Below are 65,540 nucleotides of genomic sequence, written 5' to 3' on the forward strand. Positions count from 1 at the left end.
CTGTTTTCCTTTGAATTGTTTTTCTCACACAGTCCTTCTCATGTTCTCTCCCCCTCCCCACCCCAGCCCCAGGCCACCACAAGAGCTCACTGAGCTGCATTCCCCATGGCCTCAGAAACGGCCTTGGTGAAGATGTGGGAGGAGGTCACATGTCCTATCTGCCTGGACCCCATGGAGAAACCTGTGAGCATCGAATGTGGCCACAGCTTCTGCCAGGAATGCATCTCCGAGGTGGGGAAAGACATGGGTGGCGTCTGCCCTGTGTGCCGGCACAAATTCTTGGTCAGAAACCTCCGGCCCAACCTGCAGCTCGCCAACTTGATGGACAACCTTAGACAGATGGGCCAGAATACCAAGGAGGGCACGCAGGGGGAGAAGTGCAGCGTGCATGGAGAGACGCTTCACCTGTTCTGTAAGGAAGACGGAAAGGCCCTTTGCTGGGTGTGTTCCAAGTCCCGGAAACACCGTAACCACCTCCTGGTCCCGATAGAGGAGGCTGTTCTTGAGTACCAGGTGAGGTCTTCCAAAGGCACTGGGGCCTCGGTGAACACCCTGTTCCCTAGAGCTGAGGGTGGACGCCACCTGTGGGAACGAGGGGTTGTGGGTAGGTCTCCCACCTTCCATGTCTAAGAGGAGGGACTGCGGGCTCAGCACTACCTGCTCATGCCCCTGGGGCAGGGGATATGCTGTGGGAGACGCTGCAAGGATCATATTTCCTTGTGGCCTCCTGGTTAATCAGGAACATGTAGTGCTCCCATCCCTGGGTGGTTGTTTCATAAGAAACACCCGGCTTTTTCCAGAGTCCTCCTATCTACAAATCCAGACTCGAGCCCTCCCTCCTCTGCACTGACTTTTCTAAGAACCAGTATGATCTCACGCAATCCCAGCCCACTGAGGTGTGGGGCACTAAACTGCTATCTTTCTCTGCAGGAGAAGCTGCAGACAGCATTAGTGAAACTGAGAAAAGAGCAGGAGTTGACTGAGAAGTTGGAAGTGGACATCACAACCGAGAAAGCAGCTTGGAAGGCAAGAGTCATTTCCTGAGGGGAATCTTAGATCAAAGCCTGGGCCAGGCACAGGGTCCCAGACTGAAAATTCCCTCCATACCGAAAGCCTGTGTAAGTGACAGTCTGTACCCCTCACCCTCCAAGACTCCAGTGTTTCGTACAACTCCGGATCAGGGGGAGCAAAAAGGGTGTAATTCTAATAAGGTGGAGATGGAGTCTTCGGAGAAGGTGCTGAGACAACCCCCACCCTAAAGCTTCTGCACCTCAAGCCCAGTCTTAGAGGCTGACAGCACCAGTGCCTCTGTATCTGGCATGAGGTATCCCAGGAGAGGTCCCCAACTACAGGCCTGGCAGGAAATGGTAAGGTCTGTGAGGGACACACTTAAGGAACCACCAAAGCCTGAGGTAGAAGAACCAGTCTGACCAGTTGCTGGGCCACTTTCAGATCACTGGTCCAGAGTGTAATGAAGGGTTACAGCTGTTCTGACCAGTGGTCTGGAGGGGACCAGGCAGGGATTAGAGACGGAGCTCATGACACGTAGATCCCAGGTGAGGAAGGTTCGGGACTAGGGAAGGGTGAGCGGCTGTGGTGGCACAGGGGTCTTCCTGCGTCATCAGGTGACCCTCCCATCAGTAGCAGGAGAGGACAAGCAAAGAATATCTCAAAGATGCTTTCCTCAGGATTAGGGAAGCTTTGAGGCCCTGTTTTTATGAAGTTGTTGGGTCTGGGGTCAGGTGTTAACTCACTCAGATATGCAGACAAAGGGGTAGATGTGGGTAGTCACTGGGTTTTGAGAGAGGTTGAGGAAAAGTCTGATACTATAGGTTGATGCAGCTACAGGGCACCCCCAACATCCCCATTCCACTCTTAGTCCCAGAAATCCCTCCCACCTGCCTCTCCAGCAAAACTATGGGGGGAGTGGGGGCGGTCTTCCCAAATAGAACCAGAATGATGATTCTACAGGGAATAGAAATAGGTATGGACACTTATTCCCAAAGTTTTGGAGCCTTTGATAAAAAGCACCTCTCTTTCCATGGACACCACAGAGGAAAGTAGAGACACACAAATTGAGGATTCATGCAGAGTTTGAGCAGCAGAAAAATTTCCTGACTAAGGAGGAACATCGGCAACTGCAGAAGCTCGAGCAGACTGAGAGGGAACAGCTGAGGATCCTGGGGCAGAAAGAGATTGAGCTGACCCAGCAGAGGGAGGCCCTGCAGGAGCTCATCTCAGAACTGGAGAGGCGGAGTCGAGGCTCAGCGCTAGAACTGCTGCAGGTGAGTCTGGGGAGAGTCTTCCCCTGAAGTTCAAGGATTAACTTAAAAGAGCCAGAGCTGGAGACAAGAAGTAACCTTAACCTATCTCAGAATATGATCATGCCATCTTGTCCCGACCCACAAGGGTCCTGAGTAAAGGTGCTGCTTTTTTCCTGTTTAAAAAAAAAAAAAAGCCAGACCATTCTGGAGCTACCATTAAGACATTTGGAAACTGAGGCCCAAATTTAAGTTTGTTTTAGAAAATAAATAATAAACACAAAGAAATTACATAAGCCACTCAGGGAACCAGAAGAGGTTTATAATAAAGGCATGGAAAGTATAGATTTAGGAGGAAATATTCCATTCAGCAATTAAATGAGCTTGGTAAATTTTGCTTCTGCCCAACATTCAGCCAAGCTTTCTAGTATACTTTGACTATGCCCAGGAGCCTGCCAATTCCCAGGCCAGGCCCTACAACAGAATGTCTTCAGATGGTTTGATTTTACATGAGGAAAAATATGAACCACCTCATAGGACATAGTTTTAACTAACCAGCACTGCCTCCCATGTAACTCAAGTCCATGAATGAAGAAGAGAAATTACCATGCATCCTGATTTGGTCTTTTTTTTCCTCTGTGATGGTCTCTGGAAAGGGGCAAATAGCCCATGCTGACTGAGGCACTCTCCCCAAATATCTGGGCCCCATATTTTTTTTTTTTTTTGTCAGAGTCCTTTCACTGGTTTTCTTTTCCCTGGTTATAGGCAACCCACACTAGATTTCTGGTTATCACACAAGTAGCCATATATTCCTTCTGGTCCAACCTCGCCAGAAACATCTTTCAGGCTCTGGCCCAGAGGAATAGGGGAGAACTTGTAGTGATAGGCGTCACCCACAAGACCAAAGTCTTTAATAAAAACCAGTGACTCCATAACTTACTCTTTTTTTTTTCCTTAGGAGGTGAAAAATGTTCTGGAAAGGTAAGGAGAGCTTTTCTTTATTAAAGGAGGTGGTAGGAAGCATACACAGCTGTGAAAAAGGTAATTGAGTTAGAAAAACATGACATTTCCCACATCTTCCTGCCAATCCTCAAAGACCTGCTCCTCCATAAAATATTCCTTTCTCAGAAGGACAATTAATGGCCATCTCACCTCGATTGGTGAATTGTCCAAAGTAAATGGATAACATCTTCACAAAGTGAAACCCTAACAGGAAAATTCTGGGATGTTCTGAGTATACACCTGCTGGAACATCTTTAAAATTAATCTAACCAGTTATTATATAAACTTACCAGAAAGAGCCATGAGTAAAACCTGCCACCTGATTGAAACTCCTTGGTTTCCTCACACAAGTGATTCAACCTATATAGTCGGCTTGCGAAGTGAAACAAGCCTAAGCCTATGGTAACCTCAGCCATAGAGAGGAGACAGACTACCCATATGCTTCAGAGTCCATGTGGCCAGTACCCAGATAGGAACTAAATACTCCCAGTACTCAAGAAACCTAACCTAGGAGGTAATTGTAAATGTCCATTGAATTAAAGAGTCATCACCCACAGGGAGGTTATAGTATTAGGGTACAGGAGGCCGGGGTAGAAGTTGGAGATAGGGTCACTAATTCTGTTTGCCCCAGGAGTGAGTCCTGGAGCCTGAAGGAGCTGGACATTGCCTCCCCAGACCTGAGGAACGTGTGCCATGTGCCAGGGCGGAAGGACATGCTGAGGACATGTGGAGGTGAGGCTAGTGCCAAGAGTGTGGGACAAGCCTGTTGGGACCATCAGGGGATGAAGAGGGGCAGTGTATTCCAGGTCAGGGAAAGATGAGTTTGGCAAATGTAAGTTCAGGACAAGGGCTGGAGCTGACCGAGTGTCCTTTCCTCACCCTGAGAGGTTCAGGGTCACGCTTTCATTCTCCTCCCCTATCGCAGGCACAGAAGTACTGATTCCCCACACTGCCCTTCCTGACTGTGGTTCTCTCTCTGCAGTGCACATCACCCTGGATTCACACACGGCCCACTCATTACTCATTATTTCGAAGGATCAGAGACAAGTGAGGCTTGGGGAGACCCCACAAGCAGTGCCTGAGAATGAGAAGAGATTTGATAGTTATCCCATAGTTCTGGGTGTCCAATGCTTTGATTCTGGAAAACTTTACTGGGAGGTGGATGTGACAGAAAAGGATGCCTGGGACCTGGGGGTTTGTAGAGACTCCGTGAAGAGGAAGGGAAATTTTTCACTGAGTCCTGAGAATGGCTTCTGGACAATTTGGTTATGGAATGAGCATTATGAGGCTGGTACCTCCCCCTCAACTTCCCTCCACCTTCAAGTACCTCCATGCCAGGTTGGGATCTTCCTGGACTGTGAGACCAGCACAGTCTCCTTCTACAACATCACTGACCACGGCTCCCTCATCTATAGTTTCCATGAATGTGACTTTGCTGGACCTGTGCGGCCCTTCTTCAATACTGGTTTCAATGATAAAGGAAGAAATGCAGCACCTCTGACCCTCTGTCCACTGAGGGTGTGATGGTCGTGGTCCACTGCCTGCTGATGGCCCTTTCTACACACTGATCCCCTCTCTGTTGGCACCCTTCATTGCTACAGCATTCTTCCATGAGATAAACTTTTAGATGGGTTTGGAGCTAATATATCAAGCAAAACATGTTTCTGCCTTCTATATATGACTCAAGTTTTGGGTGGTTTTTTGTTTTGTTTTGGTCCTTTCCATCTCCTGTACTTTGGCATGGTTTGCAAAAGGTCTTCCTAGATACAGAGGGCTTCAAATCTATCCCATTCAATCCTTGTCTTGTTCTTGTACACATTTAGGATCGTCCTTCCAACATGTACACATCTGATCATAAGTGATATGATCAGTCGTGATCAGGTGGCTGTTAGAGTATGGTTGGAGGCTCTGGGCACTGCCTAAAGAGTTCTGATCTAACAATGAGGGCACTCCTTATTTAGGAAGACGGAGGCCTCCTCGGGCTGGCCTAGCTCTCTGGTCCACAACTCTGCCCCTCACAGTCCTGAGATGCCTGGTGTTGGTGTGTTCAATAGCTTGACCAGTAACAATGTTCAAGTACCTGAAACTCTGACCAAGAAAGGTCCAGGCTTAATGCCCATCCCTAATTTCAGTGTTCTTTTCAGCAAATGGCAAATTCCGCTCCCCTGGACACACAATTCTGATATCATTCCTTCTGAAATGTCTTTCTTATGGAAATACTGACTTGCCGATTAAATGTTGCCTCCACTAAAAAAATAGAGGAAGGGGGTGTGAATGCAGTATTGGTAACCAACAGCCTGGAATTGAAAACTGAAAGGGCCTATGTTCAGAGAAACTCCTTTCAAAGGATGCAAACGGGATTACTTGCCTTAGGACCCAGAGGAGAGGTAGCAGTTGAAGTTTACGGACTGTGAATGAGTTTCATTTCTTGAGCCTGAAGAATTGCTAAGAAGGCAGGAGCCAGCTGGAACTCACTCTGGGAAAAACACACTGGCAAGTGCCATTTATTATATAATATATATATATCTCCCTGGCATGATAAGACCAGCATAAGTGGAAGCTAAAGTTAGCTAGCACACATAGCCAAAATTAAGCCACAGGAAGGCTCGTGCATTTACCTGATGGCAGCTTTGCTGAGCCACACAGCCCTGTGCATTCACACTACAACAATATTCCTTAAGCTGAGGCAAGAAAGCAACATCCTAGGCTCATTAAAACATAAGGTATGCCTGCCTCATTTGCAACAGCATTGATCACCAAGCACAGACAGAGGAACCTGTATTTCTGGGCACCACTAGACAGTAACAATGTAAGACTGTTCTTGACAGCTACCCCAGGGCACTGAAGAGGCTCATGGAACCAATACAGAGAAATAAACACTAGGAAAGCAAAATGGGAAAACAGGAATACTTTTCAAACAAGAGAATAAGACACACAAGCATAAATCTTAGGCCCTGAAAAACATACCAGAGGGGTAGAGGAAGGAGGATGGGAGCAATGGATAAAGGGGGTCAATTTGATGAGAAAGCAATAGAACATCAGTGGTGAATAGAATAAGGTATATACACCTAGAGGTGTGAAGCTGTACTCCCAAATTTAGAGTTTTGTAAACAAATGGTAAATCAATAAAGTGTGATTAAAAATAAGAAAGCCATGGAGAAAAACTTCAATGAACTGGATATAAGTAGTTGATCTAATAGATTTCAAAGTAATGGCCATAAAGATGTTCACTGATCTCAGAAGAATGGGTGAACAAAGTAAGACCGACAAAGACTAGAGAAGAAATTTCCTAACAATTTATAAGTTGAAGAATACAAAAACAACTAAAAATACATTGCAGGGCCTATACCCAAACTCGAGAAACAGAAAAATAGATGTGCAAATTAGAAGATAAAGTAATGGAACTCACACAGAACAGCTAATAGAAACACGATTTTTTTTTTTCTGGTTACCCAGTTCTGTGTGTTTTTTTTTTAATTAATAAATTTTATTTTTATATTCCCCATACAATTGCAATCCCCCCATTCTGACCCCAATCCCTCCCCTCCCGCCCCCCACCCCCCAAAAAGTGTCTCTGGTTCATAGTTTTTGTTGATTTTGATTTTCACTTTCTTATAGTTATTCATTTTCCTGGTCCCTTATTTAAGTTTTCTAGATCCCTGCTATGAGTGAGACAATCCGGTACTTTTATTTTTCTTTTTGGCTTATTTAGCTGAGCATGATCCCTTCCAGCACCATCCATGTTGCTGCAAATTGCATGTGTTTACCTTTTTTGAATGCTGAGTAATAGTCCATGGTATATATGTACCACATCTTCTTGATCCAGTCATCTATTTTTGGGCATTTGGACTGTTTCCAAAGCTTAGCTATTGTAAACAGTGCTGCTATAAACATAGAGGTGCAGGTGTTCTTTGGAATTGATGTTTCTGTGTTCTTTGGGTAAATACCTAGGAGTGGAATTGCTGGATCATATGGGAGCTCTATGTTTAGTAGGTCCAGAAATCTCCACACAGCTCTCCATAGTGGTTGGAACAGTTTGCACTCCCACCAACAGTGCAGGAGAGTCTCTTTTTCTCCACAACCTCGCCAACATTTGTTGTTGCTAGTTTTTTTAATATGTGCCATTCTCACTGGTGTAAGATGGTCTCTCATGGTAGTTTTGATTTGCATTTCCCTAATTGCAAGTGATGTTGAACATTTTTTCATATGCCTGTTGGCCATTCGCATTTCCTCTTCAGAGAAGTTTCTTTTTAGTTCCTCTGTCCATTTTTTGACTGGGTTATTTTCTTTGTTGTTGTTGAGTCTCATCAGCTCTTTGCAGATTTTTGTGATCAGTCCTTTATCATTAGTGTTGTGTGCAAAAATTTTCTCCCAGTTGGTGGGGTTTCTCTTTGTTTTTGTTATTGTCTCTTTTGCTGTGCAGAAGCTCTTTAATTTGATGTAGTCCCAGCTGTTTATCTTTGCCTTCACTATCACTGCTTTGGGTGGTGTGTCTATAAAGATGTCTTTGATGTGCAAATCATGTAGTGTTTCGCCTATATTTCCTTCTATGTATTTTATGGTTTCAGGTCTTATGTCTAGTTCTTTAATCCATTTTGAGTTGATTTTTGTGTATGGTGTGAGGTAGTGGTCAAGCTTCATTCTTTTGCATGTAGCGACCCAGTTTTCCCAGCACCATTTATTGAACAAACTTTCTTTGCTCCAATGCATAGTCTTTGCTCCTTTGTCAAAGATTAGTTGACCATAAATCTGTGGGTTTATTTCTGGATTTTCTATTCGATTCCATTGGTCTGTATGTCTGTTCTTGTTCCAATACCATGCAGTTTTGATGATTATGGCTTTGTAGTAGAGTTTGAAGTCTGGGAGTCTGATGCCTCCATTCCCTTCTTTGTTTTTCAGGAGAGCTTTGGCTATTCGGGGTTTTTTGTGATTCCATATGAATTTCATCAATAATTGTTCTATTTCTTTGAAGAATGACATTGAAATTTTGATTGGAATAGCATTGAATCTGTATATTGCTTTTGGTAGGATGGCCATTTTAATAATGTTTATTCTCCCAATCCATGAGCAGGGGATGTCTTTCCATTTCTTTGTGTCTTCTTCTATTTCTTTTAACAGTGTTTTATAGTTTTCTTTGTATAGGTCCTTTACCTCTTTTGTTAGATTTATTCCCAAATATTTGATTTTTTTTGTTTCAATAACAAAAGGGATGGTTTTTTTTATTTCTTCTTCTTCAGATTTATTGTTTGTATATAGGAAGGCTACTGACTTTTGCGTGTTGATTTTGTATCCTGCCACTTTACTGAACTGATTGATGAGTTGAATTAGTTTTTCTGTGGAGTTTTTGGGGTTCTCTATGTATATTATCATATCATCTGCAAAGAGTGATAGTTTGACTTCTTCTTTTCCTATTTGGATTCCTTGGATGTTTTTCTCTTGTCTTATTGCTCTGGCTAGGACTTCCAGTATTATATTGAAAAGCAGTGGTGAAAGTGGACATCCTTGTCTTGTTCCAGATCTTAATGGAATTGCTTTCAGCTTTTCACCATTGAGAATGATACTGGCTGTTGGCTTGTCATATATGGCCTTTATGATGTTGAGGTACGTTCCTTGTATCCCAAGAATTTCAAGGGCTTTTATCATGAATGGGTGTTGCACTTTGTCGAAAGCTTTCTCAGCATCTATTGATATTATCATATGGTTTTTATATTTCATTTTGTTGATGTGTTGGATAACGTTGATTGATTTTCGGATGTTAAACCATCCTTGTGTCCCTGGAATGAATCCTACTTGGTCGTGGTGAATTACCTTATGGATACACTGTTGGATTCTGATAGCTAAAATTTTATTGAGGATTTTTGCATCAGTGTTCATTAGGGAGATTGGCCTATAGTTTTCTTTTTTTGTGTTGTCCTTGTTCGGTTTTGGTATTAGTGTAATGTTGGCTTCATAGAACGTGTTAGGTATTATACCTTCCTTCTCAATTTTTTGGAAGAGTTTGTGAAGGATAGGTACCAATTCGTCTCTGAATGTTTGGTAGAATTCATTTGTAAATCCATCAGGCCCTGGGCTTTTGTTTTTGGGGAGGTTTTTGATTACCATTTCAATTTCGCTAATTGTAATTGGTCTGTTTAGGTGTTCTGTTTCTTCTTTATCTAGCTTTGGGTGATTGTAGAGTTGTAGGAATTTGTCCTTCTCCTCTAGATTGTTAAACTTGTTTCCATATAACTGTTCATAGTAGTTATTAATAATTCTTTTGATTTCTGCTGTGTCCGTTGTGATTTCTCCTCTTTCATTTATTATCCTATTTATTTGTGCTTTCTCCCTTTTTGCCCTTGTGAGCCTGGCAAGGGGTTTATCTATTTTATTTATTTTTTCGAAGAACCAGCTCTTGGTTTCATTGATCTTTTGGATTGTTTTTTTAGTTTCAATTTCATTTATTTCTGCTTTGGTTTTTATTATTTCTTTTCTTCTACTGGTTTTGGGGCTCTTTTGTTGTTCTTTTTCTAGATCTTTGAGTTTCGAGATTAGGTTGTTTCTTTGAGTTCTTTCTTGTTTCTTGATGTGAGCATCTATTGCTATATATTTTCCTCTTATTACTGCTTTTGCTGCATCCCATACATTTAGGAAATTGGTGTCCTCCTTGTCATTCAATTCAAAGAATTTTTTAATTTCTTCTTTTATCTCCTCGTTAGTCCACTGGACTTCCAGTAGTGTGGGTTTCAATCTCCACGAGGTAGGAGAATACCTTGCCTTCTCTTTATGGTTTATTTCTAGTTTGATGCCTTCATGGTCAGAAAAGATGGTTGGTATGATTTCAATCTTGGTGTATCTGTTGATGTTTGTCTTGTGCCCCAGTATATGATCGATCCTAGAGAATGATCCGTGTGCGCTTGAGAAAAATGTATACTCAGATTTTTTTGGGTTTAGTGTTCTATATATGTCTGTTAAGCCTAAGCACTCTAGATCCTTATTTAGAGCTTTGGTTTCTTTACTTATTTTTTGTCTTGTTGATCTATACATTGTTGATAGTGGTGTGTTGAAGTCTCCCACTACGTATGTGTTTTCTCTGATGTCTGTTTTCAGAGATGCCAATAGTTGTCTGATATATTTTGGTGCTCCTTCGTTTGGTGAATATATGTTAATGAGTGTTATTTCTTCTTGAAGTATTATCCCCTTGATCATAATGTAATGACCACTGGGGTCTCTTTTTATCTTTTTAAGTTTGAAATCTGTTTTATCTGATATGAGTATAGCTGTTCCTGCCTTCTTTTTTGGTCCATTTGCTTGTAGAATTGTTTTCCATCCTTTAACTTTGAGTCTATTTTTATCTTTTGCAGCTAAATGTGTTTCCTGGAGACAGCAAAAGGTTGGGTTTTGTTTCTTAATCCAGCCTGCAACTCTGTGTCTTTTTATTGGAGAGTTTAGTCCATTTACATTTAGAGTTAGTATTGATATGTTAGCATCTGTATTTGCCATTGTGTTTGTCTTTCCTTTGATTTTATTTATTTATTCTTTTAATAACTTTCTTTGGCCTTCTTTTGTTGTTATTCGTCCCTCTGAGGTTCTGGCTTTAGGACTCCTTGTAGTATTTTTTGGAGTGGGGGTTTAGTCGCAATGAAATTCCAGAGTTTCTGTTTGTCTGGGAAGGTCCATATTCTTTCTTCAAAGAGGAAGGAGAGCTTTGTGGGATAGAGTATTCTTGGTTGGCATCTGTTTTCTTGGAGTCTGTTGACTATGTCCCTCCACTCTCTCCTTGCCCGTAGTGTTTCTTCAGAGAAGTCTGATGTCAGTCTGATTGGTTTCCCTTTGAATGTTATCTGAGAAACATGAATTTTAAAAAACTTTCTTTTAGAAAAATACCGGATGGTCTCACTCATAGCAGGAATTTAGAAAACCTAAATAAGGGACCAGGAAAAAAACTAATTAATACAATGTAAAAAGCAAAATCAACAAGCAACTATAAACCAGAGACACGCAATGGGGGTGGGGGAGGGAAGGGGAGAAGAAGGACTAGGGTCAAAATAAGGGGGGGTGCAATTATATGGGGAATATAACCAAAATGATAATGCATACATTGTGCAAAATTGAAAAATGATATAAGAATTATATAAAATAAAATATTAATAAAATTTTAAAAAAGGGGAAAAAACTTTCTTTTAACGGAAACATGAAAAACATCGAGCAAAATAACATTAAAATTATAGAAGTACCAGAAATGGAAAAGAGGAAGAGGTAGAAAAGCTGTTTGAAGAAATAGTAACTGACAACTTCCCTAACCCCGAGAAACACACTTAGAGTCTATTAAAAGCAGCCAGGGGCCTCCCCTGGTGGCACAGAGGTTGAGCACTGGGCTGCGAAGCTGCCCACAGCCTCTGCAGCGATGGTTCGATCCCGGCCGCCGGGCGAGGATCCCACACAACGCGCAGACCTCTCCTGCCACCCGCTGCTCCCCTCAGCAGTGTACTTCAGTCCTTCTGCCTGCTCTGCTCCCCGCTCTGGCTCTGGTGAATTCTCTCACCCTCCCGCGCTTCTGACTGTACCCAGTGCTTGTATGTATGTATGTATGTATGTATACATAAATAAATAAATCTTTAAAAAATAAATAAAAGCAGCCAGATAAAAACAAATTATAAGCTACAATAAACCTCCCATAAGGCAGTCAGCAGTTCTTTCAGCAGAAACTCTGCAGGCCAAAGGTACTGGCATGGGGGCCAGTTAAGACAACCTATGAAGCTGTGCGCAGCCACTGCAACATGAGTTCGATTCCCCGGCCAGCCAGGGAGGTGACCCACATGGCACAGCAGACCTCTCCTGACTCGTCCACTGCTCCCCTCAGCAGTGTATTTCAGTAAGTCTGCCTGTTCTGCTCCCCACTCTGTCTCTGGTGAATCCTCTCACCCCCTGCATCTCTTGCCTGTACTCCAGTTCTTATATGCATAAATAAATAAATCTTTAAAAAAAAAAAAAGGTACTGGCATATCTTCAAAGTATTGAAAGGTAAAAACTTCCAGGTAAGAATACATTACCTGGCAAGTTATCAATCAGAACTGAAGTGAAAATAAAGAATTTTACAGACAAAAACTAAAAGATTTCATCCTCAATAACTCACAAGATTTATTAAAAGGACTTCTATAGTTTTTTAATGGCACTTATTAACAAGAAAACATAGGAAAAGGGAAATCTCATTGACAAAAGTAAATATAGTGAAGATAGTGGATTAAGCATGTATCAATATAAAGATAATGAAGGATAAAAGACAAAAGAGCACTATTAAAACCACTACTTATTTTAGAAAATTGATCAAGTAACATGTTTCATGTGGCTTATCTAAGCCCTTCTGCACATCTAAACTTGGAGTTAATCGAGTGGGGGAACATCTGGGTTATGCCCTTTTTTTAAATGGTTTTCTTTAGGGATTCTTAGCATGTTGTGGTTGAAGTGTGGAGCTGTAACTCTATGTGGACTATGGATAGTCAAAAAAATGCCCTTAAAATTTGCACTGTTATAAAATGGGTGTACTATCCAGGTACTCATGCACTATTTTTGGTACTGCTGCTTCTATACCAGAAACATTTTCTTTTATTGTTACTTGTTTTTCAAACCTCATTTTAGCCACTGAAAGAAAATCTGCTTATGGGACAATTTGCCTCAAAGCCATTCCAAGTTGCATATTTGTTTTCCAATTTAAAAAAAAATACAATTAGGGCCTCCCCGGTGGCAAAGCGGGTTGAGCACTGCTCTGTGAAGCTGTCCACAGCCTCTGCAGCGTGGGTTCGATTCCCAGCTGGCCAGGGAGAGTCCTGCATGGCACGGCAGACCTCTCCTGTCTCACCCGCTGCTCCCCTCAGCAGTGTCTTCAGTCCGTTTGCCTGTTCTGCTCCCAGCTATCTCCGGTGAATTCTCTCACCCTCCTGCGCATCTGACCTGTACCCCCATTCTTGTATAAATAAATCATATAAAGGACAGAAACACTAAAATTTAACAACTATGTCTTAATTTTCTGATATTGGTCATAGAAGTTTTTTTTATTTTGTCTAGCTTTGAAAAAATAGATATAAAATGTGTAATTTAAAAATCTAGGAGGACCTCCCCTGGTGGCACAGCAGTTGAGCACTGGGCTGCGAGGCTGCACGCAGCCTCTGCAGCGCAGGTTCATTCCCCGGCCACCAGCGAGGGTCCCACCAAAAAAAAAAAAATCTAGGAGAAAACCTCAGAAAAATGTTAAACTGAAGAAAATAGCTTAATATTAAAACAATAAAACCCACATAGAAAAAATATTTTATGTATTTCTTTAGGTAAAACAATCAAAAATTACAGAAATATGGCCTAAGAATATATTTTCAATAAATAATATTGGGGAAGTTATATATTCATGCTGAAAAATGGAAATAGAAACAATTTTTAGTTGATTTAAAGATTAAATAAGTAAGGTATGAGGAGTTTTGCACAGTTTCAATAAATGGTTGCTATTAATCACAAAGAAAAACAATATCCAATAAGTACCAAAAAATGTACGTGTCTGTTAACTAAATAAATTCAAATAAAGGACAATGAAAAAATTATTTTGCTTTACATGTGGCAATTTTTTAAATGGAGCTATTTGATAAATGCTAGTATTGATTCAATAAATTTTGGCACTAGTGTATTTCTAACAAGAATAAGGCTTATAATTTATCTAGATACAATTTTCCAATGTGCCAGAGGAATCTAAAATCTTTAAACCCTCACCTAGTAATTATGCTTAGTTAAAATCATGCAAAATTTAATGCACAAAAAAGCCCAATCTTGTGCACGAAAGTATCCCTAGAATAACTATTATGTTTTTCTCAACATTACTGATATAAGTACTAAAAGATTAAAGGTTGTATCTAAGTGTAAATTAGAATTTTTAAAAGCATGCTTTTTAAAGAGATAAAATAGCCTTTAAAGTTATTATAGATGTTTTTTAATGTATTATAATGGCTAAAATACAGTTCTGTGTGATAATGTTGGATTACAGAATCATGTCTAAGTTTAAATATGCATGTACAGTTACAGTTGTTAGAGTTGTAATTATACATAAAGTCTGGAAGTATAACACCAAAATAACATTAAATTTCTAAGTAGTGGAATTATGTGCAAATTTAATTTTAATTTTATTTCCATAGTTTCTCTATGGAATACTTATATAAAATGAAGCAAATGTTTTCAAAAGAAGTATCAACAATATATAGTGTTAACACAGAGAAAGTAGTAGCTCATCTTGAGAGAAGGTATTTATAATGACCTCTCTGTGTTGGTGTCCCCATGCTGAGCCTTGAAAGATGATGAAAATACATTAAAAAGTCAAAGAAAGAAGAGGTCATGCCATGCAAATCGATCACTTTTTTAAAATGCACCAAGACACTTAAGAACATATAGAAATACACCATTCCTTGACACTGAAGCACAATTACCTGAAAGTGATATGGAAATTGTTGCTGGAAAGGAAGTCTGAATTTATTCTGTACCATGTTGAGTGGAGTGATCCTTAAAAAACAATTTCAAAAAAGTCAAAAGTTAATAGCATAGTGAACTAAACAGTCACTTGTCCAAGGAAGTAACAATTGGCCAACAGACACATGAAAAAATGTTCATTATCACTTGTTGTTAGGGAAATGCAATTCAAACACAAGTGCACTGGTGAAGGTAATTCTATGGGGACTACACCTGAGAGGTGGGGGCAAGCAAATATTGTTTAAAAATGAACAATGTAAAAAAATTAAAAATAAAATAAAATGAACAATGATGAAAAAATTAAAAGAACAAAAAATATATATATTTAAAAAAAACCACGATGAGCTACCACCTTACTCCTTGAAAATGACCCATATCAAAGAGACCAGAAACAACTGCTGGTAAAGATGTAGAGAAAAAGGAACCCTATTACACTGTTGGTGGGAAAGATACCACCTTAGTGGAAAACAGTATGGAGGGGCCTCAAAAACTTAAATATGGATCTGCCTATCACCCAGCAATTCCACTCCTAGATTATCTTACCCAAAGAACACAAAACACTAATGCAAAGGGAAACCTGTAAACTCATGTTCATAGCAGCACTATTTGTAATAAGATATGGAAACAACTTAATTGTTCAAAAACAGAGGAGTAGATCAAGAAGATTTATTTATACACAATAAAATACTGCTCAGCTATCAAAAAAGACAAATGCAACATGGATGGAGCGGGAAGGGATTATGATAAATGAAAAGTCAAAAGGAGATAGACAAAACTGGATGATGTCACTTATAAGTGGAATACAGAGAAATCACACAAAGGGTTAGATAAAACCAAACTTTAAAACTAACCCCTGAAAGCTGATTATAGGACTGAGTCCATAGGAGGCAATGGGAAGGGTGATAACAAAGTGGGGAGAGAGCACAATGGACCATGATGATGGACTACAGGTGCTTTGGTGGTGGGCGCACCACAGTAATAACAGAAACAGGGGGTGGGGAGCAAGGTGGGGCAGGGGTGGCAGCCTCTACTCCCAAAGTATAAACAACAACTTAAACCAGCATTTCCTCAAAAAAGAAAAAAAAGTTTAAAGTATAGTTCTCTTGACATCCTCTTAATATCTATCATACTTAGAGAAAGCAGATGAAGGAACGCAGGTTTTACATGGGCTGCCGGGGATGTGGTGATATGTCTCAGAGCTATAACCCAAGACAGAAAACTTAGGATTTATCAAAACAAGATCCTGAATATAACATTGACTATTCCCAGAGTTGAGTTGAATTTTACAGAGTAAGACATGACTACTAAAGACTAACCTGTTCCTTCCCCAACTCAGGATCTGTAATTATCTCAGTTAACCTACAGATACTGTGTTCAGACAGATTAGAGAGACAAGTCTCAGTTTCAGGGAAGTTGTTCCAGAGACCCATAACACAATGAGACCTATTTCCTAGTGACTCAACTCTAGCTCCCTTGTTCACTGCTGCCAAAGCATAGCTCATGGAAGAACCAAAATTTCTGAGAAATCACTTTATTTCATTCCCAGATCGTGTATGCTTTGGAAACAATACATAAACCACTTGGTCTTGTATCTGTTTTGTCCTGATCCCATAAATGATGGGATTCAGCATAGGAGGAGTGAGCATGCTAACACTGGCCAGCAGGATATGGACATGTATTGGGATAGGGCGTCCAAAGCGGTAAGTGAGGACTGAGAAAATCCCTGGCCCATAAAAGAGGATGATGACACACACATGGGGGCCACACATGTTGAGAGCTTTGTGGCGAGCCTCTTGAGAAGGGATGTGGAAGACAGCACGGAGAATCATGAAATAGGAAATAAAAATGAAGATAACATCTAGGATCACTGTTGACATTAAAACAAAAAATCCATACCAGATATTTACTCAGATGTCATCACAGGCATATTTGGCCAAGCCAAATGTGTTCACAGAATGTATGCAGGAGGATATTATTTCTGCAAAAAGTCAGCCTCTTCAGAAGAAATACCAGGGAAAAAATTGTACAATGTGCTCTGAAGAAAACAGCCACACTAATTGTCCCTATCAGAGAGCGTGTGAGTATCATGGTGTACCTTAATGGGTAACATATGGCAATGTAGCGGTCAAATGCCATCACAAGCAAGACACCAGACTCAGAAATGAAGAAAGAATGCTGGATGTAGGCTGAGTAATGCAGCTATTCAGAGAGATTTCTCTCTTATTGTACCAGAAAAATGGCCAATGCCTTGGGTTCTGTGGTTGTGGCAAAGACAATGTCGATTCCAGCCAAGATACAGAGGAAAAAATACATAGGTTTATGGAGTGTGCTCTTCATCAGGATAATGAAGATAAGAAAACCATTTCCAAGTAGAGCAAAAAGGGGATGAAAAGGGGGATAGAAATCCACATGTGTAGGTCTTCTCGACCTGGAATGCCCAGCTGATAGGAGACCATATGGTTAACCCCACTGTGGTTGAAGCTAGCCATTCCTGAATCAATGTAAATTTCAACTTTACCTAACAGAGACAAAGAGAAATACAGGTTATATATTAATATTTTCCTTTAGTTTTCTGATTAAACATTTCAAGTTAAATACTTGCCTTTACCACCGTCTTCTCTTAATACTGGGCTAAAATGTCAATAAAATAAAAAAAATCATAAACACAAAAAACAGTAGAGACGATAAGAATTAGCAACATCTGAAAACAAATGGATGCTACTGGCTAAGCAAGTGAGATATCAAGATAACTTTCTGCAGAAGTTTCAAGAATTAAAGGCATAAGGTACTTCTCTAAGTAGAGATCAACAGATTTTTTTTTAAGGATTATTGGTTGAAAATCTGTATAAAGAACTTAGAATCACGGATCCTCATTCTCAACCTGTCTGACTAGGCCGCACTTTTCATACTCTAGAGTGGCCACTCATTCCCTGGTGAGGTTAAGCCTGAAAATCCTGGAGTCTCTTACTGGGGTAAGTACACTTGGCTGAAGCAGAGAATTAAATGAAAGCTTTCTTCCATATACTGACCCAAAATGAAACACCAGCACACTTCTCCATAACTGCAGATTCTAGATGTAGGGAGAATTTGTGTAAGGAGAGACTTCCTGTGAAATTTCTCCAGTCGAGCATTTTACAACAAAATAAAAATTTATAAGAGTAGATAAGTTCTTTAAGCTCTTCAAAGACCTCAAAAGATTCATCACCCACTAACACTTCCAGAGGAAGCTACAGGAAGATAAGCAACACCAAAATAAGGGAATAAGCCAAAAATAGAAAAACGTAGATTCCAACAAGAGAGTTAAAACAAAATGATACAGGAGATGATACAGGCTGTGAAGGGTGTGGAATTCCTTGAATAATGGTGAAGTCTGACAACTATGTAGAGTTCTAGAGTAGTCAAGTCTAGATTGGAACAGGGGCTAGAGGACACCTACAGGAAAGGCTCAAAGGGAATAAAGAAAGGCCTGTTCTGAAATGTAATCTGTATTTCTTTTTTTTATTTTATATATTTTTATATCATTTTTCATTTTTGCACAATGTATGCATTTTCATCTTGCTTATAGTCCCCACACAATTCCCCCCCTTGTTTTGATCCTACTCCTTCCTCCCCCCTACCTTGTAATCTATATTTCTTGTGGCAACCAAAAATAGACAGTTATTCACTGCAAGGGAGAAAAATATTTTGTATAAGAAATGTGTTATCTCACTATACTATATACCTTAGTTATTATAATTATAATGTAAACATAAATCTGTCTTAAAAATCATGATATAACTTAAAATCACTGAAAGAGATGTCTGCATGTGTCTAAATGGGATAATAAGTGTGTGTGTGTGTATGTGTGTGTGTTTACATGCGTGAGGGTGTGTAAGGGGAGGAATGAGTAGAAAAGCTAATGCTATCTTTTATATAAGAAACATTTTAAATTATTCCATATACTTCTCCTCTCCTCTGCCCCTAGAATCTCACCTCATGTGTGACAAAGTAAGTCTTCAGCCTTGGACTAGTCTTCAGTCTTTTGAAGCAGAAAAGGACCCAGTGACTAGAGAAATCATAAGTAACTAAAGATTATAGAGTGAATAGTTTCATGAGTTCTCAGGAGGTCACTTTTTTTTTTTTTTAAAGATTTATTTCTTTATTTATACATGCACTGGGTACAGTCAGAAGCCGGGAGGGTGAGAGAATTCACCAGAGCCAGAGTGGGGAGCAGAGCAGGCAGAAGGACCGAAGCACACTATTGAGGGGAGCAGTGGGCAGCAGGAGAGGTCTGCGCGCCATGTGGGACCCTCCTCCTGTGGCCGGGGAGCAGCCTGGGATCGAACCGGCGCCACAGAGGCCGCGGGCAGCTTCGCAACCCAGCGCCCAACCACTGCGCCACCGGGGAGGCCCCAGGAGGTCACTTCTATTCGATGGCCTCATTTCCCTTAGTGTTTGACTCAACCAAAAAGTCCACAGTCCTACATGGGCAGGTCATTATGCCTTCTTCCTGCTTTTTCTCTTGATACCTGGACCTTTGGCACTTCCCTGGCTATTTGCTTTTAATCCTAAAATTTTGCATATTTGTAGCTTTGCATACTCAGAATCTTTCACTCCTGAGATATCCCTGTGTCTATTTCAGGTACTACACCCACTTTAATCAACATACACCATAATCTAATCAGATGTCCATTTATTTTAATAGGCATCTATTCTGAGAAAACATGATTTCATGATTAAGATAATATCCGAAGTTCAGTTTTTCAGCTGCTGAGATAAAATTTGCATTTTAGAATCTTTAACTAAAGGAAAATGCATAATGTGCAGGGCTGTTTATGTTAACATGTGAATTGTAATTGTTATGAAAGTACTATTTCCTTTGGCTAACTAAATCGCAAGAAGCCATTTCCTGTTCAACATTCACATTATTTTCTTCGTTTGTTTTTATCCTGGTTATAAAATATTTGATTATAGAAGTAATGTATATGCATTATAAAGAAGAAACATCAATTCAAAAGGGCATACAAAATCAAGTGGAAATCTCATCTTTTGGGAAGTAACCATTACGTATATAATTATTAGTGGAATCCTTCCTACTACATATTATTGTCAAGGATATAACAAAACTATCAGCACATTCTGATCTGTTCATCAGATCGCAAGACAATTTTTTTTCTCATATGCTGCATTTCACTCTAAAGGATTTTCTTTTCAGTGAGCCATTTTCTAGACTAAATAAAAAATCTCCAAAGTTTAAGCAGATTTTGCCCAAAACCTGTTATAATCTATAGTTACATTAGCCACCTGTTAGTTACCCAACTTGCAAAATTCTTTCCCATCTTCAAGGCTCTTGTATGTGCTCTCCCCACTACTTGTAATACATTTCTCTGTTGTCTACTTCCTTTCTCTTTGTATGTGTCTCCTGCAATTGTCTTGTCTCACTTTAAATATAACTTTATTGGAAGGACTTTCTCTGACCACAACAAACAGCTCTCCCTCACTGTTACTATCATACCATCTTCTTTTCCTTCAGAGTAATTATCACAATTGTAATAATTTTGTTTCATTCTTATTTTGTATGATCTTGCCACTAGACAATCAAATTTAATATATTTTCGTCAAATGGATGACCTAGTGGGTGTGATTCCTACTCCCCACCATATCCAATTTAACTTTGCTGTAAACATCTGGGGAAAGGAATTGTTCTATCCTGATAAGGTCCATTTCTGAATCCCAGAATATTCTGTGTGGTAATTTTCAGTGAGTGGTGCTTTGGCTTCTAGGTAAACTCAAAGCTCTTTTTTATTAACCCCCACAAAGCTCAACGAGGCTTTACATTTATAAGAGTTCTTCACAGATGCCAAATGACTTCACCCAAGTGAAATCTAAAAGCACCTTACCCCATGCCCATGCTGCATGTTTCTCTCCTCCTGGTTCAAAGCATCCCTCCATTGGCATGTCATAAGGTTCTATTAGTACTCACTCTTGTACATTCCAGAAGTGCAAGGGAAATAAATATTCCATGGGATAAATCTGACCAGTGAAGACAGAAACTAATACATAAGGTTTTTACAAAACTCCCCACGGCAAATTGTCTTCATATATAGATTATATGACTACATGGAATGGTTCCTTGGGATCAAATAATATGGCACTCAGCTGCGGGCCAACTTGAAAACACATCACCACCTCCATTTAAAAGAAGATATATTGGGGCCTCCATGGTGGTGCAAGCACTGTGAGGCTGTCTGCAGCCACTGCAGTATGAGTTCAATCCCCAGCCAGGGAGGTGGCCACATGGCCCAGCAGACCTCTCCTGTCTCACCCACTGCTCCCCTCAGCAGTATATTTCAGTCATTCTGCCTGTTCTGCTCCCTACTCTGTCTCTGTTGGTTCCTCTCACCCCTTGCATCTCTTATATGCAAAAATAAATAAATCTTTAAAAGAAGATATACACGGCCAATAGGCATATGTAAATATGTTTAACATCACTACTTGTAAGGAAAATACTGATCAACATCACAATAAGGTAGCACCTCACCTCTGTGAGAATGGTCTATATCCAAAAGACTGAAAGCAATAGTATTGGCAAGAGTGTGGGAAAAAGGGCATACTCTTTCTCACTGTGAGAATATAAACTGGTACAGCCTCTATGGAAAACAGCGAAGTAAAAACTAAAAATGGAATGCTGCATAATCTAGCAATTCTTTTTCTAGTTATTTATTGGAAGACTATGAAAACACCAATACAAAAAGATTTGTGCACCCCTATGTTCATAGCAGCATTACTCCAATATCCAAGAAATGGCATAAAACCTAAATGCCCATTGATGGATGACTGGATAAAGAAATTGTGGTGTATATATTCAATGCAATACCATTCAGCTGAAAAAAAGATGAAATGTTATCTTTTGAGACAATGTGGGTGGATCTTGAGGTGATTTTGCTAAGTGAAATAAGTCAGAAAGTGAAAGACAACAGAAGGTTCCACTCATTTGTGAAATATAATAACCAAAGAAAACTGAAAAAATGCAACAAAAATAACAGACTTTGTGAATAGCATGGTGGCTACCAAAGTAGAGAAGCTGTGAGGAGGAAGGAGGGAAAAGAGGGGGTTCTGTAACCATGTGGTGACATCAGAGCTTTGGGGGTGGGTGATTGAATCATGTATATGATGAGGCATGAAGCTGTAATCCTGAAATTATACAATTTTGCAAACAAATGGTAAATCAAGAAAATTTAATTTAAAATAACAAAAATAGAAGAAAACCACCTCAATATAATAAAGATCATATATAAAAATCCCACAGCTAACATCATATTCAACAGAAGATTAAGAGGTTTTTTTTTTTCTGATATCAGGGACAAGATAAGGGTGTCCACTGTCACCACTCTCATTTAATGAAGTACTAGAAGTCCTAACCACAGCAATCAAACAAGTAAAAGAAACAAAAGGCATCAAAATTAGAATAGAAGTAAATTGCCTCTATTTGGAGATGGCATTATTTTATATATAGAAAACCTAAAGATGCCACCAAAAATCTGTAGCTTTCACATGAAACAGTGCTCAACATTACTAGTCATTAGGAAAATGTAATCAAAAGCAAACTAAATTATCGACTCACATCTGTTAATATGGCTATCACCAAAAAAATAGGCGCTAACAAATGTTTACAAGGATGGGTAGAAAAGAGAACCCTTGTGCACTGTTGGTGGTATTATAAATGGATGCAATATATTATTACTCCGTATTATTTCATTTCATGAAAATAATGAAATATGGAGGTTCCTCAAAAAATTGAAGACAAATATACCATATGATGCGGCAATTCCACTTCTAGCTATATGCCCAAAGGAAATGAAAACTGCATACCAAAGAAATCTGCACTCTGATGTTCATTGTAGCATTATTCACAGTAGCCAAGATACTGAAACAAAGTGCCCAGCAACAGATGAATGGATAAAAATGAGACACAGCACTGTGCACACAGTTACAAGGCAATTGCAAGAAAGAAGCAAATCCTGTTATTTCTGACATAAATGGATTGTGCTAAATGAGGGATCATACTGAAGGAAATGAGTCAGAGAAAGAGAAACATTGTATGAGCTCACACGTGGAATCCAAGAAAAAAACTCAAAGAAAAAGAGAGAAGATTTGTCATTTCAAGACATGGGGATAGCAAGGGTTGGTATATAACATCCTGAAGGAGATACTGGGGGCAAACCCAAGTGAAGGCAGGAAAGAACACCAAAGAGGAGTTTTTTATTTCATGCAAATATATAAGAATAAGCTTTCACATTTGAGAACTCCCAGAGTGGGATGTATCATAGACCTGTCACTCCCCCCACTGCCCCTGCCAAGTGGATGTGGAAAATAAATCATTAATTCTTGTTCCCATTGATGAAACTGTTCAGCCAACTGCCACGCATGGAGCAACATCATGTGGGGAATACAAAGGCTCTTCCTGAGTGAATGTGCCTCATGACTGCAGCAGCAGAGGCACACGCTCCCCTTCAACTGCTCTCTCTGTTCATAAATTGTAAATTCATTGTAAAATAGGGTTGTTCCCACCCAGAACAAATGAGTGAGACGGGGGAGGGAGCGCATGACTTGGGTGTACTCATAGGCAGATAAAAGCAGGACTTGCGAGCTAGCCTTGGAAAGAGAATACCAGAAAATGAGTTGCTGATGGAACCAAACCCCAGTGGGACCACAGGTGAAAGCTTTACCCTTAGAAGGGAAAAGAAGCACTTCTTTACTTGAAATATGTATAGGTAACTAAGAATGAAGACCTGTGCTGATAAATTTAGGAGCTGAGAGAGAAGAAGCCTGTGAGGCTCTGTCATCATGGCAAAATAAAAGCAAAAGCACCTGCTGAGGAGTCATAGGCTACAGTCTCAAACTATAGATTGGTTAGGGACTCCGCACACATAATTGGCAGCAACCCCTGGTTTTTAGGATTTACAATGCTGTTCCACCGCAGGTATCTGTGGTGAGTGAAAACCTTAAATTCCATGAACTCCTCACTCTTCCTCGGCCCGCACAACACTTGCACCGCATTTTGGAGCCAAGGAGTGCACCATCCCAAGTTACAGATGAAAGGCTGACAGCGGGGTGGAAGAGCTCGATTCAGAGTTACAGTGGGACTGCAAGGACACTGCTAATGGGCATGAGGGGTCTTTTTTGGGGTGATGGAAATGTGAAATTGAATTGTGGTGACTACTGGGGTTTGTAGTGTCAAAAGCTCAGTCTCTTCCTTGCCTTGCAGATAGGGATGGAAAGTTTTGAACAAGAGAAACTGGAGAGTTACCATAGAACCGGGCCCTGAGACCTTGGGCAGATAGGGGACCCAAATGGTCGTTATTAATACATGTCCATACCAGCTGGCACAGGAAAAAAAATGTTCACAATCACCTATTAGAGAAATGCATTTCAAAACCACAATGAGATACCATCTCAAACCTGTGAGCATGGCCCATATCAAAAAGACCAGTAATAATAAGTTCTGGCAAAGGTGTGGAGAAAAAGAGCCCTCCTACACTGCTGGTGGGAATGCAGAATGGTCCAGCCATTATGGAGATCTGTGTACAGGTGTCTCAAAGCATTAAAAATGGATCTACATGGGCCTCCCCAGTGGCGCAGCGGGTTGAGCGCCGCGCTGTGAAGCTGTCCGCAGCCTCTGCAGTGCAGGTTCGATCCCTGCCGGCCGGCGAGAATCCCACATGGCGCGGCAGACCTCTCCTGTCACACCCGCTGCTCCCCTCAGCAGTGTATTTCTGTCATCTGCCTGTTCTGCTCCCTGCTATCTCTGGTGAACCCTCTCACCCTCCCGCACCTCTGGCTTGTACCCCAGCTCTTGTATAAAAATAAATAAACCTTAAAAAGAACAAAGTGGATCTGCCATTTGACCCAATAATTCCACTCTTAGGCAGCTATCAAAAATTCAAAAACACTAATTCCAGAGGAAACTTGTACTCCCATATTTACTGCAGCACAATTTACAATAGCTAAGCTATGGAAATAACCTATGTGACCAGATGAGCAGGTCAAGAAGACATGGTATACACACAATAGAATACTACTCAGTGATCAAAAATGATAAACTCATGCCCTTTGTGGCAACATGGATGGTCTTCGAGGAAAAATGCTAAGTGAAATAAGTTGGAGAAAGATAAATACTAATGGTGTCCCTAATATATGGAATATGAAGTAACTAAATTAATAGGTCAAGAAAAGCTTAAAAACTAACCCTTGATAGCTGACTACAGAACAGAAACGCCAAGAGAAGTAATGGGGGAGGGGTAAGAACAAAGAGGGAAGGAAGCACAATGGTCTACGGTGGTGGCTGCTGCATAATGGTGGTATTACCACCATTGAGTTGGTGAGTTGGTGGCGGCTGCATAATGGTGGTATTACCAGATGGGGTTACCCCATTATTACCTCACTTAAACGTAAATTTAAAAAAGGAAAACAGGGCCATAAAACCCACCCGAGGCCATTAAAGGCTGATGTAAATTCTGAAAGAAGGCAAGGAGAAAACCCACTCTGACACTTCAGTAGATAGCAGCCAACACAGGCCTGTACCCTAAATCTTATAAATCCTACAAACTCTGAATATAAAAAGTGCTTCAAACTTCCCTCCACATGCAAACATTTTCATCTCACCCATTTCCCTAGCAGGATAATCAATAAATCTTCCTTTTCTACTTTCCATGCTGCCTCTGGTGAATTCTTTCACCACCATGGCCCTGGCGTCCCTTCAAAGCCGTTGATCTCCCTCTCACAGCCGTAAAGGATGCACAACTCATGAGTCTCCTAGACATCACAGTACACTAAAAATGGGTGGACTCTGTGGTACGGACATCAAACACTTAAAAATAACACTAGAGAAAAAGCAGACATAACCATTGGCAACTGCCCTCTCCAAATCTGTTACAAAGTTTGCTTGAGAACCTAAAAAATCTCTGAGTCTCACATCAATCATAAATCTTGTAAAATTCTGCAGTTTGAGATTCAATCAGTAATTAGTTACAAGACAGAAATAAATACAAGAGCTCGTACTCACGTCCCTTAGGAGGCAGCTTCCCATGGAAATGAAGTCTCCAAAAAAGAGGCGTTCTGCCGGCCCAAGTGTCTTGTGGGAGGCTGAGTCGGGGCAGGCCTTCCGGCCCAGGGTAGAGTGGCCCCACTCTACTAACCAAATAAGTGGTTCTTGAGCTTTAATATAAGATTCAATTGAAATCACCTGAGTCCTGTCCTCAGCCATTTTAATTGAATTGGTTTGGAGTGAGTTTTAGAGAATCAAGATTGCAAAAGTTCCCCAGGTGGTTCTAATGTTCTCTCCCCTAGAACTTCTGGGTCAGGGTTTTCAGCCTCAGCACTATTGACATTTTGAGAGGTGAGGTCTTTGTTGGGTGGAAAGGGGTGGGGGCTGCCTTACAATATGTGCATTCTAAAATATTTATCCACATCCCTGGCCTCTACCCACTAGATGTCAGCACCACTCTCCAGTTTTGACAACGAAAAATGTTTTCAAACATTGTCAAATGTGTGTGTGTGTATGTGTGTGTATTGGGGGGTGAGGGGGCTATTGAGGAAAAGGGGGATGTGAGATGCAAAAGTGCCCCCACTGCCCCTGCTTGAGAACCACTAACATAGTTGCAATTAGCTGCCTCCTTCCCTCACATCAAGTCTATCAAAATACATTTATATAGTATAAGACAGGTGGCATGGGGGAATTGGGTGAAGAGAGCTAAAAGGTACAAACCTCCAGTTATAAGATCCGGGCAGGGAAGGTCATGTAAACATGATGACTGCAGTTAGCACTGCTGTTTGGTGTATTTGAAAGCTGCGAGAGAGTAAATCCTACAAGTTTGCATCACGATGAAAAATTTTTTTTCTTTTTTCAGTATCTATGTGAGATGATAGATGTTAACTTATTGTGCAAATCATTGCATAGTATATGCAAGTCAAGTCATTGTATTGTACACCTCAAACCTATATGGTGTTGTATGTTGATTATATCAGAATAAAACTGGGGGAGGGAAGAAACGATTTCAGATGGCTCTTGAGATCTGAGTGGAAGTTCGCCATCAGTCAAAGAGAGAGGCTAAGAACCAGAAGCAGGGGAAGAACGTTACATGGCAGTCAAAGGGGGAAGGATGAATTAAGCACTACCTATGAGGAACAGTTATGAAATGGGGAATATTGCCAGAAAGGAACCCTCAGGGCGATGCCTAACTACCTTAGTCACTACGCTGAAGTGGAAATTCTTGGGAAACTCCTGCCTGAAATTGAACAGTGACAGTACAGTAGCAGGAAGGCACAGAGCAGGATCTCTATGATCTGAGCAGACAGGGTGAAGGAGGAGTCCTGGGGCCCTTGGTGGCTTTTTCAGGCTTTTATTGGGATTTTACCAGTGTAAAGGCAGCACAGGGCACTGAGCAGGTTTTCTGATCCCATGCAGACCGAGTAAAGGAGGAGTCAGAGTCCTCAGTGATTTTGCAGGTTTTTATTGGGGTTCAGCTGGTACGTGGCAGGCAGGGGTGCTGGGGGGCTGGGAGGCTAGCAGTCCTCCCAGCCCCCAGCAAGTCTTCATTATCTGGGCCTTCTCCTGGCCTTCTCTCAGCTTCTCTTTGGCTTCTCTTTCGGCTGGCTGCTGGCGTCCCCATGACGCCGCCCTTAAAAGCCCAGTCTCAGCCCAGGTGAATCCCATCTACCTATGCCCATACCCTACTCCAGGTGCCCGCCATCAGGCATGCATTCAGGACAAGGATCCATCATCTATCCTGATGGCGGAAGGGCAGAAAAGCCTGATATTTTCTTTACCCTACAACCAGGTACACGGCAGGCAGGGGTGCCAGGGGGCTGGGAGCCTCCCAGCCCCCAGCAAATCTTCACTCTTCTGGGCTCTCCAGTATTCTCTCATGGTCACTGCTTCTCTGCTGGTTCTCTTCCGCTCTCTCGCTTGTTCTCCTTCTTGTGGTTCTGTTCCTCGAGTGTCCCGTGACCCCGCACTTATAGACCCAGTCTCAGCCCAGGGGTACCCACCTATGCATGCCCATACCCTACTCCAGGATTCCACCATCAGGCATGCATTCAGGACCGCAGGGATCCATCATTAATCCTAATGGCGGGAGGGCAGAAAAGCCTGGCAATTACTTACCTTATAGACAGGCTCCCAAATTCTATCCACTGGCATCATTCAACATCACAGTCCCTCACCGGGGAATGCATCCGGGCATCTTAAAAGTTACACCTGGCAAAGTCACATATTTCTGACATTCAAATATCAGATGATTCATTCAATCAGATTTCACTCAACAAACACTATTGTGCACCCACAATACACTAAGGGCAGTTCAGGTTTAGGCTCAAAAGAGGTGAATAAAGCACAACCTTTGCTTTTACAATTGTCAGCTGCTGTGCTGTGGTTGTCCCTGATTTGATCTCTCTCCACGTGGTCTTTTATCCCTTTGCCTATCCGAAACTTCTTAAAATGGCTACTGGCCTCAAAGAGGGCAAAGTGGAAGTTGCAAGATCTCTTAAGGCATATGCCATGGATTCACATATCTCTTAACCTTATTCTGTTGGTTAAAGCAAGTCATTAGACCATCGCAGATTCAAGACACTGCAGAACAGGATGCACATCGTGATCCGGAATGCCGTGTATATAGCAGAGGGAAGAATTACCAGCAGTCATTTTTGCATGTGGTGAACCACACTTGAAACACTCTCAGACTGACAAATGTTCCATTTTCACAACACACTCCACTGGCAAGACTATGAGCAGGGAAAACGCTCTTACACATTACTAGCGGCGGTGAAAATGATACAGTATGGAGAGACACTGCAACATCCAACAAAATCTCAAATGTCTTTACTGTTGGACCAATGTGTTCATACTTAGAGAAATTTATAAATAGAATTATCCAACTGAGAGAGAGAAAAAGAATAGAAAGAAAAATGAAGAGAACCTCAGGGCCTGGTAGGACACTGTCAAAAGGTGAGACATAATGTGAAGTTGGGACCCAAAATGAAATGAGAAAGAGAATGAGGCAGAAAAATAATTTAGAAGTAATATATCGAAATTTCCCAAATTAGGTAAAAATGATAAATTCACAGATTCAGAAAGCTCAGTGAGACTCAAAGAGGACAAAAATAAAGAAAGTTTTGCCTGAGTGCAGCATGATCAAACTATAAATTAAGATAAAGTGGAAAATCTTAAATGTAGTCAAAGAAGGCAAGGACATGAGACACAAGTTTCGTTCATTCCAAGGTCACCAAGACTCACATGTCTTCTGCCTTCTGTTAAGCATGTCCATTTACATGCTCTCAGGCAAGAGCGAAGTATCATGGTCATTACACTGAAAACCAGAGGGATGTCTATAACCTCAATTAACTCTTTTCAAGAAAAACAAACTTTACCATTCTTTACAAAAATATAGAAATAGATAATAGTTGCAACATAATTCTAAGTATTTATATCCCTGTTGAAAATGAGTTCAACATTCATTAAAATGGGCCTGTATCAAGAACAGATTAAGTGGAAAGCTTTGCTATTTAGAGTATTTTGAGAAATGAAAGAAGGTACAAGGGAGTTAGGAGGAAAGGAGGGAGGTGGAAGAGGGAGATGTTTTAGAAACTCAGCACATTTGGGAAAACAAGCAAAGCTGGTGGCAACAGCTCTGTCCCTGGAGCCCTGGCGTAAGTGCTTCCCCCAGTGGGTTCTCACAAAAGAAGATCAACAGCCCAAATCCTGGCCATTTCGAAGTTGAATCTCATTGCAGATCTCTTTATGCATGTCATCTTCATTCCTGAGGACTCAGTCTAAGGCTGGTGAGTGAATTAGACATGAGAGCGTGGCTGGTTTCAGGATCAAGATTAGCACTGGGCTGGTGTTATATCTCAAGCAGGGCAGAAGAGACAGGACTCTTGAAAAAGATTGATATCGTGGACAAAGGCTGGTAAATGCCAAAGGCACAAATGTAGTTGGTTATAGCAGATGAACTCCTGGGGGGAAGCGAGGGTGCATGGACTGGGTACGTTACTACAGGGCTGTAAATAAAGAGGAGAAATCCAGTAAATTGCAAGTGTCTTAGCACTTAGAATAGATAAGAAAACAAAACACATATTTATTAGACTAAGGACCCCCCTTGGAAAAAAATATGAAAGGAGCTCCAAGAATGGCAGAGAACTGTTAACCCCTGTCGCTAGCCGAATATTGGAGGGAGCTTGAGAAGGAAGGCAGGGTATCTCAGCAGAAGTGAGAACTGGGAGACAATTTTTCTCCCCAGAAAGAAAACATAGGGGCACAAAGAGGGGGAACTGGAGTAAAAGAAATGATGTTAATGAGCATAAGATACATCTTAACCACTAATGTAGGTATTTTTTTAAAGATTTTATTTATTTATCCAAGAGCTGGGGTATAGATCAGAGGCGCTGGAGGGTGAGAGGATTCACCAGAGACAGAGCGGGGAGAAGAACAGGCAGATCGACCGAAGACACTGCTGAGGAGAGCAGCAGGCGAGATAGGAGAGGTCTGCTGTGCCATGTGGGAATCTCTCTGGCTGGCCGGGAAACAAACCCATGCTGCAGAGGCTGTGGACAGCTTCACAGTGCGGCCCAACCTGCTGCACCACTGTGGAGGCCCTAATCTAGATATTTTCAGTTCCATCATTTAATATCCTCAGAAACTCCATGAAAAGGGTATTTATTTACAATTTAGTTATATTTCTGTATTCTGATCAAAATATTGGACCTCTCTTCTCCAAAAGCACCCTCTGAGTCCATCATACCTGGAACATTTTACTAAATCTATCTGCTTCCATAGCCACCACTCTCTCAAACCACTAGCCCAGTTAGGACTTGGGCAGATGGCATGATGCCTGAGAAATGGTCACTGTTCACAGTACACTTGCTGAAAGATTAAGCTAGTGAATGAAAAACGGTGGAATTACAAGTTACTTTCTACAGCAAAAGAATCTTCCAATTATCAAGACCTGCCATGCCCTCACTCCAGCAAGAATGTCCCTTTTTTCCCCAGTTTCGGTCATTTCTAAACTTAGCTCTCTCAAGTATGAATCTGAGGAGTTCCTCCTTCCAGGCACAGCAGTCCTATCATTTTCCTTCTCAAAGATCTCCTGACCCTCTTCAAAAGTAAGCAAAAAGTATATGGTGAAGACTTCAAACTCTACTAATTATTGATGGTGAAACTTGGCAAGTGATTCCTATTCTCTTAAGTTTTTTCATTGATGTAAAATTGACAATATCCACTTCCTGGAGTGGATTCTACTTGCATGAAGAATATACTCACATGGCATATGTAATCCCTGGCAGGAAACAACGCTTAATAAACATTGGCTTCATTCACCTGTGACTGTATTACATTCAGATCCATACTATTCCTGGAATGTGACTGATCTTAAAGCATCCAATCAGTCAATCAATTACTGTCCCAATAACCCTCCACAGATAACCTAGAGTGATTGTTGTACTAAAGCACTGACTTCAGGATAGCTGATGGCTACCCCTGTGCAGAGGATGGGGTCTAAGCTGTATCAAGTTGTGAACAAAATTATGAAATGGTAATCAAGGCCCTTGAAAATTAGAAAAATCTGCTTGGAAATAGTTCATGATCATACTATGTTGATCTGTGTAGTCACCTTTTCTTGTATAGCTGCCCTTAGGTTACATTCTTTATGATAAACTAGTCAATTGTAAGATCAAGTTCAAGTATCATCATGTTACATCTTTCCCAGACAGGTATAATGATTTCCTCTGTGTATTCAAAATTCTCTGTTCAAAAGTGTGATACATACAATAATATCTCTTACTTTGGTTATTTGGCACTGAATGCAGTTGGCCTTGAGTTGTTGGGGGTACATACCATATCCTTTCATCTGAGCAATTCCCTGTTATTTGCATGTCCATAGGACATGAAGAGTATGAAATATGTAAAGAGAACCTGATGTGTTCACAAATAACATTAGTATAACTCTCTTAAAAATATATTTTTTAAATATGTATTTTCCTCTCTATGAATAGAAGTGAGGTGCCACATCTTCTCTAGATATGACTACCTTAAACCACACTGGTGTGAGCCACATGATCTTCTATTTGCTGGGCATCCCTGGCCTGGAGGACCAGCACAGGTGGATTTCCATACCCTTCTTCACGTCCTACGTCATTGCTCTGCTAGGGAACAGCCTGCTCATCTGCATCATCCTCACGAAGCGCAGTCTCCATGAGCCCATGTACCTCTTCCTCTGCATGCTGGCTGGAGCAGACGTCGTCCTCTCCACGTGCACAGTGCCTCAGGCATTGGCCATCTTCTGGTTCCAGGCTGGGGTGATCTCCCTGGATCGCTGCATCACTCAGCTCTTCGTCTTGCACTCCACCTTCATCTCAGAGTCGGGGATCTTGCTGGTGATGGCATTTGACCGCTACATTGCCATCTGCTACCCCCTGAGATACACCACCGTTCTCACACACTCACTGATTGGGAAAATTGGTATCTTCATCTTTCTGAGAAGTTATGGTACAATTTTTCCCATAATATTTCTTCTGAAAAGATTGACTTTCTGCCAAAATAATATTATCCCACATACCTTTTGTGAACACATTGGCTTGGCCAAATATGCTTGTAATGACATTCGAGTGAACATCTGGTATGGGTTTACCGTCCTCATATCAACAGTGGTTCTAGATCTTGTGCTAATTTTTGTTTCCTATGTGCTGATTCTCCGTGCTGTGTTCCGCATCCCATCCCAGGATGCTCGCCACAAAGCTCTCAACACCTGTGGCTCCCATGTCTGTGTCATCATCCTCTTTTATGGCCCTGGGATCTTCACGACCCTTACTCAGCGGTTTGGACGCCACATTCCCCCTCATGTCCACATCTTGTTGGCTAATGTCTGCATTCTGGCTCCACCCATGATGAACCCCATCATTTATGGGATCAAGACCAAGCAAATTCAGGAGCAGGTGGTTCACATATTATTTGAAAAGCAGAAATCACTTTGGTAGAAGAACTGAGTTTTCAGAATTTCTATCTGTGAAGTGGTCTGTAGAAACAGTGGGTGGAAGGGGTCAGCCAAAACACTAAGAAATAACTCCTCCAGGGCCTCCCCTGGTGGCGCAGCGGTTAAGCTCTGGGCTGCAAAACTGCCCCCAGCCTCTGCAGCGCCGGTTTGATCCACAGTCCCCGGCGAGGGTCCCACATGGCGCACAGGCCTCTCCTGCCGCGCCCGCTGCTCCCCTCAGCAGTGTACTTCATTGTCTGTTCTGATGAATTCTCTCACCCTCCCGCGTTTCTGACTGTACCCAATGCTTGTATAAATAAATAAATAAATCTTAAAAAAAAAAAAAAAGAACTTCACACATTCTTCCCCCCAGTCACAGGCTTGCGCCTCCACGTTGCTTGATTCTTCACTTCCACACCCACCACCTGAGGGGCAGTGCCTCATTGTACCTTGTATGACAGCATCCCACCCACACCACAGCCTCCATGCATTTCTCTCCACCCACCCATTGTTTAGTGAGGGCATGAATCTCCTCAGTTTCCAATCTGGTGCAGTCCATGTTGGTCTCTGATATCCAAGAGTGCTCCATTTTTGCCCTGTCACTGTACCCTCTGAGTTTAATGCCTTTCTGGAAAACTTTCAGAATATCCTCCTGGAAGTAAAGCAAGGAATCTGCTCTGACATCTTTATCCCAAGCATGTTTTTATGATTGCTTTTGAGTCTCTGTCAGATAATTCCAAACATGAGTTATCTCCATGGTGGTATCTATTTTATTATTCAATGTATAATTATCCTGGAAAGCCAAATGATTATTATTGTATTCTGGACACTTTGGGTATTATGTTATGAGACTCTGAAATCTATTTAATCTTCTATTTAGGAGGAATAGTAGATAGGTCTGGAGGAGGGTATATGTTCAGATCCTGCTGGGCCCTATGAAAACCATTGAGCAAAGTGAAAGATTAACTTGCAGCACTTTCCTCATTGCACACGGGTACAAGGGAAATTCAGCACCCCTCTCACTCCACTAACACTTTCCTGGTAAAGGTGGAATATGACTCAAGTGGGGATGTAGCTTAGCTCCTGAGTCTTGTTACCGCATGGAAAAGGATGCGGAGTGCTGAACCATGTTATTCCATTGCTTTACAACAGTAGCAGACACTAAATCCATCAACTGGCCCTACTGTCACAAGATAGGAGGAGGGAGGCAGAGTGCTCATGAGCCCAGCCTCCCGATACCTCTTACTGCCTTGTTGATGCTGAGAAGGATAGAGACTCAGTTCTGACTGAGCCATCTGATGGAGGGGGAATGACAATAGGGTGCAGTAGAGCCCCCCTCTCACCATCTCCTTTATCCTCGGTGGGGATGAAGTCTCAGCTTCTTGCCAGGTACCGCTGACACCAGGAAGTGGGAGGAAGTGGAATGTCAGCTAGGCCTGCCTCACACCTTCTTACTCAGCAGCAGTGATAGAGGACAGAGGTGATGGCTCAGCTGCCCATTCAGTCCAGTTGGCAAAGGATCCCTACAAGTTTACAAAGCACCACTGGACAAGTCACAAATCTACTGGGTTATCCCAGCAGAATGGAAAGTGCTATCTGGGAGGAGACAGTGAGGAGATTCTGGGCATGGGGACCGCTTTAGCTCTCTGTGTGTCAGAGAGTCCTGACCCCTCCAGAGAAGGTTCTAATAATACATTGGCAATAGAGCCTGATTACCGTAAACACTGGAGCCATCAGAAGGAATTTGCAGCCCTATCTGATTATTCATACTACTCTTTCAACATTCGTCAATGTTTCTTTGTTACACATTTTCATTTAAATGCATAAAAAAGTTCCTTTTATCATGTTTGTGAGTCCATCTTATTTCTCAATTTTTCACATATTTGAAATCAATCTGTGAAACATCTTATACCCTATTATTTTCACATAGATTTCTGAAAAGTATTTTATTATATTTTAAATAACTTTTACTAGGGCCTCCCCGGTGGCGCAGCAGTTGAGCGCTGGGTTGCGAAACTGCGCGCGGCCTCTGCGGCGCCGGTTCGATCCCCGGCTGCTCCCTGGCCACCGGAGGAGGGTCCCACATGGCGTGCAGACCTCTCCTGCCGCCCGCTGCTCCCCTCAGCGGTGTGCTTCGGTCCTTCTGCCTGCTCTGCTCCCCGCTCTGGCTCTGGTGAATTCTCTCACCCTCCCGCGCTTCTGACTGTACCCAGTGCATGTATAAACAAAACAAACAAACAAACCAGCAAACAAATAAATAAAGCATGCCTCTATAAAAAAAAAAAAAAAATTTTAAAAAAAAAAAAAAAAAAAATAAATAAATAAATAACTTTTACTAGCTGCAAATTAAAGCACTTTAAAATACTTTTCCAAGAAGTAACACTCTTTGTAAATATTTTCTCATCTTATCTATCTTTTAATTTTAGTTACATAGGAGGAACTAAACTTTATATAGTCAAATCACCAGGCTTTTTTCTATGGGTGTTTCCCTTTGTTTTTAGCTTGAAAAGTTGTTCTAAGGTAAGTCCATTACTTACTCTTTCTTACTCCACTTATTTTAGATTTTTAACATTTCTATTTAGTAAGGTGAAAGGTTAATAATATATGCCCTTTGGGGCCTCTCTAGTGGTGCAGGGGTTAAAGACACGGCACTGTCAAGCTGTTGGTAGCCACTGCAGCACACGTTTGGTCCTGGCCAGGGAGCTACCCACATGGCACAGCAGACCTCGCCTGACTCACCCGCTGCTCCCCTCAGCAGTGTATTTCAGTCAATCTGCCTCTTCTGTTCCCCCCACGGGCTCTGGTCTGTACCCCAGTTCTTGTATGCATAAATAAATAAATATTTTTTAAAAGGAACAATTAAATTGTTGACTAACATTGTGTAATTAACAAATATCAGAGAATTAATTGAATTCACCCTGACAGGATTGGTGGAGTAAAATTAATTTGGAAATGCCTGATATTTTTAAAAATCATAATTGTTTTGAAGACAAATACATAGTTATAAGAAGCACACTATACAAGATAATTAAGACATTAAATAATGTTTTTGTTTTGTTGATATAATGAAAATAATGTAACACAAGAGAAAAATAGAATTCTGAATTATAATATCTTTGGTTCGTGAGTTTAATCTTTATTTTAAAAAATGCTAAGATAGGTTGGGTTTCTTTATTTTGTGTATATGCTCCATTCAGGTGAGAATCAAAAGAAAGGGTCTCATCTCGTAATATATAAATGCTAATACAAGTTGGGAGAAGTCTTAAAATCCTGAGTTCAGTGAAAGAATAATGAAAAATCTATGACCATTTTTATATTTAGATGAAAATGACATAAATAATATCCTTGACCCCAAAACATAAATATTTATTTTCTTCAGGCTAAATGTCTTTACTTTGTCTTTTCACGTTGTCAAGGCAAGCATCAGCCAGCCTCTCAAAACTTTTGTTCTGGGTATGAAGGAGTAGAACATGGCATAATAGTATTTCCATTGTGGAAACTAGAAAGAGACAAATAAATCACAAACATCATCTATTAAGCCATCAGTGAACTAGATGAACAAAATAGAGAAAAAGGAGAACTAGTCAGAAGCTGACAATTCCAATCACATTTTATCTCTGGAATTACTGATTCTGGAACAGGGCTAAGGATCAATGTTGGTCCAGGACGAAGGCCTTTCCTGGGGGACAGAGAAGCCAGAGAATTCTTTGTGGCCAGGACTGCAGTAAAAATTTCAAAATTGGGAAATTTGAAATACATAGATTTATTTTTCCTATGACACATTTGCTGACTACACTGGCTACTCTTGATACTAGAGAATGAGGCCAAAAGATTCTAAAGGGCAATATGTACTTGTTTTTAATCCCTGTGATTTTTAAGACTGGAAGACCTACCCCAGTGAGGAGGAATGATTAAGCCATATCTTAAATTCTCATTTCTATCATTTTTCAGACTTAGAAGCTGCAAGGAGAGGAATCTAAAGAGCTACATTGAAAGACCTCGTTTAGGGAAGAACTAAAACATTTACAGCTGTTGTTAAGACTGAGGAAAAAAGGGTCTTCTAGGATATTAATTAAAATCTCTGGAGAATTTTGTCCTCAGAATAAGAGCATAAAGACAAATACTTAGCCTGACATAAACTGAAAACCAGCCTTGACTCAGACCCAGGATTCATTTGGAATGTTTTGATCGGCTTCTCTGCATAGGGGGAGATAGAGTAAACATTTCTGATAGAAGATAACACTACCTGCAGCCTCCATAGGATTTTTGTTATTATTATCAGAAGGTCAGGCAGATAATTATTGTGTAATAATTTGTGAGAGACAAAAATTTGAATATGCAGAAGACATTGGGGGAAAATGGCAGAAGACATGTGCATAAGAGGAATAAAATATATACTTAAAGCTTAGAACATGTCAGAAAAAAATATTTTAGCAACTATCCAGGAAAAGCCATTTCCAGTTCATATTATGCCAATAGCCCGTCTAAAGTTATAGAGATGTAAGTGACTTAGAGGTGAACTGATCTTGTTTTCAACTTGATAAATGACAATACTAAGCATCTGAAGCTACTGACACCTAATGGCTGATTAGAGGTTTTGAAAGCATCATGAATCGAAACTGTCCCAATGGTGTTGCTGTAGAGACACCAGTATCTGTAGTTCTTTAGCTTCTCAGCTGTGCATTCCCACATCCTGATGCTAAATTTCCCCTCATGCATAGAGAGGATTATTGAGAAAAATCCAAGGTTAGCTTCCATCATCATAGTCAGGCTGTTTTGTAAAGAACACATGCATCACCTGGTCCCGGATCTATTTGGTCTTGATCCCATAAATAATAGGATTCAGCATAGGCGGAACCAGAATATAGATGTTGGCCAGCAGAACTTTGATATGAGGTGAGATGTGATGTCCAAACCGCTGAGTGAGGACTGAGAAGATGGCAGGTGCATAGAAAAGGATGATGACACAGACATGGGAGCCACATGTATTGAGAGCCTTGTAGCGAGCATCTCGGGAAGGGATGCGGAACACAGCCCAGAGAATGAGCACATAAGAAATGAAAATTAATGCAACATCTATGACCAAGGTTGACATGAGGACAAAAAATCCATACCAGATGTTCACTCGGATGTCATCACAGGAAATACGGGCCAAGACAATGTGCTTACAAGCGGTGTTTGGGAGGATGTTACTTTTGCAGAAAGTTAGTCTTTTCAGAAGAAATATTATGGGGGAAACAGTAACATAACTTCTCAGAAAGAGGATCAGACCAATTTTCCCAATCAATGCATGTGTGAGAATCGTGGTGTATCTCAGTGGGTGGCAGATGGCAATGTAGCGGTCAAATGCCATCACCAGCAAGATCCCCGACTCATAGACAAAAGTAGAGGACAGGAAGAATACCTGGCTGATGCAACAATCCAGGGAGATCTCCCTAGCCTGGAACCAGAAGATGGCCAAAGCCTGAGGCACAATGCACGTGGAGAGGACAATATCTGTTCCTGACAACATGCAGAGGAAGAGGTACATGGGCTCATGGAGGCTGCGCTTCGTGAGGATAACGCAGATGAGCAGGCCGTTCCCGAGCAGAGCAATGACATAGGAAATGAAGAAGGGGATGGAAATCCACCTGTGCTGGTCCTCCAGGCCAGGGACGCCCAGTAAGCGGAAGACTGTATGGCTCACAGCAGTGCGGTTTAAGGCAGCCATGTCCTGTGAGACCACGTGGGACTCCACTGTCTGGGAGCAGAGATGGAGAAAAATGTACATCACATTCACAAATTTTCTTTGATATTGCCAACACCTTTCTCATCTACCTGATCCCATTCAATTCAGAGGATGCCAGGAGTTATATGATATGTAAAGATAAAGAAAAATTTGTTTGCTCTCTACTAAAATCTTAATCACAAAATAGAGCAACTATTCATGTTATTAAAGAAAACAATGGTAGAGCTTTGTTATATAAAATAAAACTGATACAGAAACATAAGAGAAGTAAAGCATTCAGTATTTGTGTTTTTTGTTTATTTTATATATATTTTGCATCAGTCTTCATTTTTGTACACTGTATGCTTTCTCCTCTCAGGTGTAGTCCCCATGAAATTCCCACCACTAATTCACCCATGTCCCATCACCATAGTCCACATGTGCTCTTCCCTCCCCTGTTTTGATCCTTCTCCCTCCTCTTCCCTGCAGAATGTCTCTGATATGTAGTTGCCTGTTTATTTAGATTTTTAATTTATTATAATTACTTCTTTTCTGATCCCTTATTAAAGCTGTGTGGAGGTTCCTCAAACTACTAAAAATGGAGCTTCCATACGATCCAGCAATTCCACTTGTAGGAATCTATCCAAAGGACACAAAAACATTAATTCAAAAGGATACCTGCCCCCCCTATGTTTATTGCAGCACTTTTTATAATCAGTAAGGTATGGAAACAACCCAAATGCCAAAAAATAGATGACTAGATCAAGATGTGGGGTATATATACACAATAGAATATTACTCAGCAATCAAAAAATATAAATTTATGCCATTCACAGTAACATGGATGGAGCTGGAAGGAATTATGCTCAGTGAAATAAGCCAGAAAGAAAAAGAAAAATATTGGATGATTTCACTTATAGGAGGAACACAAAAAATGTGCAGTTATGTGAAGTTACCCTTATGGTAGTCTAATATGTCATCAGGTGGAAGAAGAATCAAAGAGAATTTTTCTTATGGGGGGAAAAATTGAGCTAAGAAACTCAGAGGCTAAGATATGACCCATAAGATGAACTTGCATGTATTAGAGTATTTGTCTGAAGCAAGGCCATGCTAAGAAACTTCTCAAATGTATCATAAAGATTTTCACAGCTCTGTGCACAAGGGACTATGGTGGATGATTCAGCGGTGAATTGGTGGTGGGAATTTTACGGGGACTGCACCTGACCGGAGAAAGCATACATTGTACAAAAATTAACAATGATATAATATATATATATATATTTAAACATATATTTTTAAAAAAAGATTTTCATAGCTTTGATCGAGATGTGCTCAGCATCTTGGAGACGATATCTCAAATTTGATCTGCTGAAAGAATTACCCCTATTCAGGACACTTCTCTCTGCCTGCATGACACATCTCCCCTTAAGTTATTCTTTACCCTGTTTCACTAAATGTCCAATTCAGGCTGTCTATCTCATTGATAGGAGCGTAACTGATTATTTATCAATGATCTCCCAATCAACTATAAATTTTCTGTGTTTGAGTAATATGTTTTTCCTTTGTGCATTTCCAGAACCTGACACACTGAAGCAGTGTAAGTCCTCAAAATATTTAGTAAAACAATCCAACAACAAATATTGGGTGGGCATGATGATGGATCAGTGGGGAAGTCATGAATAAGCTCCTTTAAATAGATTGGATATTTACAGTCATCAGGATCTGGGGCCAAAGAAGAACACTATCTGTGAAGACTCAGGGGCCCTTGGCTCACTAAGATTTAAGATTCCTCAAATCCAGTTTCCTCACTCTCCTCTCCAAGACAGCACATTCCATTCTAGTAGGTCGTACCAGAACAGTGACTCCGGTCCTATGTGTGCTGGTAAAATAGCTCATCAAAAAAAAAAAAGACTTATTTATAGTGTTTATCAATTTCAATGATGTAGGTACTCCCACCATTTCAATCTATCAACATGATGCACCAAATATGTGGAATCAGAAAGAAATAAACACAGTGACTCTCGTCAACCTTTATAAATGCTTCCAGCACACAACAGCTCTATTCTCTCTAACTGGGTCCATCTCACACCAAAAAAAAAAAAAAAAAAAAAAAAAGTCCTGTTATTTTCAGTCACCTACTGTATGCCCCATAACATCTAGTCAGGAAGCAGGACTTTACCTGTGAATTCGCCACTGAGCAAAAAATATTCACTCACCTGCCTTAGATGGAGTTCTCGTGGGCTAAAATGACATCACTGCAATCGGAATCTGAGTGATGGCAGCCAGGGCCCTGAGCTTTTACACATTTGCCCGAAGCCCTCAGGGATGGCTGTTTCTCCAGGGAGCACAGACATAAAGCTGTCCTCTCGACAACACCCTTTCTATTCGCTTCATTATGGCTCTCCAGTTGCGCCCACACCACCTCTCTTCCACAGCAGCACTTCTGGATTAAGTGGGCACCTGTGTTTTCTTTTATCAATTAATAAACTGTGACTACATTCTGCATACTAACACTACAGATATTCCTGTTTCCATTTCATGGGAATTAGCAGATATTCATTCCATTTTCAGTCAGCGCAAGTAATTTGAAATTAACATATAAGTTATTTTTGAACACTGATTTTAACAAATCTATTCCTTTGGATTTTAAACAAACTAGAAATTAAACATATATACATTGAGGTTTTTTTTTCTTTTTTTTTTAAAGATTTATTTATTTATTTGTTTGTTTTATTTGTTTATACAAGCACTGGGTACAGTCAGAAGCGCGGGAGGGCGAGAGAATTCACCAGAGCCAGAGCGGGGAGCAGAGCAGGCAGAAGGACCGAAGTACACTGCTGAGGGGAGCAGCGGGCGGCAGGAGAGGTCTGCGCGCCATGTGGGACCCTCCTCTGGTGGCCGGGGAGCAGCCGGGGATCGAACCAGCGCCGCAGAGGCCGCGGGCAGCTTCGCAAGCCAGCGCTCAACCGCTGCGCCACCAGGGAGGCCCTATACGTTGAGTTTTTGAAGTCACTTAAACTTTAGAATTTGCAGTAATATTTTAAATACATGAGAATACTTCAATGTCCTTTTTTTACATTATGTTTTTTATTGCACTAATATTGGTTTACATCACCGTTTCCATTATAGAGGTGCAGGATTCCCCTCTCAACAATGTTGCCACAGTGCGTCCACCGCCCCTGACCCCACAGTCCAGCCCCATAGACCTCTGTGCTCCCCGCTCCATGTTCCCCTTCCTTCCTGTCTCCCTCCCTCTCCCCCTCAAGTTGCCCCCATTCCACTGTCAGCTGTCAAGGGTTAGTTTTTCAGCTTGGTTTTATCTGACCCTTTGTTTTATTTTTCTAGACTCCACATATTTTAATGTCTTTTCAAAGATATTTACACTACCTATTTGAGTCAATGTCAGCTTTCTATCCACCATCCAGTGGCCCAGTTAAGCAAAAGGTTATGTAGGTTTTGGATACCAAGCACAAGCATTCTTTTGCTATTTATACCTTGCTAAATATTAATAAAGAGTGTGGATCATAAAAAAAAAAAAAGAAAAAATAAAGATTTATTTATTTATATAAGAACTGGAGTATAGTCAGAGGCTTGGGACGGTGAAAGAAATCACCAGAGACAGAGTGGGGAGCAGAACAGGCAGACAGACAGAAGACACTGCTGAGGGGAGCAGCGGGAGAGGCAGGAGAGGTGTGCCGTGCCACGTGGGTTTCTCCCTGGGCGGCCGGGAATCGAACCCACACTGCAGAGGCTGCGGACAGCTTCACAGCGCAGTGCTCCGCCCGCTGCACCACCAGGGAGGCCCGCAACTTTCTATTTCAAAGAGTCAGTTATCACAGCCCTCACAGAGGAAATCTTCAGGGTGAAGATTCTAAGTATGAAGGATTTTGAAATGTGTACTGGAATGAAGAAGGTTGGGAAAATCAGTTCCAAAATCATCAGGTGACAGCAGCTTCAAATATCAGTAAATCCTGACTTGAGAATTGAAGAAAATTTCCCACTGGGAAAAAAATGGAATGAAAGTTGATACCTGGCACTTGATTCTACAATCCAGAAGAAAGAAAAGGCAAACTTCCTGCAAACATCAGTTTAGGGACTGAAACACACCAGAGGCATCGTTTTTCAACCTCACGATGGATGTTTTTACCACCCAGTGGCGATTAAACAAACTTATGAACACTAAAAAAAAAAAAAAAAAAAAAATGTCAGCTATAAAAAGTCTGCTACACCCTCTTTTCCTTTTAGCTAAAGCCAAAAGACAAGTGGTGCCCCCTGGAGGGGGTTGCTAGTGAGGATAGGTAGCCCCAGGAAAATTGCTAAAAAGTGGGTTAGAGCAACTGATAAAAGCTGTAAGTGGGGCCTCCCTGGTGGCGCAAGGGAGGACACAACCTATGAAGCCATCCGCAGTCACTGCAAGCACGAATTTGATCCCCTGCCAGGGAGCAACCCACATGGTGCAGCAGACCTCTCCTCACTGACCTGCTGCTCCCCTCAGCAGTATATTTCAGTCAGTCAGCCTGTTCTGTTCCCCACTCTGTCTCTGGTGAATCCTCTTACCCCCCGCACCTCTGGCCTGTACCCCAGTTATTGTATGCATAAATAAATAAATCTTTTTTAAAAATGAAAGTGACTGCATGCAGAAGGGGGCAGATTCATTTAGCATTTCAGGATTCAGCATGAGGGGTCAGCAGATTTCAGCCCCCACCACACTGATCTTCCAGAAGACTGTGTGGGCCTCTGAAGGTGGAGGCTTTCAACAGCCAACTTCAGAGAGGAAAAGTTTGGAGGCTTTACAGGTAGCCAAGTGACTAAAACTGTTTCCAGTTTTGCTGATGTTTCAGCCTGGCATGTTTCAGCCTGGCATGTTTCAGCCAGGCATCTTACTGAGCTACGTGAGTGTGGCTGTTTGTCTGCTCATTTGACAGTGGTAGCTGCTGTTTTTTTTTGTTTGTTTGTTTGTTTTTTAAAGATTTATTTATTTATTTATTTATACAAGCACTGGGTACAGTCAGAAGCGCAGGAGGGTGAGAGGATTCACCAGAGCCAGAGCGGGGAGCAGAGCAGGCAGAAGGACCGAAGCACACTGCTGAGGGGAGCAGCGGGCGGCAGGAGAGGTCTGCGCGCCAAGTGGGACCCTCACCCAGTGGCCGGGGATGGAACCGGCGCTGCAGAGGCTGCGGGCAGCTTCGCAACCCAGCGCTCAACCGCTGCGCCACCGGGGAGGCCCGGTAGCTGCTGTTTTAAGTGTTGTTTATCTAGTGCTGGCCTATAGTCTGGCTGCTTCATGTCCGCAGTGGCAGGAAGACACCATCTTGGACACGTGGCCTATTGTTTGGGAGAGGAGCTTTGTGTCCTCAGTGACAGGAAGATGCCATTTTAACTGCTTTTGTTTAGGACTGAAAAACACTGGATACGGCTTTGGGTGAGGTAAACGGCCATTTGTGGCCTCAGTAACTTTGTTTTTCCCTGGTTTTTTACATAAATCCCTTTGTTGTTCTTTGAGCCTGAGTGGTCTTGCAGTTGTGCATGGGTGAGGAACTCAACAGTGACTGGTAAACTATTTGGGCAGTGTCCTTGGCCAGTTTTGGTGCCCCTTGCTGCCCTGTTTCACTTTGACTATCAAATAATCTACACTTAATTTTCAGTTATCTTATTCAGTAAAGCGCCTCTTGCTGGTAAAATTATCTCTTTTTTATATCATGTGCATATATTTTTATTTTTGTTTAGATAGAATAAGTCAATAGTATGGACGTATTTGTAGCAGAGAAGCAGCTATATGTCTAACAATCATCAGTGTCTGTATATGATGTAAAATGATAGATTCTAGTCAAAAAGATGTAAAATACTAATTCAAAGAACTCTACTCCCATTGTAATGTTGCTTTGGAATTAGAGATAATATCATAAATAAACGGATCAGTGAGAAAAAATAAAAAGCTTTTGTTCTCCCTGATCCTGATAAATGAAAGGAAAGACTCTGGAGCAGTGAGCACATATAGTGCTCAAACTGGTTTTCTGTATATTACTCATCATTAAAGAAGCTAAGAAATCCTGGTAATGATGTTTATTTCAAGACTGAGGGGAAAATTTATAAGCTGATTCTGAAACACCTTGTGCTAAAATATAAGGAAGTATTCAAAGAAACTATAGGGAAATGGCAATGATTACAAGAGCTAATTTGATGAAGCTCTCACTAGTCAAATCTGTGATCATTTCAGCATCAGAACAAATAAGGATACATCATACAAACTATTGAACAAAAAAAGAATCCATGAGTTCATGCAAATACTAAAAAAAAAAAAATGAGTAGCCTCTTATTTATAATAGAATACCAACTAATACATGTAGTGGGAAAAATTGAGTTGAAAAACCACCATCAAAATAAAAATTGATTCAGGCAAGAATCATCAATGAAATTCCAAAACCCTAGTTGCACTTTTGTTGGATAACAGGATTATTCAGTTTCAATCTTCTCATGAATTATTTCACTGACTACAGGGTAAGAGATACACCTTTTTAGTGAGGAAAATCTGGGGACCCACTTTAATTAATTGATCAACATAATATCACCAATAATGTGATAAAACTTAGATCAAGTACCTGATGATACCATAGCATGAGAACACAGTATTATTTACATAGTATTCTGGTCAATCTGAATCTTATCTCAATGAATATGTCCATACTGAGGAACATTATACAAAATATGGAGCTGTATTCTTCTTTTAAAATGTCATTATCATAAAGACAATAAAAGCTTGAAGAAATGATCCAGATTTTAAAAACATAAGTATATGACAACTGAACACAAATGGAAAAAAATTGCTATAAAAAAGAATTTGGGGACAGATGGTAGATTGTAAATATGTACTATATATTGGATTATAGCATTTTATCAATGTTAAATATCATGGATTTCATAATTGCACTCTTAGATTTAAGAGATTGTCCTTGTCCTTAGATAGCACATGCTAAATATTTCCAGATCTCTGCTTATTTTACTGAAATGGCATAGCAAAAAATTAAAGGGAGAACAATGAGGGACAGAGTCAGTCAGAGAAGAATTAATATGACCAAATGTTAGCATTTGAATCTATATGATTATAGATCGTGGTTGGCTGAATCTACTTAAAAATTTTATTGAAATTTATGTAGATTTTGTATGTTTACACATTCTATTCAAAATAATTATTTAATGAAAAAATAATATTCTTAAGAAGGTATGAAGTCTTTCTGGGTAAGCTCAATCCATCATTTTAAATAGAAACCTATGAATTTATCACACATACACAAAGTTGTCTCATTTTTACAAATATGTACTTTCTATTTCCTTGGACTAATTAATGAAGATAAAGCACATAGAAAATATCTAAAGGGCAGAGATATTTTACCAGCAAAGAGACAGAGGGTAATGTAGTAACTGAAGACTTACTGTAGATTTCCTGGCAACCAAAGAAGAGAAGTATGGAGATTGTTTCCTTGTTATATTCTAACTCACGTAAGTACATTGACGACATTAACATTAATGAAGACATTTTTCACATTAGCTATTACACTCATTATTTCAGTCTTTAGAATATGGGAGATCTCTCATATTACAAAGAACTCCTTAAAGGAATGCATTTTTTAAATAATCCGTATGTCAATATTTGACAGTCAATGTATTTGTGCTGATTTAAAATAGGATTAATATTTACAAATTATCATTAAAATGAAAACAGGAATATCTGATGTAGTTACATATTTTATTGTTGTAGTAGTAACACTTTATTTCTTGAAAATAATACATATTCACAATCTATCCAGAAATGGAGTGGTGGACAAGATGGTGGTGTTAGCAGGCATGGAAAGCCATAGCATCTTGACCCTTATGTTTGCATGGAATAGGTGTTATTAGAAATACAACTCTAAATCTGGTTTCCCTAGGGCATAAACTTCCTCTGGAGTTGTCAGAAAAAGTGCATAAAAATCTCTGCTCCCTGGTAGCCAAAGCTCAGTCTTCCTTGATTCATCACATATTCTAGTGTATCAAGACGGCCCTTGAAGCAAGCGATTAAGTTACTTATTAATGTGGGGTAAATTTTAGGAAGGGGGAGATGGGCGGAGCAACATGGCGGCGAGGAGACGCTGCGAGTAAGATCTCCCGTTAAAAAAAGTTAATAGGGAGGAAAAGCGGCAGGTCCCAGTGAGAACTGGGACACGGAAGATAAACGGACGACTCCAGCAAACTGCCCGAAGAAGAAAGTTGCCATAAAAGAGGACCAGAAGGGAGGGAAGCGCAGAACCCTGCTCCCCTCCCCCGCCCACAAAGTCGGCACTCTCCGACCGGCAGAGAGGAGGGACCGGCAGAGAGGAGGGAAACAACAAACCAAAACGGCCAACAAGAAAAACGGACACAGCAAGTGGGACTGTGAGTGGAAAGGAACTATTTCAGCCACCACACCCCGTGAACGGGAGCTGAGGCGAACCCTGCAGGATCCGCCGCGGAGGTGAGCTCCAGGCCCCGGCCGCCCGGTAAGCTTGCGCGAAAGCGGCGCTCGGATTGCAGCTGCCCAGGTCCCCGCGCCTGCGACCTAGGCTTGCGGGGAGACGGCGGAGGCCCTCCCTGAGTGAGCAGGAACAAGGTGCCCAGGCAGGGGAGCGGGATTCAAAAGGCGCCATTCCCGCGCCACTGATCTGGGCTACAGCCCGCGTCCTGGAACTGAGGGCTTTGGAACTGAGACCCGGGGCACGAAATTAGGGGCGTGGGTTCCCCACGACGGTGGGGCACAAGGCAGACACAGCACCCCAAAGCCGTTGAGGTGTACCCTACCATCCCCGCTCTGCTCCCTGTCCCACGGGGTGGAAAATCAGCTCCCCAAGGGCTCTAGGAGAGATCTCTGGCGCCACCTAGCGACTTGACCCCAGCACAGGCTACTGAAGGAGCTAGTGGCCAGCTGGGGAGTTAGCCCACACCGGGCCCCTTCCGAACAAGTAGTCTGAGCCCACAGGGAGAGCGAGCACCCACAGCCGGGGCAGACCAGGCGCGCAGAAGAGTGTGCCTGAGACCAGAAGCGCAGGGAGTGTGTCCCACATCACCATTTTAGAACAGGGACATTTCTTCAGTAAAGACTACCTGCAGAAGGCTTCCTCAGGAGCCAGAGGTGAGCGGGGGAAGTTCGCCCACGCCAGACCCCCTCTGGCCTGCAGTCCAAGCCCAGAGGGGAGCAGGAACCCACCGCCGGGGCAGACCAGGCGCACAGGGGAGTGTGTCCCCACATCGGCATTTTAGAACAGGGACCTTTCTCCAGTAAAGGCTGCTTGAAACTGACAGATGACTCCTGGAAGAACCAGAGGGGAACAGAGAAGCCCACCCAAGATGCCGGCCAGTCCCAACAACACAGTGTCCCAACGCATACGGCAAATTAGAAAACAGACAGTAGGGAGGAGAAGAACCACATGCAACCTAGCAACTCTCCAGAGAAAAAGCACACCACAAAAAGAAAGCCAGCCCCCAGATTGCAACGACAATAACTTGGAAGAATTTCTGAGCCTTCCAGAAAGAGAATTTAAAATTGCCGTGATTAAAAAACTGACAGAAGTCATAAAGGAAAACAATGATAAGGGAAAAATAATCAACGATCAGAAGAATGCAATTGAGTTCCTAGAGAGGGAAAACAATGGTCAGAAGAAAGAAATTGAGTCCCTAAAGAGGGAAGTAAAAGAAATGCAGGAGATCAAAGAATTAATGGAAGAACTAAAGAATTCTGGGAAAAGCAATGAAAGCAGAATAGATGAAATGGAAGAACGAATAAGTAATCTTGAAGACACAGAAATAAAAAGAACCAAAACAGAAAAGGAAAGAGAAGTACGAAGGAAAAAGAACGAAGAAAGACTTCGGGAACTATCTGACTCCATGAGGAAAGGAAATATAAGAGTTATAGGAATACCAGAAGGAGAGGAGAGAGATGTAGGAACAGAGAAAATATTCAAAGAGATAATTGAAGAGAACTTCCCAAATGTGAAGAAGGAGCTGAACATTGATATACAAGAAGCAAGAAGAACACCAAACTTCCACGACGAAAGGAAAAATACAGCAAGACACATAATAGTAAAGCTCCCAAGAATCCAGGACAAGGAAAAAATAATGAAGCTGGCAAGAGGGAAGAAACAGATAACATTCAAAGGAAAACCAATCAGGCTGACATCAGACTTCTCCGAAGAAACACTACGGGCAAGGAGAGAGTGGAGGGACATAGTCAACAGACTCCAAGAAAACAGATGCCAACCAAGAATACTCTATCCCGCAAAGCTCTCCTTCCTCTTTGAAGAAAGAATATGGACCTTCCCAGACAAACAGAAACTCCGGAATTTCATTGCAACTAAACCCCCACTCCAAAAAATACTACAAGGAGTACTAAAGCCAGAACCTCAGAGTGACGAATAACAATGAAAGAAGGCCAAAAAAAAAAAAAAAGTTATTAAAAGAATAAATAAATAAAATCAAAGGAAAGACAAACACAATGGCAAATACAGATGTTAACATATCAATATTAACTCTAAATGTAAATGGATTAAACTCTTCAATAAAAAGACACAGAGTTGCAGCCTGGATTAAGAAACAAAACCCAACCTTTTGCTGTCTCCAGGAAACACATTTAGCTACAAAAGATAAAAATAGGCTCAAAGTTAAAGGATGGAAAACAATCCTACAAGCAAATGGACCAAAAAAGAAAGCAGGAACAGCTATACTTATATCAGATAAAACAGATTTCAAACTCAAAAAGATAAAAAGAGACCCCAATGGTCACTACATTATGATCAAGGGGACAATACTTCAAGAAGAAATAACACTCATTAACATATACTCACCAAACGAAGGAGCACCAAATTATATCAGACAACTGTTGTCCTCTCTGAAAACAGACATCAGAGAAAACACATACGTAGTGGGAGACTTCAACACACCACTATCAACAATGGATAGATCAACAAGACAAAAAATAAGTAAAGAAACCAAAGCTCTAAATAAAGACCTAGAGCAATTGGGCTTAACAGACATCTATAGAACACTAAACCCCAAAAAAACGGAGTACACATTTTTCTCAAGTGCACACGGATCATTCTCCAGGATCGATCACATACTGGGGCACAAGACAAACATCAACAGATACACCAAGATTGAAATCATATCAACCATCTTTTCTGACCATGAAGGCATCAAACTAGAAATAAACCATAAAAAGAAGGCAAGGAACTTTCCTACCTCATGGAGATTAAAAACCACACTACTGGAAGACCATTGGACTAATGAGGAGATCAAAGAAGAAATTAAAAAATTTTTTGAATTGAACGACAAGGAGGACACCAATATCCTAAATGTATGGGATGCAGCAAAAGCAGTAATAAGAGGAAAATATATAGCAATAGAAGCTCACATCAAGAAACAAGAAAGAACGCAAAGAAACAACCTAATCTCAAAGCTCAAAGATCTAGAAAAAGAACAACAAAAAAACCCCAAAACCAGTAGAAGAAAAGAAATAATAAAAACCAAAGCAGAAATAAATGAAATTGAAACTAAAAAAACAATCCAAAAGATCAATGAAACCAAGAGCTGGTTCTTTGAAAAAATCAATAAAATAGACAAACCCCTAGCCAGGCTCACAAAGGAAAAAAGGGAGAAAGCACAAATAAACAGGATCATCAATGAAAGAGGAGAAATCACAACGGACACAGCAGAAATCAAAAGAATAATCAGTAACTACTATGAACAGTTATATGGAAACAAGTTTAACAATCTAGAGGAGATGGACAAATTCCTACAACTCTACAATCACCCAAAGCTAGATAAAGAAGAAATAGAACACCTAAACAGACCAATTACAATTAGCGAAATTGAAATGGTAATCAAAAACCTCCCCAAAAACAAAAGCCCAGGACCTGATGGATTTACAAATGAATTCTACCAAACATTCAGAGACGAATTAGTGCCTATCCTTCACAAACTCTTCCAAAAAATTGAGAAGGAAGGGACAATACCAAACACATTTTATGAAGCCAACATTACACTAATACCAAAACCGAACAAGGACAACACAAAAAAAGGAAAACTACAGGCCAATCTCCCTAATGAACACTGATGCAAAAATCCACAATAAAATTTTAGCTATCAGAATCCAACAATGTATCCATAAGATAATTCACCACAACCAAGTTGGATTCATTCCAGGGGCACAAGGATGGTTTAACATCCGAAAATCAATCAACGTTATCCAACACATCAACAAAAAGAAATATAAAAGCCATATGATAATATCAATAGATGCTGAGAAAGCTTTCGACAAAGTGCAACACCCATTCATGATAAAAGCCCTTGAAATTCTTGGGATACAAGGAACATACCTCAACATCATAAAGGCCATCTATGACAAGCCAACAGCCAGTATCATTCTCAATGGTGAAAAGCTGAAAGCAATTCCATTAAGATCTGGAACAAGACAAGGATGTCCACTCTCACCATTGCTTTTCAATATAATACTGGAAGTCCTAGCCAGGGCAATAAGACAAGAGAAAGACATCCAAGGAATCCAAATAGGAAAAGAAGAAGTCAAACTATCACTATTTGCAGACGATATGATATTATACATAGAGAATCCCAAAAACTCCACAGAAAAGCTAATTCCACTCATCAATCAGTTCAGTAAAGTGGCAGGATACAAAATCAACACGCAAAAGTCAGTAGCCTTCCTATACACAAACAATAAATCTGATGAAGAAGAAATCAAAAAGACCATCCCTTTTGTTATTGAAACAAAAAAAATCAAATATTTGGGAATAAATCTAACAAAAGAGGTAAAGGACCTATACAAAGAAAACTATAAAACACTGTTAAAAGAAATAGAAGAAGACACAAAGAAATGGAGAGACATCCCCTGCTCATGGATTGGAAGAATAAACATTATTAAAATGGCCATCCTTCCAAAAGCAATATACAGATTCAATGCTATTCCAATCAAAATTTCAATGTCATTCTTCAAAGAAATAGAACAATTATTGATGAAATTCATATGGAATCACAAAAAACCCCGAATAGCCAAAGCTCTCCTGAAAAAAAAAGAAGGGAATGGAGGCATCAGACTCCCAGACTTCAAACTATACTACAAAGCCATAATCATCAAAACTGCATGGTATTGGAACAAGAACAGACATACAGACCAATGGAATCGAATAGAAAAATCCAGAAATAAACCCACAGATTTATGGTCAACTAATCTTTGACAAAGGAGCAAAGAATATGCATTGGAGCAAAGAAAGTTTGTTCAATAAATGGTGCTGGGAAAACTGGGTCGCTACATGCAAAAGAATGAAGCTTGACCACTACCTCACACCATACACAAAAATCAACTCAAAATGGATTAAAGAACTAGACATAAGACCTGAAACCATAAAATATATAGAAAGAAATATAGGCGAAACACTACGTGATTTGCACATCAAAGACATCTTTACAGACACATCACCCAAAGCAGTGATAGTGAAGGCAAAGATAAACAGCTGGGACTACATCAAATTAAAGAGCTTTTGCACAGCAAAAGAGACAATAACAAAAACAAAGAGAAACCCCACCAACTGGGAGAACATTTTTGCACCCAACACTAATGATAAAGGACTGATCACAAAAATCTGCAAAGAGCTGATGAGACTCAACAACAACAAAGAAAATAATCCGGTCAAAAAATGGGCAGAAGAGCTTAAAAGAAACTTCTCTGAAGAGGAAATGCAAATGGCCAACAGGCATATGAAAAAATGTTCAACATCACTTGTCATCAGGGAAATGCAAATCAAAACTACCATGAGATACCATCTTACACCAGTGAGAATGGCACATATTAAAAAAACTAGCAACAACAAATGTTGGCGAGGGTGTGGAGAAAAAGGAACTCTTCTGCACTGTTGGTGGGAGTGCAAACTGGTCCAACCACTGTGGAAAGCTGTGTGGAGATTTCTGGACCTACTAAACATAGAGCTTCCATATGATCCCGCAATTCCACTCCTAGGTATTTACCCAAAGGACACAGAAACATCAATTCCAAAGAACACCTGCACCCCTATGTTTATAGCAGCACTGTTTACAATAGCTAAGCTTTGGAAACAACCCAAATGCCCAAAAATAGATGACTGGATCAAGAAGATGTGGTACATATATACCATGGAATATTACTCAGCATTCAAAAAAGATAAACACATGCAATTTGCTGCAACATGGATGGCGCTGGAAGGGATCATGCTCAGCGAAATAAGCCAAAAAGAAAAAGAAAAATACCGGATGGTCTCACTCATAGCAGGAATCTAGGAAACTTAAATAAGGGACCAGGAAAATGAATAACTATAAGAAAGTGAAAATCAAAATCAACAAAAAACTATGAACCAGAGACACTTTTAGGGGGGCGGGGGCGGGAGGGGAGGGATTGGGGTCAGAATGGGGGGCTGCAATTGTATGGGGAATATAACAATAAAATTTATAAAAAAAAAAAAAATTTTAGGAAGGGAAGAAGGGTACCCCCATCCAGACCGGAAGGTTATGGGGCTTCAGGTAGGTATTTGAGGATACTGGCACCTTTGTCTGGTATTAAATAAGCATAGAGGAGACCAGAGTCACAAATACATGTGACCCTAGTAGGCAGGAAAGTGGTATCTGGAGGGCAGAATGAAGGGCTCTGGGTTTTTTAACCAAGTGTGCAAAGGACCTGTACCCCCGCCTAAGAAGGTACTTCTTAGGCCCCAGGTCCTGACTGCTAAATATCCTGCTTCTTCTTTACTCCCACTTAATATTTTTGTGTGTTAGATTCTAGACATGCACAGATGGAAAATAAGTTTCAGAAAGAGGTCACAATCAAGGAAATAGGAGTCTTGATGATTAAACTTCTGTGAAAAGCAGAAGAACGGAGGGTGACTTTGGGGAGATGTGTCTCTCCAGCACATTGCTGACATGGTGAACATGTGGAAGCTGGTGAGTGTGCCTTGAACGGGACAAGTTTTCTTGGTGCCACAAAGCACAGGGATGGAGGTGACTTCTCTGGGATGCTGAGTACACCTAACCCCACCCTCCTTCATGAGGGAAGCTTCAGGAGGCATTGAACTTTTTTTTTTAAAAATAAATTTTATTTTTATATTCCCCATACAATTGCAACCCCCTTGTTTTGACCCCAATCCCTCCCCTCCCCGCCCCCCATCCCCCATAGAGTGTCTCTGGTTCATAGTTTTTGTTGATTTTGATTTTCACTTTCTTATAGTTATTCATTTTCCTGGTCCCTTATTTAAGTTTTCTAGATTCCTGCTATGAGTGAGACCATCTGGTATTTTTCTTTTTCTTTCTGGCTTATTTCGCTGAGCATGATCCCTTCCAGCGCCATCCATGTTGCTGCAAATTGCATGTGTTTATCTTTTTCGAATGCTGAGTAATATTCCGTGGTGTATATGTACCACATCTTCTTAATCCAGTCATCTATTTTTGGGCATTTGGGTTGTTTCCAAAGCTTAGCTATTGTAAACAGTGCTGCTATAAACATAGGGGTGCAGGTGCTCTTTGGAATTGATGTTTCTGTGTCCTTTGGGTAAATACCTAGGAGTGGAATTGCTGGATCATATGGAAGCTCTGTGTTTAGTAGGTCAAGAAATCTCTCTGAAGAGGAAATGCAAATGGCCAACAGGCATATGAAAAAATGTTCAACATCACTTGTAATCAGGGAAATGCAAATCAAAACTACCATGAGATACCATCTTACACCAGTGAGAATGGCATATATTAAAAAAACTAGCAACAACAAATGTTGGCATTGAAGTTTTTTCAGGTGACTGAATTAGACAGCAGCCATGCTAGTTCAGGCTGACCAACTCCCCATCTCTGCACTCCCTAGCCTCTCCTAACTGCTTCCCAAAAGAAAGTGCCTATTTGTTATTATCAATGAAGCATTCAGCATCCAGCCACTTCTGAAGCTGGTCCTCTTCTCTCAGCTCTTATTTCTACTTACTTTATTTAAGGGGTGGGGGAGGTGATGCAAAATTGCCTCCATTTGAAAACCACTGGCCTAGATACTGGCCTTGAAAGTAAAACACTTTTATTTACATGCTGCTACTTGCATCTCCATGAAAATAATGAGCCTCTGGCTTCTGCATCATCTGAGATTCTTCTAGATGATGTAAATCTGAGTCCATTTGACATTTTTCTCCACCAGTTATTTGGGTTGGATTCACTTGGCCTTTTTTCTTTGTGAGCAACTGACTCCTCTCTGTAGTACTTTGGAAAGCAGAACCTTTTCTCAATGTTTCAGATTTTGGCTTCCCCACAAATATAATTGTTTTATGACTTTACCAAAATTGTACTACTCGTGACTAAAGGGGCAAAGTAAAGGGAACAAAATATCCACGCTCCTGGAATTTCAATTACCAGTTATTTCAAAACTCTTATATGAAATATGATGTACTTACAGAGATAAAAGTGGACAGCTTGGGGGTAACTTCTCAGGATCTCTCTCTCTCTCTCTCGCTCTCTCTCTCTTGCTCTCTCTGTCTTGCTCGATCGCTCTCTCTACTGTACAATCTCTTGCCCCTTGATCCATCTGACATATCAGAAGGTGCTCTACAATTAGAGCAGTTTCAAATCCAAGATCTATTCTTTAACAGTTGTGCCAAGTTCTATAGTGTTACAAATAATTAATGTTATGTTTTTACATCGATGCCTGAGATAAAATAGGTACTTTTAAATGTTATTTTGTTAATCATATTTCACTTTGGTCTATGGTCAATAAGTTGCTTTCTTCTAATTAGGAAAACATTAAACTTTCCTTCCAAATTATTTTTTCCTTCCAATCCATTATCCAGCCACTTCCAGTATAAATACCATCTATTGCTCTCCATAAAAATTCATGGTGATTGGGGCCTCCCAGGTGGCGCAGCGGTTGAGCGCTGGGTTGCGAGGCTGCCCGCGGCCTCTGCGGCACCGGTTCGATCCCCAGCTGCTCCCCGGCCACCAGAGGAGGATCCCACATGGCGTGTGGGCCTCTCCTGCCACCCGCTGCTCCCCTCAGCGGTGTACTTCGGTCCTTCTGCCTGTTCTGCTCCCCGCTCTGGCTCTGGTGAATTCTCTCACCCTCCCGCGCTTCTGACTGTACCCAGTGCATGTATAAACAAAAATAAATAAATAAATAAATAAAAATAAATAAATAAATAAATAAATAAAACATGCCTCTATAAAAAAAAAAAATTCATGGTGATTGACTCTCCCCTCCTGGGCTCTTTAATTTGTATCCACCATAATACTTTTCTTTCTATTTTTTTTTAAATAATAGATTTTATTTTTATATTCCCCATACAATTGCAGCCCCCCCATTCTGACCCCAATCCCTCCCCTCCTGCCCCCGCCCCCCTAAAAGTGTCTCTGGTTCATAGTTTTTTGTTGATTTTGATTTTCACTTTCTTATAGTTATTCATTTTCCTGGTCCCTTATTTAAGTTTTCTAGATCCCTGCTATGAGTGAGACCATCCGGTATTTTTCTTTTTCTTTTTTAACCATTGTACAATACATCCACTCCCACAACCACATAGGGTTGCAAACTGATTAAAATGCATTAAATATTTGTACAACAGCTGTCTACCCTTCAACTCCTAAATTACTTCATCCCATTCTCCACCCAGTTCACCTCCACTGAATGAGGGCATCAGCCAAATAGACTGAATTACCTCTTCCACTGGATTCCCATAGTAGTTTTCTTACACTGCTAATATATTCACTTAAAACGTTATTTTCACTAGCTGTGTAAATGTCTATCTTCTTTGTAAGATTGTTATCTCATTGACAAAACACATGATATCTTATAAATTTTTAAACTTATGTTTCATCCTGGCATGCCTACCTTGGAAAAGAATCAGGTAAGTGCCTTAAACTTTGAATACAATTTAAAATGTCAATTGTCTCTATAAAGAGAAAGTGAGGTCCCAGTCATCTGCTCCAGGTATGACTACTTTAAACCACACTGGTGTGAGCTACAAGGTCTTCTATTTGCTGGGCGTCCCTGGCCTGGAGGACCAGCACAGGTGGATTTCCATACCCTTCTTCACGTCCTACGTCATTGCTCTGCTCGGGAACAGCCTGCTCATCTGCATCATCCTCACGAAGCGCAGCCTCCATGAGCCCATGTACCTTTTCCTCTGCATGCTGGCTGGAGCAGACATCATCCTCTCCACAAGCACAGTGCCTCAGGCCTTGGCCATCTTCTGGTTCCAAGCTGGGGCGATCTCCCTGGATCGCTGCATCACTCAGCTCTTTTTCATCCACTCTACCTTCATCTCAGAGTCAGGGATCTTGCTGGTGATGGCATTTGACCGCTACATTGCCATCTGCTACCCCCTGAGATACACCACTATTCTCACACACTCACTGATTGGGAAAATTGGTGTCTTCATCTTTCTGAGAAGTTATGGTACAATTTTTCCCATAATATTTCTTCTGAAAAGACTGAATTTTTGCAAAAGTAGCATTCTTCCACACACCGCTTGTGAGCACATTTTCTTGGCCAAGTTTTCCTGTGATGACATATGAATAAACATCTGGTATGGGTTTACCATCCTCATATTAACAGTGGCTCTAGATGTTGTGCTAATTTTTGTTTCCTATGTGCTGATTCTCCATGCTGTGTTCCGCATCCCATCCCAGGATGCTCGCCACAAAGCTCTCAACACCTGTGGCTCCCATGTCTGTGTCATCATCCTCTTTTATGGCCCTGGAATTTTCTTGGTCCTCACTCAGCGTTTTGGACGCCACGTCTCACCCCATTTCTACATACTGCTAGCAAATGTCTGCATTCTGGCTCCACCTATGCTGAATCCCATCATTTATGGGATCAAGACCAAACAGATCCGGGACCAGGTAACCCATATCTTGTTTCCAAAGAAGATCTGACTTTGGGAATGGAAGCAAAATTACTATTTTCTCAACATTTCTAGCCAACATAAGTTGAACTTTGGCTCCCTTAGTAAATAGGGATGGCCACAACTCAATGCCTATGTTTCTGGGAGAAGTCACAGAGAAACTTGGCAACAAACTTTTCAACATCTCTTATCAATAATAAGAGATCCATTTCTTTGTGGTCCAATAACTTTATCACTCAGAGTCTGAGAAATAAACCACTCCTCTCTATAACCTTAGATAGGTATTTGGAAAGAGATGACGTGTGGATAATTGCTGGACTAATTTTTTTTCCTGGTTTGGGTCACGTCTTGTCTGGTGAAGTAGTTTGCATTCCTCTTGTCTGCCTTGAGACATTGCTCTACATAGTCTTCCCTCTGTCGTCTCTATCACAAATGTTCATTTCTGTATATATTCTGTTAATTGTTCTACCTAGAGAAAGAAAGGAGGGGAGAGGGGGGGAAAGAAGCAGACACCCATATTTCTTTGCCTTCTGGAAATTCACCACACTCCTCTGCCTCTGTTCCTTCTCCTTCCCCTTCTACAGCTGTTACTTCCTCTCCTTCCTCTCATTATCCTCCTCTTTTTTTTTTTTGTTTGAGCATTTTTACTTTATATATTTTTTACATTATTTTTCATTTTTGCACAATGTATGCATTTTCATCATGGTATTGTCCGCACACAATTCCCACCCACTTTATTTTGATCCTACCCCCTCCCTCCCCCTCCATAGTGTGTCTCTGGTTTATAGTTGCTTATTTATTTTGATTTTTACATTATTATAATTAGTCTTTTTCCTGGTCCCTTATTTAGGTTTTCTAAATTCCTGCCATGAGTGAGACCATCTGGTATTGTTCTTTTTCTTTCTGGCTTGTTTTGCTGAGTATGAGCTGATCACAAATATCTACAAAGAGCTGATAAGACTCAACAAAAATAAAATAAAATAATCCAGTCAAAAAATGGGCAGAAGAGCTAAAAAGAAACTTCTCCAAAGAGGAAATGCAAATGGCCAACAGGCATATGAAAAAATGTTCAACATCACTTGTAATCAGTGAAATGCAAATCAAAACTACCATGACATACCATCTTACACCAGTGAGAATGGCACATATTGAAAAACTAGCAACAAATGTTGGCGAGGGTGTGGAGAAAAAGGAACTCTCCTGCACTGGTGGTGGGAGTGCAGACTGGTCCAGCCACTATGGAGAGCTGTGTGGAGATTCCTCAACCTACTGAAGATGGAGCTTCCATATGATCCAGCCATTCCACTCCTAGGTATTTACCCAAAGGGCACAGAAATATTAATTCAAAAGGGCACCTGCACCCCTATGTTTATAGCAGCACTATTTACAATAGCTAAGCTTTGGAAACAACCCAAATGCCCAAAAATAGATGACTGGATCAAGAATATGTGGTACATATGCACAATGGAATATTGCTCAGCAATCAAAAAAGATTTGCAGCAACATGGATGGAAATGGAAGGGGTCATGCTCATTATCCTCCTCTTTCATCCCCCTCCTATTCTCCTCCCTTTTTCCCTCACAGTAAAACACCTTGACAGAGTTATTAATACATTCAATTTCTGCCCCTTATTTTCCTTTCTCTCTCCTGTCAGAGGTTTTGCCTATGCCATGCCCTGCAGGTACAGTGATGTCCACACTGCTGAGTGCACTGGCCAGTCCTCAGTCTGCATCTCTCAGGACACGGCCGCCATATCTGATACAGTTGAGCATCCTCGTATTCTTGAAACCCCTCACTCATCCACCTTATAGACAGTATGTTACTATTGTTTATTATAAATAAAATCTGTTTAAAAATCACCCATTTTTTCAAAAAAGTGATAGTCACCACTACTGTTTTCAGAACATTGTTTTTTATTTTCTATTGTGTGTGTAAGTAAATAAAAATGTCTTAATTGGACTATATTCCACTTACTCTTTTAGAATGCACTTTTCTCGCTTCATAAAGTAGTGTGGATATATTTCCAGGTCAAAAATACACACCTCTGTAAGCATTTTTATAGTCTCTCCATTCTTTCATAAAAGGATGTGCCATATGAAGTTTAGCAAGACACATGGTTTTTAGAAAGAACTTCTCGCACGTCATTGTGATTATTTCCTGTTCGTTTCCCAACTGAGAGCAGACTCAGCATTCTGTATGTTATGTCCTAGGGCCATTATATCATCTGAAAGAACAGGTGCTAAATATAGATGTTTAAAATATTTTGTAAGTTGTAAAACTATGAAATTACACTTTTTAAAAGCTGAAGAGAAAGAAATGTATACAGAAGTTACACTGATTACATCTGTTAGTGTAATTTACCTTATTTTTCATCTTTTTATATATTCTCACACAACAGAAACTATTTTTTCAATTAGACTTAAAACATTTTTATAACATGGATAGCATTTTTAATAATTTTAGCTGCCTATAAAATACCAGTTTATAGAAGGACCATAATTTACCTAATACTTTGTTATTAGTTACATGTAGTATATTTAAAATTTTGCAGTTGTCCAAGAAAGTAATGTTTATTAAAATATTTCTTCATTTTGCTTTTTCACTAACTTTAATTATCCATGAGTCCTTCAATATTATGTCATCAAGTTATGAGTATTTTTCTTTGTTAGTTTTGTGCTTCTCAGAAGTGTGTCAAAATCAAACAACAGGGGCCTCCCTGGTGGTGCAAGGGGCTAAGCACAGCACTGTGAAGCTATCCATAGCCTCTGCAGCACAAGTTCAATTTCTGGTCGGCCAGGAAGCTACACATATGGCACAGCAGACCTCTCCTGCCTTGCCCACTGCTCCCCTCAGCAGTGTATTCTAGTCAATCTGCCTGTTCTGTTCCCCACTCCGTCTCTGGTGACTCCTCTCACCACCCCCCCTGACATATCTGGCCTGTACCCCTTTCTTGTATGCATAAATAAACAGTTGTATGCATAAATAAAAAAATCAAACAATTACATTACATATTGTCAGTGTTTTCCAATTGTGAACTTTCTGAGGTCTGAGAATTGTCTTTTTAAAACATGTATGCTCCCACAACGCAGCACAGTGATGCAGACACATTCTTCAATGATAAATATTGGACAGGAGGCTTACAGGGTCATAAGAGTCATCTGAGTCCCTCCAATGCCTAAAATGTTCACAGTAATCAGGACCTGGCACCAAGGCGGAACTTTCTTTGGAGTTTCTCAGGGCTCCTTACTGAGCTAGAGTGTTGTCCTCAAGCTCAAAGTCTCCCCCATTCACCCCTCCCAAACTGCATTTTCCATTCTACTGAGATAGTCCATATCTGTGACTCTGGTCCAGTGGTGATAATTAAACAACATATTTGTTAAAGAACTCTTGTTTTATAGTGTTTGCCCATTCCTTAGGTGAAAATACTCCTGTATTAGCCACATTCAAACTACCAACATGATGTCCCCATATGAAGGGTTGGGAATATATATATGCAACTAACTTTATACATCCTGCTCCCATCTACCCATTTCACTCCTCAGAAGTTCTACAATTTTCAGCTATCTACCTTCGACCTCAGAACCTTGTAACTGCCTGTCTCCCTACTGAAATTTCATTGAACAACAACTAACTAGTCACATGCCTGCTTCAAATGAAGGTACAGAAGTAAATTGCAGTTTTTATCAATTCACATAAGGGTTTATACTATAACCTGAATTATCACTGTTGGTGCTGACTTTATTCGCACGGATGCATCTATCAGGCTTCCCCACTATAAAGTTACTCTATTCCCCCTTCCATACTCTACTCCTTAGAGGAGAAGTCATCTGTGCAGCCCACACTTGAGAAGTGGGAAGATGGAAGTTCCACAAGATGGCATCAGAGAGAAGTCACCAGACTTGCCTCCTTCACATATTTACAAACTAATTACGCCCAGACAAAGACAATGACCCCTGAATGGTGGACAGATGACTAGCATATGCATCAAGAGTGATGACATGGCAGAAAGATTTAGGAAAAACTGTAATTAAACCAGGCAATACAACCCAGGAGAAAAAAGTAAAGCTGCCATGAGTATAAAGGTTAAAGGAAAGAACATTAAAAATAAGTATAGACTGCTAATGGGTAAGGCACTGAATCAGTACTCAAAAACCTCCCAATATAGAAAACCCCATATCAGACCACTTCACTGGCTAATTCTACGATACATTTACATAAGAACTATTGACATTGTTTTTAAAACTCTTCCCAAAAATTGAAGGAGAGGGAACAATTCCAAACTCATCCTTCAAGGTCAAATTCGCACTATTCCAAATTTATATTAATACCAAACATGACAAAGCTTTTAGGGGATGTTTTGTCAATGGAAGACATAACTCCTACAAACTACCTTATAAACTCCTGAGATAAAAGTCACTTGCCAGTCCCTACTGTTTCAGTTGACCCTCCCACACCCCAAATTCATTACACATGTATTGACAGCTGGAGATACTAAAACTCTGTTTCTGTTCAAACATTATTTCTGCTTTGGGAAAAATATATGAGCCACCTGCTCTCTGATTTGCTTAGTCTTGATCCCATAAATGATGGGATTAACCATAGGTGGGACCAAAACGAAGACATTCGCCAACAAGATGTGGACATGAGGTGGAATGTGGCGTCCAAATCGCTGAAAAAGACTTGTGAAGATCGCAGGTACATAAAAGAGGACAATGATGCAGACATGGGAGCCACATGTGTTGAGAGCTTTGTGGCGAGCATTTTTGGAGCTCATGTGGAAGACAGCATGAAGAATCATCATATAGGAAACAAAAATTAACAGGACATCTATGATCACTGTTGATATTATGACAAAAAGTCCATACCAGATGTTCACTCGAATATCATCACAAGCATATTTGGCCAAGCCAATGTGTTCACAGAAGGTGTGTGGAAGAATGTTACTTCTGCAGAAATTCAGTCTTTTCAGAAGAAATATTATGGGGAATATTGTACAAAAACTTCTCAGAACAATGCAGACACCAATTTTCCCAATCAGTGAGTGTGTTAGAATAGTGGTGTATCTCAGTGGGTAGCAAATGGCAATGTAGCGGTCAAACGCCATCACCAGCAAGATCCCTGATTCAGAGATGAAAATGGAAGAGTAGAAAAATACCTGACTGACACAGCGATCCAGGGAGATCTCCCCAGCGTGGAACCAGAAGATGCCCAAAGCCTGAGGTACAATGCACGTGGAGAGGACAACGTCTGCTCCAGCCAGCATGCAGAGGAAGAAGTACATGGGCTCATGGAGGCTGCGCTTCATGAGGATAATGAAAATGAGCAGGTTATTTCCAAGCAGGTTGATAATATAGGAAATGAAGAAGGGTATGGAAATCCACATGTGTTGGTCCTCAAGGCCAGGGATGCCCAGCAACCAGAAGACTGTGTGACTAACGCCGGTGTGATTTAAGGTAATCATATCTGCAAGACCACCAGAGACCTCACTTCCTATTCACAGAGACAGAGGAAAACAGATTTTTCGGTAATATTCCTTGTGAAGACACCAGATGTTTTTAGCATATTCCAGACTCTCCATCTTCTTTGAACATGTAAATAAGACACATACAAAGATGAAAAGGATAAAAATAGGGTATGTTCTTTGTCCCCTAAAGTTACACATTTCCATCTATTCAAAGATACTGTTGCTTGTACTTCTAGAAACAAATAGTTGTGAATAAAATCATTGTGTGTGTTTTGAAAAACAGTGAGAGATGATACTGAAACTTTAGAATTATCAGAAGATGAAGACTGAAAATAGGAATCATCATGAGAAATGGTAGTGTTCTTGCAACATTTTCAGTCCAGGGTGTTTGATGCTTAGGGGAGAGAGGAGAGGAAAAGTTACACAAGCAGGTTTTTCCTGGTTGTGAAGGGTCCTGATCACAACTTCACACGGACTCCATCCTTTTTACAGGGGGTGGTGATCAGAGTGGTCAAACCAGTAGTTTAGAAAAATCTACTTAATTAATCTACTTAGAACTATTAGTTGTGACAACTTATTGGAATAGTAATTGACAAAGAGACTGGATTCCAAATGGCCAGTGGTGTTTCAAGAACAGCATGGATCTGAACATAATACAGTCACAGAGAAATTAGCCTAATATGGATTACACATCTGCTTTATAACAGAAAACTGTAGTAAACACTTTATAATATTTTATCTATATTTACATTTAGATATTGAACATACACTTTCAGAAATTGAGTATTTTCCCTACTTCATATGCAAAAAAGTGAGACTCGGTGAATATGAGTCATTTGTTTAATGGCACAAACCAATAATTGATGGAAAAGAGTTTGAAGTTTCTGAATTCTTCACATACAGTTTATTCATTTGTTAAGACAGTCAAGACCATTAAGTGGTAACATTGATAAGGCCTATATCCCTGAGGTCTTTCTTGTGCTCACACCTTAGGAAATTCAATTTTAAAATGACTGAAATGAGGAAAAGAAAGACATTATTGGGCATGGAACATGATATTTAGAAGATTTTTCTTGAAGTGGAAATTTGATGATGTATTTGCTAGTGTATTCATTCATTCATTCAGTCATTCAGCAAGTATTTTAGCAGCAACTACTTTCAAACATCATATAACAAACTGGAAACAGGGGAGAAATGGGAAGCTTCTGGGTCCTGGGACTCACACATTGAGGGTGGAGCAAATTTATAAGCAGGTCATTTTGAAGAAATGGAGATAAATGTTCATTATTTCTGAGGAAGATATCTCAGAATAACTAGAACAGGATCAAATCTTATGCTTATTGATATTAACATTATTTTTTTCCCAACAGATTATCCCTTTCCATGCCTCTATTTTTCCATTTCTAAGAAGGAAAATCAGCTCCTATCACTACACTCCAAGTGATGGGAGAAATCATTCTGCCATTAGAGTTACTGGTGAGGGGATCTTATCACAAGCCTTGAGATAGGGAAGCATCTTTATAAAGCTCTGGGAGAAGGAAGAGGTCACGAAAGACACAATTCAACAAGGGCAGGGCTTGAGATAATGGGAGATTACAGAAACTGATGATGCCATGTGACTGGTCAAATGGAGAAGTCAGGAATTTTTTATTGTTTCAGCTAAGGAGAGAGACCAAGGAGATCAGGGGCTGGGAACTTGCTGAGACTGGTATCATGTCAGTGACTTTACTCTAAGAGGGGTTCATCCTTCAAATCCCCCCTCAAATGCCTCCTCAACTCTGATCTCTCACATCTGCCTGAGATGGCCTCGCGTCTCCTCAAAGACCCTTCCCACTCCTTGTTTGGGGAAGCTGAAGCTCAGTTCTGTCATGTTCAGGATTCTTCTCATATTTCCCAAAATTGTCTACATCAATATCTCTCCTATTTCTCATATCTAGTCTATTAGCTCACCTATTAATTTTTTGTATGGTATCTCTTATTTACTAACTTTTGGTGAACTCTAACTAACCCATATGCTGTCGCCTCCCTTCCCAGACCTCACCAACACATGTGCTGGAACCAAACAGATGTATGCCTCCTCCTGCTACCGTTCTTTGTCCACATGAAGCAGTGGTGTCCAAGTGCGGACAGTGTGGAAAATAACACTAGCCCAGATTTTATCTCGATCTTGGAAACACAAACACCAACAGGATTCTAATTCACTCACCAGTCTTAGATCATGTCTTCAAGAACAGATGAGAGATAAGCAATGAATTTTGACTTGTTGCATGCTAGAACTTGGGTCATTTATTCCCTGTCATGAGAACTCCTGAGATATGCACTTATAACAGGGCTCCGGGGACCAGAGCTGTCTACCCAATATTACCCTACTCCCAAATGAACTAGGTCCCTAAAACCATTCCCCAACCTTCTCGTTTTCTTCTGTTTCTTCAATTTCTTGCTTGTTCTACAGATACTTCGAGAAAAAAAAAAGAAAAAGCTTCTACCACCAATACTAGTGTTGCTGCAGCCTATTTTAAGTAAAGAATATAAATGATTACAATTAATATGAACTCATGACTTTTAAAGCTTTCTTGTTCATGCAATGGATTAGGTTTAAAATGTATTCCTACCAGGCTCACATGAATTTCAAATTCCAGAGAATTAAATATACTGTTTAACTATTTTCTAAGTGAGTGTGATACACAAGATTAACACCTAGAGGCCTCCCTGGTAGCGCAG

At 40.7% G+C, this 65,540-nt stretch overlaps 4 protein-coding genes and 1 pseudogene across 5 annotated transcripts; 2 read left to right on the forward strand and 3 right to left on the reverse strand.

The window, feature by feature from the left end:
• Positions 1–105: 105 nt before the first annotated feature.
• On the forward strand, positions 106–4,787 carry TRIM21 (tripartite motif containing 21; the record flags this gene model as incomplete). The annotated part of the gene is made up of 6 exons (XM_084250667.1): positions 106–513; positions 931–1,026; positions 2,055–2,285; positions 3,220–3,242; positions 3,895–3,995; positions 4,246–4,787. 6 exons carry the CDS (start codon positions 106–108, stop codon positions 4,785–4,787), a joined length of 1,401 nt encoding a protein of 466 aa, XP_084106793.1.
• An 11,480-nt stretch (positions 4,788–16,267) lies between these two features.
• On the reverse strand, positions 16,268–17,230 carry LOC311180755 (olfactory receptor 52B4-like; annotated as a pseudogene). The gene has a single exon. The product of its transcript is annotated as an olfactory receptor 52B4-like (transcript).
• A 14,563-nt stretch (positions 17,231–31,793) lies between these two features.
• On the forward strand, positions 31,794–57,386 carry OR52B4 (olfactory receptor family 52 subfamily B member 4; the record flags this gene model as incomplete). The annotated part of the gene is made up of 2 exons (XM_084251439.1): positions 31,794–32,705; positions 57,354–57,386. The coding sequence occupies 2 exons, from the start codon at positions 31,794–31,796 to the stop codon at positions 57,384–57,386; spliced, it is 945 nt and encodes a 314-aa protein (XP_084107565.1).
• On the reverse strand, positions 37,554–38,453 carry LOC311182578 (olfactory receptor 52B4-like; the record flags this gene model as incomplete). The annotated part of the gene is made up of 1 exon (XM_084251450.1): positions 37,554–38,453. The coding sequence occupies one exon, from the start codon at positions 38,451–38,453 to the stop codon at positions 37,554–37,556; it is 900 nt and encodes a 299-aa protein (XP_084107576.1).
• A 4,485-nt stretch (positions 57,387–61,871) lies between the features above and the next one.
• Positions 61,872–62,816, reverse strand: LOC311182423 (olfactory receptor 52B4-like; the record flags this gene model as incomplete). The annotated part of the gene is made up of 1 exon (XM_084251188.1): positions 61,872–62,816. The coding sequence occupies one exon, from the start codon at positions 62,814–62,816 to the stop codon at positions 61,872–61,874; it is 945 nt and encodes a 314-aa protein (XP_084107314.1).
• Positions 62,817–65,540: the final 2,724 nt, after the last annotated feature.

The sequence above is a fragment of the Talpa europaea genome (assembly GCF_964194135.1).
Source record: "Talpa europaea genome assembly, chromosome: 1".
Lineage (NCBI taxonomy): Eukaryota > Metazoa > Chordata > Mammalia > Eulipotyphla > Talpidae > Talpa > Talpa europaea.